Consider the following 72,089-nt stretch of genomic DNA (forward strand, 5'->3'; position numbering starts at 1 on the left):
CAACACAGCTCATCACCCTGAACACACCATACCCACTGTCAAACATGGTGTTGGCAGCATCATGGTTTGTGCCTGCTTTTCTTCAGCAGGGACAGGGAAGATGGTTAAAATTGATGGGAAGATGGATGGAGCCAAATACAGGACCATTCTGGAAGAATGCAAAAGACCTGAGACTGGGACGGAGATTTGTCTTCCAACAAGACAATGATCCAAAACATAAAGCAAAATCTACAATGGAATGGTTCAAAAATAAACATATCCAGGTGTTAGAATGGCCAAGTCAAAGTCCAGACCTGAATCCAATCGAGAATCTGTGGAAAGAACTGAAAACTGCTGTTCACAAATGCTCTCCATCCAACCTCACTGAGCTCGAGCTGTTTTGCAAGGAGGAATGGGAAAAAATGTCAGTCTCTCGATGTGCAAAACTGATAGAGACATACCCCAAGTGACTTACAGCTGTAATCACAGCAAAAGGTGGCGCTACAAAGTATTAACTTAAGGGGGCTGAATAATTTTGCACGCCCAATTTTTCAGTTTTTGATTTGTTAAAAAAGTTTGAAATATCCAATAAATGTCATTCCACTTCATGATTGTGTCCCACTTGTTGTTGATTCTTCACAAAAAAATACAGTTTTATATCTTTATGTTTGAAGCCTGAAATGTGGCAAAAGGTCGCAAAGTTCGAGGGGGCCGAATACTTTCGCAAGGCACTGTGTATATATATATATATATATATATATTTTTTTTTATCCCAGGCCCTCGTCCCCGCAGGAGGCCTTTTGGAGGCCTTCATTGTATATAATAATTTGTTCTTAACTGACTTACCTAGTTAAATAGAATACAGTATATACATATGAGATGAGTAATGCAAGATATGTAAACATGATTAAAGTGACTAGTGTTCCATTCATTAAATGGACAGTGATTTCAAGCATATGTATATAGGCAGCAGCCTCTGTGTTTGTGATGGCTATTTAACATTCAGATGGCCTTGAGATGATAAACTCGAGGTGGTTAGCTAGATGCGTTTTATAGACAGGTTCTCCGTTTTACACTTAGCTAGATAATGAACTAAACTGCAATTATCATAAACCATTATTATATAGCTAGCTACGGTAGCTAAATATCTGTCAGCAGGATAGTAGAATGTGTTATAAGCATGTTGGCTAGCTCACGTTAGTATTACTGAACAAAAATATAAACGCAACATGCAACATTTTCAAAGATTTTACTGAGTTACAGTTCATATAAGGACATCAGTCAATTGAAGTAAATAAATTAGGACTTCATCTCTGGAATTCACATGACTGGGAAGAGGTGCCACTTGGCAGCCAGGTCCAGCCAATCAGAATTAGTTTCTCCCCACAAAAGGGCTTCATTACAGACAGAAATTCCCATCCTCCCAGACGATCCCGTAGGTGAAGCCGGATGTGGAGGTCCTGGGCTGGCATGTCATCTGCGGTTGTGAGGTCGGATGGACGTGCTGCCAAATTCTCTAAAATGACGTTGGAGGCAGTTTATGGTAGAGAAATTGACTTTAAATTCTCTGGCAACAACTCTGGTGGACATTCCTGCAGTCAGTATGGCAATTGCATGCTCCCTAAAAACTTGAGACATCTGTGGTGGTGTGACAAATCTGCACATTTTAAAGTGTCCTTTTATTGTCCCCAGCACAAGGAGCACCTGTGTAATGATCATGCTGTTTAATCAACTTCTTGATATGCTGCACCTGTCAGGTGGATATATTATCTTGGCAAAGGAGAAATGCTCACTAACAGGGATGTAAACAAATTTCTGCACAAAATTTGTGAGAAGCTTTTTGTGTGCGTATGGACCATTTCTGGGACTTTTATTTCAGCTCATGAAACAGGGGAACACTTTAAATGTTGTGTTTATATTTTTGTTCAGTGTACTGTAGGTCATTTATTAAGCAATAGAGTGAAAACTTAATAGGGTTGTCATTTATTTAACTAGCTAGCTACCTTCGCAAATTCTTGACATCATCTGTCTTTGAAGCAGTTTGACTGCAAAATTAGGTCTCAACAATCACAGGTATCTAAGCTAGCAGCTAGCTAACTACTGTAAAATAAGGAGGAGCATGTTGTCATGATGGAATAAGTCACCTACTGTATGTGAAGCTAGCTACAATACGGATTAGCCACAATATTGGAATTTGCTGTACACCTTAGCAATTGTTACTGAGATGAGACGTGGTGCCATATTATAAATATCTTAGCTAGTTATAAATTCACTTGTATGCCATGTCATTTGTCAAAGCAACAAATATCACAAAATGACATGCATACTTTTCATCAGATCTACAGTACATGGCCAAAAGTATGTGAACACCCCTTCAAATGAGTGGATTCGGGAATTTCAGCCACACTTGACGGATGCCATAAGAACGGCATGAATCCTAAATACCATTTTCTTTAGTTAATCTACTGGTTTGTCGTATGATCTCTTGAAACCTGGTGGAGATAGATGCAACCATTCTACAACATAGGGCATTTTTCTGCATCCAGATTGAGGTTTTCTACCAGCAGGAACATGGAGCACTCTGTCTCAATAAAGGCGACCGCATTCTTCCCACCTGAAACAGTTCGGTATAGTTAGTGCATATATTTTGATGACATTTTGTTAATTTTGGATAATGCACCAAACATCTCAGATGTAAAATTGCGTGACTTATATATCTTCGGCAAAAACGTCAAAATTAATGACAGATTTCTTAAGTTATCTTATATTATTTCTGACTATTTTGAGGAAGTGTATTCTGGCTACGGCATCTCAAAATGGACAAACCGACGGGGAGACCGGGGATGGTTATAACACAGGTTAGTTGTAACACTCTCAATATCTCTAATCAGGAACCAGCTAAAATCATGTTACTCACTGTGCACATGATCAGTTTAGTCCTCAAACCTCATGTGAAGAAGCAAGACCCTGTGATAGACCGCAGATTTTATTGACAAAAATCTGATTTTGAGGTAAAAAAGTAACAAAATGTCATTAGATTCACCAAACTTATATCAGATTTATAACCAGTGTGTGTAGATATATTTTAAGTAAGTTAGCAATGCTAAAGTTTGAAGTTGAAGTTAAAATTGAAGATAGCTAATGGCTGCAATGGTCAGGGTTAGTTGTAACAAGCCTAAGGAGGTCTGGGTACTGGGAATGCAAATTATGCCCACCAAGCCTGTACCCCAGGACTACCATACCACTGTCACAACTGTGACTCAGTGAACATGTCCAACATTCACACACACACACACACTCAGTCTTGTACAACTAACGTCCTATTCAAAATCCTATTTTCCTTACCCCTAACCCAAAAACCTAACCTTAATCCTAAACCTAACCCTAGCTCCTAACATTAAACCTAAAACTATCCCTAGCTCCTAACCTTAAACCTAACCCTTACAATAATTCTAACCTTCATCCTAAACACCCTAGAAATAGCATTTGACTAACAAAATGTCCCCAGTTGGTCAAATTTTTGTTAATTTACTATTCTTGTTGAGACTTTTGGTCCCCACAAGTATAAACATCCACACACGAAAATGTGTTTTTGGAACATTTCAAATGTGCCATTTTATATGTGAACTCATGTCTTTTTTAGAAAATGTCACATGTTTTTGGACAACAAAACATGTGTTTATGATACACACACAGTTATTTTAACATAGTGTTCATCTGACAAATTTGACTACATTGTGTTTGAATAGTAATTACTGTATAAATAAACAATGTGTCATCATCTGGGATTTGAACTAACAACCTCTTGGTTCACGGCATTATGATATTTCTGCTACGCCACCACACCTATATTCCTGCACTTTGGACTTCAAAGTAAATCTCAGCTTTGTTAAATAAACACTCAAGAAAAACTATGATAGTGATTCAGGAGTAACATTGAAACAGAATAATGACCAACCAAAATTAGACAACTATACAGAAAACCCTCAAATTGCTGAAATAAGTAAGTTAAATCAATGATGAGAGAATAGTCTGATTAATTAATAACTAAAATAGCAGTGCAGATGGCACTATTTTACCAAGTGCGTAGATGTATTATAAGCAACACATGTGTAGGGAAATGCTACAGCCATTATTGCTAAAAGTCTCCCCTACTATTGCTGCTTTATGGTTTTTCAAGCAAAGGTCTTTTTAAGGGATTTATGCAAGCACACTCGTTTGAGTCGGTTAGGCGCCAGCCGGGCTGAAGCATGATTAGAGGTTGACAGATTAATTGGAATGGCCGATTAATTAGTCCGATTTCAAGTTTTCATAACAATCGGTAATTGGCCTTTTTGGACGCCGATTACATTGCAATCCATGAGGAGACTGCGTGGCAGGCTGACCACCTGTTACGGGAGTGCAGCATCAAAAGGACCTTGTGGCTTCAAGGAGCCAAGGTAAATTGCTAGCTAGCATTAAACTTCACATAATCACTAGTTAACAACACATGGTTGATGTTACTAGGTTAACTAGTTTGTCCTGCGTTGCATATAATCGATGCAGTCACTGTTAATGTATCATCGAATCACAGCCTACTTCAACTTCGCCAAACCAGTGATGATTTAACAAAAGCGCATTCGCAGAAAAAGCACAATCGTTACACAAATGTACCTAACCATAAACATCAATGCCTTTCTTAAAATCAATACACAGAAGTATATTTTCTTAAACCTACATATTTAGTCAAAAGAAATTCATGTTAGCAGGCAATATTAACAAGGGAAATTGTGTCACTTCTCTTGCGTTCAGTGCAAGCAGAGTCAGGGTATAAGCAGCAGTTTGGGCCGACTGGTTCATTCCGAATTGTGTGAAGACCATTTCTTCGTAACAAAGACCATAATTAATTTGCCAGAATTGTACATAATTATGACATAACATTGAAGGTTGTGCAATGTAACAGGAATATTTAGACTTAGGGTTGCCACCCGTTCGATAAAATGCAGAATGGTTCCGTATTTCACTGAAAGAATAAATGTTTTGTTTTCAAAATTATAGTTTCCGGATTTGACCATATTAATGACCTAAGGCTCGTATTTTTGTGTGTTTATTATATTATAGTTAAGTCTGATTTGATAGAGCAGTCTGACTGAGCGGTGGTAGGCAGCAGGCTCGTAAGCATTAATTCAAACAGCACTTTACTGCATTTGCCAGCAGCTATTAGCAATGCTTGATCACAGCGCTGTTTATGACTATCAACTCCCGAGATTAGGCTGGCAATACTAAAGTTCCTATAAGAACATCCAATAGTCAAAGGTATATGAAATACAAATAATCAACGCGGCATAATTCCTACAATAACTACAACCTAAAACTTCTTAACTGAGAATATTGAAGACTCATGTTAAAAGGAACCTCCAGCTTTCATATCCATGCTTTCCACCTGGCCACCCTACCCTGGTCAACACCATAGCACCCTCCCACAGCAACTTTCCCAAGCCTCCCCCATTTCTCCTTCACCCAAATCCAGATAGTTTATATTCTGAAAGAGCTGCCAAATCTTGACCCCTACAAATCAGCAGGGCGAGACAATCTGGACCCTCTCTTTCTAAAATTATCAGCCGAAATTGTTGAAACCCCTATTGCCAGCCTGTTCAACCTCTCTTTCGTATCATCTGAGATCCACAAAAATTGGAAAGCTGCCGTGGTCATCCCCCTCTTTAAAGGGGGAGACACTCTAGACCCAAACTGCTACAGACCTACAGTGGGACAAAAAAGTATTTAGTCAGCCACCAATTGTGCAAGTTCTCCCACTTAAAAAGATGAGAGGCCTGTAATTTTCATCATAGGTACACTTCAACTATGACAGACAAAATGAGAAAAAAAATCACATTGTAGGATTTTTAATGAATTTATTTGCAAATTATGGTGGAAAATAAGTATTTGGTCAATAACAAAAGTTTATCTCAATACTTTGTTACATACCCTTTGTTGGCAATGACAGAGGTCAAACGTTTTCTGTAAGTCTTCACAAGGTTTTCAAACACTGTTGCTGGTATTTTGGCCCATTCCTCCATGCAGATCTCCTCTAGAGCAGTGATGTTTTGGGGCTGTTGCCGGGCAACACGGACTTTAAACCCCCTCCAAAGATTTTTCTATGGGGTTGAGATCTGGAGACTGGCTAGGCCACTCCAGGACCTTTAAATGCTTCTTACGAAGCCACTCCTTCATTGCCCGGGCGGTGTGTTTGGGATCATTGTCATGCTGAAAGACCCAGCCACGTTTCATCTTCAATGCCCTTGCTGATGGAAGGAGGTTTTCACTCAAAATCTCACGATACATGGCCCCATTCATTCTTTCCTTTACACAGATCAGTCGTCCTGGTCCCTTTGCAGAAAAACAGCCCCAAAACATGATGTTTCCACCCCCATGCGTCACAGTAGGTATGGTGTTCTTTGGATGCAACTCAGCATTCTTTGTCCTCCAAACACGTCGAGTTGAGTTTTTACCAAAAAGTTATATTTTGGTTTCATCTGACCATATGACATTCTCCCAATCTTCTTCTGGATCACCCAAATGCTCTCTAGGAAACTTCAGACGGGCCTGGACATGTACTGGCTTAAGCAAGGGGACACGTCTGGCACTGCAGGATTTGAGACCCTGGCGGCGTAGTGTGTTACTGATGGTAGGCTTTGTTACTTTGGTCCCAGCTCTCTGCAGGTCATTCACTAGGTCCCCCCGTGTGGTTCTGGGATTTTTGCTCACCGTTCTTGTAGTCATTTTGACCCCACGGGGTGAGATCTTGCGTGGAGCCCCAGATCGAGGGAGATTATCAGTGGTCTTGTATGTCTTCCATTTCCTAATAACTGCTCCCACAGTTGATTTCTTCAAACCAAGCTGCTTACCTATTGCCGATTCAGTCTTCCCAGCCTGGTGCCGGTCTACAATTTTGTTTCTGGTGTCCTTTGACAGCACTTTGGTCTTGGCCATAGTGGAGTTTGGAGTGTGACTGTTTGAGGTTGTGGACAGGTGTTTTTTATACTGATAACAAGTTCAAACAGGTGCCATTAATACAGGTAACAAGTGGAGGACAGAGGAGCCTCTTAAAGAAGAAGTTACAGGTCTGTGAGAGCCAGAAATCTTGCTTGTTTGTAGGTGACCAAATACTTATTTTCCACCATCATTTGCAAATAAATTCATTAAAAATCCTACAATGTGATTTTCTGGATTTTTTTTCCTCATTTTGTCTGTCATAGTTGAAGTGTACCTATGACGAAAATTACAGGCCTCATCTTTTTAAGTGGGAGAACTTGCACAAGTTTGTGGCTGACTAAATATTTGTTTTGCCCCACTGTATATCTATCTTACCCTGCCTTTCTAAGGTCTACGAAAGCCAAGTTAACAAACAGATCACCGACCATTTCGAATCCGACCGTACCTTCTCCGCTATGCAATCTGGTTTCCAAGCTGGTCATGGGTGCACCTCAGCCACGCTCAAGGTCCTAAACGATATCATAACCGCAATCGATAAGAGACAATACTGTGCAGCTGTATTCATCGACCTGGCCAAGGCTTTCAACTCTGTCAATCACCACATAATTATCGTCAGACTCAACAGCCTTGGTTTCTCAAATGACTGCCTCGGCTGGTTCACCAACTACTTCTCAGATAGAGTTAAGTTTGTCAAATCGGAGGGCCTGTTGTCCGGACCTATGGCAGTCTCTATGGGGGTGCCACAGGGTTCAATTCTCGGGCCGACTCTTTTCTCTGTATACATCAATGATGTCGCTCTTGCTGCTGGTGATTCTCTGATCCACCTCTACGCAGACGACACCATTCTTCTGTATACTTCTGGCCCTTCTTTGGACACTGTGTTAACTAACCTCCAGACGAGCTTCAATGCCATACAACTCTCCTTCCGTGGCCTCCAACTGCTCTTAAATGCAAGCAAAACTAAATGCATGCTCTTCAACCGATCGCTGCCCGCACCTGCCCGTCCGTCCAGCACCACTAACTCTGGACTAGAGGTCGGCCGATTAATCAGAATGGCCGATTTAATTAGGGCCGATTTCAAGTTTTTGTAACAATCACCTTTTATTTAATCTTTATTTAACTAGGCAAGTCAGTTAAGAACACATTCTTATTTTCAATGACGGCCTAGGAACAGTGGGTTAATTTCCTCTTTCAGGCACAGAACGACAGATTTTTACCTTGTCAGCTCGGGGGATTCAATCTTACAGTTAACTAGTCCAACGCTCTAACCACCTGATTACATTGCACTCAACAAGGAGCCTGCCTGTTACGCGAATGCAGTAAGCCAAGGTCAGTTGCTAGCTAGCATTAAACGTATCTTATAAATAACAATCAATCAATCAATCATAATCACTAGTTAACTACACATGGTTGATATTACTAGTTTATCTAGTGTGTCCTGCGTTGCATATAATCGATGCGGTGTGTATCGTTGCTCCAATGTGTACCGAACCATAAACATCAATGCCTTTCTTAAAATCAATACACAGAAGTATATCTTTTAAACCTGCATATTTAGCGCAAAGATATCCAGGTTAGCAGGCAATATTAACCAGGTGAAATTGTGTCACTTCTTTTGCATTCATTGCACTCAGTCAGTGTATATGCGACAGTTTGGGCCGCCTAATTTGCCAGAATTTTACGTAATGATGACATAACATTGAAGGTTGTGCAATGTAACAGGAATATTTAGACTTATGGATGCCACCCGTTAGATAAAATACGGAATGGTTCTGTATTTCACTGAAAGAATAAACATCTTGTTTTCGAGGTGATCGTTTCCGGATTCGACCATATTAATAACCTAAGGCTCGTATTTCTGTGTGTTATTATGTTATAACTAAGTCTATGATTTGATAGTGCAGTCTGACTGAGCGTTGGTAGGCAGCAGGCTCGTAAGAATTCATTCAAACAGCACTTTCGTGCGTTTTGCCAGCAGCTCTTCGTTGTGCTTCAAGCATTGCGCTGTTTATGACTTCAAGCCTATGAACTCCCAAGATTAGGCTGGTGTAACCGATGTGAAATGGCTAGCTGGTTAGCGGGGTGCACGCTAATAGCGGTTCAAACGTCACTCGCTCTGAGACTTGGAGTGGTTGTTCCCCTTGTTCTGCATGGGTAACGCTGCTTCGAGGGTGGCTGTTGTCGATGTGTTCCGGGTTCGAGCCCAGGGAGGGGCAGAGGAGAGGGACGGAAGCTATACTGTTACACTGGCAATACTAAAGTGCCTATAAGAACATCCAATAGTCAAAGGTATATGAAATGCAAATGTTATAGAGAGAAATAGTCCTATAATTCCAACAAACCTAAAACTTCTTACCTGGGAATATTGAAGACTCATGTTAAAAGGAACCACCAGCTTTCATATGTTCTCATGGAGAGAGAAGAGAGAGACTCCAGAGCCTTCTGACCAAGTAACTACCTGTGACCTCTCCAGAGCACAGAGAAGTAACCTATACTCATAATAGTATAACTGATGCACTATGTCAACCTACTTCACTATGGCAGTCTGCCTGTGTGACATAGCATATTATCCCAAGGCCACTGATTGGATTTACTGTACCCATGCCAAAGCTCATGCGCTCTCCTCCCTGTAAACGTCTCCCAGACATTTATCAAAGCTAACATGTATCCATCCCCCTATCCCCAGGTGAGTCTGCTGGGCTATGGAACTTTAGAGCAGCACATCAAAAAACCTGCCACCCTGTTGTCAGCTATCTGCATAAAGTTCCCTGTGCAAGGATGCAACTATCAAGGCTTTCAAAAGGCCACATCTTGGGAATGACCAAATGCAATAAAGTTTTGTATAAACAAATGTTTATTTTGTTAGATTACTAAACAAGTTTTTCATAGCATGTTTGTCAAGTTGGTCTTCACACTCACTTCTACTAACTTATGTGGTAAACTTAAGAGACATCAGTAAATGCAAGTCTCATTTCCAGGCTGAATACATTTGTATTAATGTATATCATATACATCACACAGGTGTCAACTAAATAATATACAGTATATCCCAGAAAATATTGAAGAATGGGACAAGTAGACAAAGTGAATATAAGTCAGTGATTGCATCCATAGCAGTTTGTACGAATTTACATAGAATACATGTTAACAGAATGGAGAGGGAGAGAGACTGTTGCTGTACTCCCATATAAGGCCCTTGCTTCCAGTACCATTGAAGGCCACAATTTTCACAGTGATCTAGGATAACCTCCCTTGTCAATGTAAACTTATCCTAAAATCAGTACTCTTTGTGAATATGGGCTCTGGCCTGTCAGCAATGTCACTTCGCCTGAAATGCAACAAAGAAGTCACCTTTTCCTAGAGAGATGTACACTGTTATCAAAACGTCACGCCAGGGTAAGCCTACACGAACCACAGCCCTTATTTTTTTGTGTTTCTAATATTCCCGATGGGGAAAATGTATGTAGGAAAACGATTGAAACAATTTCCCTGTTTGCCCGCTAGGTTTTATGGGTATTATGACTCATACTGTGATGGTGCATTGCATGTACATTTCATACTTATACATTTCATTGTGCTGTAGGTTGGTGTTATGTATGTGGCAGGTGTTCTACAGCATTTTCAGAAAGTATAATTTTGGATCATGAATGTCACTCGGGCAAGTACTCTAGGCCAATCGCTGCTCAAGCTAATGTTGTGTTCCAATTTAGTCACCTGCTTACCGTAATTATTGTCCCCGTTAATCCACGCAGTTAATGAGCTGTTATGTTTTTGAACCGTGCTGTACACATAGACATTAAAACCAGGGCTGTACCAAGCCTTCCGTCCCGAAGAGGACGCAGTCACTAACCTCCCCAGTCAGTCCCGCTTTGATAGGACAGCGCTGGCTTCCTGCTTTTTATGTTTCTGATGCGAGTATGGTCGCCGTGCCAGACCAGTGATATCAATACTACCTCACTGTAACAGTTTCTGTCGGCACAATTAATGCCTCCTCGATAAGAATTGTCATAGCCTACATATTCTATAAATACTTGAAACGTCGGAGTGAACTGCTTGCAATAACCTGAGGTGAGAATATTTTTTTGTCGACGTAAACTACACTACACTACAGTATACTATTATTTAACTCCTAATGATAGCCGACATGGGCTATTGATAATGATACCATTTGTATCGGATTCAACAGCTAGCTAGCTACACATGCACATCTCCCTATGAAGTTAGAGAAAGGATTTTATGTGATCGAATTTCGATCAAGGTAAACTCAGCAGGGCGGGTTTACATGTTCAGTTGAAGGTTTCGTCAACACATTACTCATCCCTGCTTTATGTACACAGAACAAATATATAAATGCAACAATTTCAAAGATTTTACTGAGTTACAGTTTATATAAGGAAACCAGTCAAGCGAAATAAATAAATTAGGCACTAATCTATGGATTTCACATGACATGCATCTCTTGGTCACAGATACCTTAAAAAAAGGGGCGTGGATCAGAAAACCAGTCAGTATCTGGTATGACCATAATTTGCCTCATGCATTGGGATACATCTCATTCTCATAGAGTTGATCAGGCTGTTGATTGTGGCCTGTGGAATGTTGTCCCACTCCTCTTCAATGGCTGTTCGAAGTTGCTGGATATTGGGTGGAACTGGAACACGCTGTCATATATGTCGCTCCAGAGCATCCCAAACATGCTCATTTCGGTGACATGTCTGGTGAGTATGCAGGCCATGGAAGAACTGGGAAATTTTCAGCTTCCAGTAATTGCGTACAGATCCTTGTGACATGGTGACATACATTATCATGCTGAAACATGAGGTGATGGTAGGGGATGAATTCCATGACAATGGGCCTCAGGATCTCGTCACGGTACCTCTGTGCATTCAAATTTGCCATTGATAAAATGCATTTATGTTTGTTGTTCATAGCTTATGCCTGCCCATATCATAACCCCACCGCAACCATGGGGCACTCTGTAAACAACGTTGACATCAGCAAACTGCTCACCCACACGACGCCATACACGTGGTCTGCGGTTGTGAGGCCAGTCGGACTTACTGTCAAATTCTCTAAAATTAAGCTGGAAGCGGCTTATGGTAGATAAATTAACATTCAGTTCTCTGGCTACAGCTCTGCTGGACATTCCTGCAGTCAGCATGCCAGTTGCATGCTCTCTCAATTTAAGAGATCTGTGGCATTGGGTTATGTGAGAAAACGGCACATTTAAGAGTGCCCTTTTTTGTCCCTGGCACAAAGTGCATGTGTGTAAACATCATGCGCTTTAATCAGCTTCCTTGATATGCCACACCTGTCAGGTGGATGGATCATCTTGGCAAAGGAGAGTGGTTATGGTTGATGCCAGAGTTCCACAGTTGGCTGCATTATATTAATCCTCAAGTTCAACTTACTTTACCATTCTACTCTGTACTAGTATAATAACTCACTTAGTAAAATTATACTAAAACCAATAAACAGTTTAGAGTCGTGTCACCCTTCTGATCAGTTCTGTATTTCAAGAGGAAGTGCCTCCTAACTGTTTTCTCCCTTGAAAATAAGTCACCCAGAAGTGAAACCCTCCACATGCCACAACTTGTTTAAATAATCAGTTGTGTAGTCTTGGTATTATTTATACACCTTGCCTCACAAGTTGAACTAATTCACCTGACTCTACAGTCCAGTAAAGAAAGTACACCCAAAGTTCAGAGTAGACTGAGGATAAATCCCATGCATTCTCATTCAGTTTTTATTTGAATCTTTCTGCACCTTATTAGCCAGGTCACATGTGTGTGGTTTATTCTCACATCCACTCCAGTGTTTACTGTCTACAGTTTGACTGGGTTCCCACTCCTCTGGGTGCAGATCTGATGGGGTTTGGGGAGGACCTGTGGTGTCCCCAGGCCCACGCGGCCCTGATGCGGCTGCAGGACTCGGAGCTGCGTCTGATGGAGGTGATGAAGAAGTGGATGAGCCAGCGGTCCAAGAGCGACCGGGAGTTCTCTGTTCAGCTGCACCAGATGGCTGCCATGGTTGAGAAACTGGAGGGGCCCCAGCCTGGGGGAGGACCGGACTACATCAGCCAGCTCAATCAGGTACTCTCTGGGTCTATTTGATTGACATTTTTTCTTGTTGACTGCACCTCTTTTGATTTGAATGAAACTTTCAATACATATTTGCCCATCATAGAAGTGGTCAGAAAGTAACTTTTTGGACCTGAATGCCAAAACATTTAGAAGATAGAAGTGCTCAATGTTGAACCATTTTGCGTACCCCGCAATGAGACATCCATGTCTTCGTCACTGGAAAAGATAAACGGTTGGGTTTGATATAATTTAAAAGCTTACAAACAGGGTTGTCATTATTTTATTATTTCTTGAAAAAAAATCTATAATAATAAAACATTATTTTTTAACCTTTAATATAAATTATTTAACACGTGAATTTATTTTACAATTTTCTCATATGTTGTAGCTTAGACCCTATTTTACATCATCTGATGTGTTTGTGTAGTGCCTGCCATCAGTTGATACACATCATGCTCTTGAGTACAGGGTGGGTGACAGTTGTTTGAAATTATACTGTCAATCTTCCATAGGAAACCTATTAAATGTTTTATTATTCGAACCAGTGACTGCAGTGACGCCTCTAGCCATTCCTATTTAAGTTGACATTCGACGGTGGGTGGGTCAGTTGCCATTTTTGTGGTAGTAATTGGAAGTAAAAAAGTATATTACATTTCAATGATGTACCAGCTAAATTGCAGTGGTCTGGGATATGTCCATATGTTTTCATGACACCCACCCTCTTTTCAAAAGTATACTGCGTCTCAACCGATGGAGGGAACAATATAAACATCTCAGATTAAATAGGGTCTAAGCTACAACATAAGGCGAAACAAAAAAAACGTTCTTTACTCATTTGTAGGTAATTGACGTTAAAGGATAAAAAATGACATTATTTTTTGTTTGACAACCCTGTTAAAGTTTTTAAATTATGTCAAACTCAACCATTTATCTTTTCCAATGATTAAGACATGTACAGTATGTCTCATGGTGGGGTAGGCGAAATGGGTCAACTTTGAGCACCTCTAACTCCTAAATGTCTTTGCATTCCGGTCCATTAAGTCCCTTTCTGACCACTTACTTCAACCATGGGCAAATATGAATGGGAAGTTTCATTCAAATCAAAAGAGGTGCGGTCAAAAAGTGATTGAAATAAAGTGGAATGACCCTTACACTATATCAGTGGGTTTTAGCAAGCTCACTGGTTTAGACATGAGACCACATCCACCCCCAGCTGCAATGTGGACTTGACCTTTCAAACATTATTGATGATTGAGCATTACGTTTGATCAGTAGATGGCGATATGCAAAGTATTCACTTTATTAATTCTGTCTCTCCCTGTCTCTTTTTCTCTCTCTGGCCTCCTTCCTCTTTCAGTCGTGGGGTGTGCTGGTGGCTCAGACGGAGAGTTTGAGTCGTGTGATGCGGCGGCAGTCTGAAGACCTGCAGGTTGGGCCTCTCAGCAAACTGACCCTGCTGATCAGAGACAAGCAGCAGCTCAGGAAAACCTACACAGAGCAGTGGAGCCAGCTCAGCCAGGAGCTCAGCAGGGTCAGACACACACACACACACACACACACGACTGCATGCACACACACAAACAGATGAACATATCACTTATGAGTTCTGATAGATTCTTTGGTTACCACTCTATTTTAGAGACAGTATACATCTCTATGTAGAGCCTTTTGTCACTGATCATGTCAGTGGCAAAAAAAACACTTCAGCGAGCAGGCCTTTCTAATCGACCTGGCCCGGGTATCCTGGAAGGATATTGACCTCATCCCGTCAGTAGAGGATGCCTGGTTACTCTTCAAAAGTGCTTTCCTCTCAATCTTAAATAAGCATGCCCCATTCAAAAAAAATTAGAAATAAGAACATATATAGCCCTTGGTTCACCCCAGACTTGACTGCCCTTGACCAGCACAAAAACATCCTGTGGCGTTCTGCATTAGCATTGAATAGCTCCCGCGAGATAAAAAACTTCAGGGAAGTCAGGAACCAATATACTCAGTCAGTTAGGAAAGCTAAGGCTAGCTTTTTCAAACAGAAATTTGCTTCCTGTAGCACAAATTCCAAAAAGTTTTGGGACACTGTAAAGTCCATGGAGAATAAGAGCACTTCCTCCCAGCTGCCCACTGCACTGAGGCTAGGAAATACTGTCACCTCCGATTAAATCTATGATAATCGAGAATTTCAAAAAGCATTTTTCTACGGCTGGCCATACTTTCCACCTGGCTACCCCGGCCAACAGCTCTGCACCCCCTGCAGCAACTTGCCCAACCCCCCCGCTTCTCCTTCACTCAAATCCAGACAGCTGATGTTCTGAAAGAGTTGCAAAATCTGGATCTTTACCAATCAGCTGGCCTAGACAATCTGGTCCCTCTCTTTCTAAAATGATCAGCAACCCCTATCACTAACCTGTTCAACCTCTCTTTCGTATCGTCTGAGATCCCCAAAGATTGGAAAGCTGCCGTGGTCATCCCTCTCTTCAAAGGGGGAGACACTCTACACCCAAATTGTTCAGACCTATATCCATCCTGCCCTGCCTTTCTAAAATCTCCGAAAGCCAAGTTAACAAACAGATCACCGACCATTTTGAATCCCACTGTACCTTCTCCACTATGCAATCTGGTTTCTGAGCTGGTCATGGGTGCACCTCAGCCACGCTCCTAAAGATCCTAAACGATATCATAACCGCCATCGATAAAAGACAGTACTGTGCAGCCGTCTTCATCGACCTGGCCAAGGCTTTCGACTTTGTCAATCACTGCATTCTTATCGGCAGACTCAATAGCCTTGGTTTCTCAAATGACTACCTCGCCTGTTTCACCAACTACTTCTCAGATAGAGTTCAGTGTGTCAAATCGGAGGGCATGTTGTCCGGACCTATGGTAGTCTCTATGGGGGTGCCACAGGGTTCAATTCTCGGGCCAACTCTTTTCTCTTTATATATCAATGATGTCGTTCTTGCTGCTGGTGATTCTCTGATCCACCTCTACGCAGACGACACCATTCTGTATACTTCTGGCCCTTCTTTGGACACTGTGTTAACAAACCTCCAAATTAGCATCAATACCATACAACACTCCTTCCGTGGCCTCCAACTGCTTTTAAATGCTAGTAAAACTAAATGCATGCTCTTCAACCGATCGTTGCCCACACCCGCCCGCCTGACTAGCATCACTACTCTGGATGGTTCTGACTTAGAATATGTGGACAACTACAAATACCTAGGTGTCTGTAAACTCTCCTTCCAGACTCACATTAAGCATCTCCAATCCAAAATGAAATCTAGAATCAGCATTCTATTTCGCAACAAAGCCTCCTTAACTCATGCTGCCAAACATACCCTCGTAAAACTGACTATCCTACTGATCCTTGACTTCGGCGATGTCATTTACAAAATAGCCTCCAACGCTCTACTCAGCAAACTGGATGTAGTCTATCACAGTGCCATCCGTTTTGTATGCTCTCATTGGCTGGCCCGCACTACATATTCATCGCCAAACCCACTGGCTCCAGGTCATCTGTAAGTCGTTGCTAGGTAAAGCCCCGCCTTATCTCAGCTCACTGGTCACCATAGCGACACCCACCCGTATCTCTGGCTCCAGCAGGTAAATTTCACTGGTCATCCCCAAATCCAACACCTCCTTTGGCCGCATTTCCTTTCAGTTTTCTGCTGCCATTGACTAGAACGAATTGCAAAAATCACTGAAACTGAAGTCTAATATCTCCCTCTCTTTCTTTAAGCATCAGCTGTCAGAGCAGCTTACCGATCACTGTACCTGTACACAGCCAACCTCATCCTCCTATTGTTATTTATCCTCTTGCTCTTTTGCACCCCAGTATTTCTACTTGCACATCAGCATCTGCACATCTATCACTCCAGTGTTAATGCTAAATTGTAATTATTTCACCTCCATGGCCTATTTATTGCCTTACTTCCCTACTCTTCTACATTTGCACACACTGTACATATATTTTTCTATTGTGTTATTGACTGTACGTTTGTTTGTGTAACTCTGTGTTGTTTTTGTTGCACTGCTTTGCTTTATCTTGGCCAGGTCGCCGTTGTAAATGAGAACTTGTTCTCAACTGGTCTACCTGGTTAAACAAAGGTGAAATAAAAAAAGGAAATGTACAAATAATAATTATCAAAAATCCTGTTTCACAAAGGGCTATTACTGTAAGACTATTAATATTACTATTATTAAGGCGTATTGCGCCTACATACCTTTCATAGGAATACTGTTATCACCTGAAACAAACAGTCAAAACATATATCTGTTTTATGATGTTCTTCATTTGAAGATCGTGGCGTAGGTTGCAAAGAAAGCTGTTTTAAACTTTGGGCTTGAAATAGTTAAAAGAACCACAAATGTGTGAATATAATGCATTCCCTTTTCACCAGTGTGGATATGCAGCAGGTGCTCCTCATTGAGATGCAGAGCTGCACAGTTATTGTAACTTCATTAACAGACAGCACTCAGTTGAAATGAAAGCCAATGGGCTGTAACTGAGTTTGGCCATTGTTGTCTAATTGAGAACTGCTCTTGCATAGCAAATGCATTTTGATGAGCAAAAGCCATCGGGGACTTTAATATGACAATAGTTTTTGCCCTTTCCAGGGTTTCTATCATTACCCTATTACGGCGAGCAAATGATGTGTTAATCTTTAATGAATTGTTAGGTTTATGGCTTGCAGTTTGTACATTGCCTGGGTCAGGTTTTGCCTTAGTACCCCTGTATAGTACACTACAAACAAGTCACAGGCGTCATGCAGACATCCTCTGCACTTTCGTAGTGCAATGTATAATTAACCTTTTGTGAACTTTTGGGAGAATACTTAAATTCACACAGGACACCGGATAAGACAGGATAAATACTCCAGATATAACAGACTGACCCTAACCCCCGACACATAAACTATTGCAGCATAATTACTGGAGGCTGAGACAGGAGGGGTAGTATGTAGAAGCCAAACACTTATTTTCCACCTTAATTTGCTAATAAATTCAGTAAAATTCCTACAATGTGATTTTCTGGATTTTTTTTCTAATTTTGTCTGTCATAGTTGAAGTGTACCTATGATGAAAATTACAGGCCTCTTTCATCTTTTTAAGTGGGAGAACTTGCACAGTTGGTGGCTGACTAAATACTTTTTCGCCCCACTGTACACCTTAGCCAAATACATTTAAACTCAGTTTTTCATAATTCCTAACATTTAATCCAGTAAAAATTCCCAGTTTTAGGTCAGTTAGGATCACCACTTTATTTTAAGAATGTGAAATGTCAGAATAATAGTAGAGAGAATGATTTATTTCAGTTTTAATTTTTTCATCACATTCCCAGTGGGTCAGAAGTTTACATACACTCAATTAGTATTTGGTAGCATTGCCTTTAAATTGTTTAACTTGGATCAAATGTTTCAGGTAGCCTTCCACAAGCTTCCCACAATAAGTTGGGTGACTTTTGGCCCATTCCTCCTGACAGAGCTGGTGTAACTTTTAGGCCTCCTTGCTCGCACACACTTTTTCAGCTCTGCCCACAAATGTTCTATATGATTGAGATCAGGGCTTTGTGATGGCCACTCCAATACCTTGACTTTGTTGTCCTTAAGCCATTTTGAAACAACTTTGGAAGTATGCTTGGAGTCATTGTCTATTTGGAAGACACATTAATTTCCTGACTGATGTCTTGAGATGTTGCTTCAATATATCCACATCATTTTCTTTCCTCATGATAACATCTATTTTGTGAAGTGCAACAGGCCCTCCTGCAGCAAAGCACCCCCGCAACATGATGCTGCCACCCCCGTGCTTCACGGTTGGGGGTGGTGTTCTTTGGCTTGCAAGCCTCCCCCTTTTTCCTCCAAACATATCGATGATAATAATGGCCAAACAGTTCTATTTTTGTTTCATCAGACCAGAGGACATTCCTCCAATAAGTACGATCTTTGTCCCCATGTGCAGTTGCAAACCATAGTCTGGCTTTTTAATGTCGGTTTTGGAGCAGTGGCTTCATCCTTGCTGAGCGGCCTTTCAGGTTATGTCAATATAGGAACTGTTTTACTGTGGATATAGATTCTTGTTTACCTGTTTCCTCCAGCATCTTCACAAGGTCCTTTGCTGTTCTGGGATTGCATTGCACTTTTCGCACCAAAGTACGTTCAACTCTAGGAACCAGAAGGTGTCTCATTCCTGAGCAGTATGACAGCTGTGTGGTCCCATGGTGTTTATACTTGCGTACTATTGTTAGTACAGATGAACGTGGTACCTTCAGGCCTTTGGAAATTGTTCCCAAGGATGAACCAGACTTGTGGAGGTCTACAATTTATTTTCTGAGGTCTTGGCTGATTTCTTTTGATTTTCCCATGATGTCAAGCAAAGGGGCACTGAGTTTGAAAGTAGGCCTTGAAATACATTCACAGGTACACCTCCAATTGTCTCAAATTATGTCAATTATCCTATCAGAAGCATCTAAAGCCATGATATTATTTTCTGGAATTTTCCAAGCTGTTTAAAGGCACAGTCAACTTAGTGTCTGTAAACTTCTGACCCACTGGAATTGTGATACAGTGAAATAATCGGTCTGTAAACAATTGTTGGGAAAGTTACTTGTGTCATGCACAAGTAGATGTCCTAACCGACTTGCCAAAACTATAGTTTGTTAACAAGAAATTTGTGGAGTGGTTGAAAAACAAGTTTTAATGACTCCAACCTAACTGTATGTAAACTTCCATCTTCAACTGTATATATACAAATGGGGGATTGGAAATAATGCAGACAATTACATTGATGGAAGCCACAATCTATCTGCAGTAATAAATCTGATGTACCCCCTAAAAAATAGTTATTTTTAACCTTTAGATCAGTGGTCACCAACCGGTCAATTGCGGTCGACTGGTTGATCTCAAGGCATTCCTAGTCGATCACCAAACATTTCTGTAAATAAAACTACGATAAAGCCTTGTTCCTATTTTTTATTTTGTTTAGTTTTTTTGTTTCATGCTGTTGGCGGTAGGTGCACTTCATTCAGCAGCCCCAGTCCCGGGAAGGCAAAGTGTTCCCATTTTTAACCATTTCATGTGTCAGAAGGTAGAACTCCGCCTACCCGGCGAACCTAGAGAACAAATCAAGTGCACCGTCATTGTCATAGCAAAGTTGATACTGTGAAATTTTAAAACTAATACAGCAAAGAGCTACTGTTTTTATGAGTAAGTTCATGTTTAAGTTGTTGTTCAACACTGTCAGCACCTTGTTCAACACTTTTATAAGCCATAAAATACACTTTCTCACTACTTCAACTCATGCTACAACCAGCACTGCAGCTGCAATGAATGATTGTATCAAATTTTTGATAAGCTTGCATTGTTGTTATTATTAGTGGCTTGTCTTTTTTAATATCGAGGAATATTTATCTTTCTCTGATCATAGGAATAACAACATGAATTGGTACATGAGGCAGAAATAATGCAGTGCGACTTGAGTTTTGCCATCAGCTAGAAGACTGTTCTCTTTTCTCAGCGGAGGGACCGCTGCTCCCTGCCTCCCCTCAGACTGAACATCAGATGCAGGCCATCAGTCCAGTAAAATAATAATAATAATACTATGCTCACTCAGCTCTACCTCACAAGTACTACAACAAATTATCTATTCCCAGTGTGATCATATACCTACATTTTTTAAATATAATTTCAAAATTGTCTGAGAAGAACATAATTGGCATGGCAATTCAAGCATAGCCAATATACAGTGATAATGTATTTGGCCTATAGCCTACTGCACAAACATCATTGCTACAGAACTGTTTTTAATTGGTTAATGTTACATAGGCATTTTGACTCAGAAAGTGATCATGACTCAGAAAGTCACTCCCACTTTTAACAAACCACACCCGTATCACTTGTTTGTACAGTATCACCTCCACTCCTTTTTAAGTACATTTATGATCCCCTCCTTTCCCTCTGATGACGGTGCTGTGTGGTTAGATAGTAGAAATGTATTTGAGGACTCTCATTGTTCTTAGAGAGTGGCTGAATAGCTCTCTACTCATCCCATTTGTTCTTCAATTTATGCACCTTGTTTGGATGAGGTAACACTAATATACCCTTTCCATTTGTCAGGTGACCCAGACAGAGCTGGAGAGGCTGAAGGCCAGCTATAGACAGCTGGTGAGGGATGCAGGGCAGGCAAAGAGGAAGTACCAGGAGGCCAGTAAAGGTGGGGAAGCTCACTCTTGCTCTATATCATTTCTCCAAACAGCACAGACACACTCTCACTTTGACTGACTGAAAGGTTTACATTCTGGACAACAGATGATCATTACCTCCTGATATTTCTGTTTAGACAACTGATGTCCGATTGATTCACCAAATTAACACAGTTGATCATATTAGTAGTGACTATTTGTCATGTGTATTGTTTTTCCACTTCTATGCTACATTTGTGTGTTCTACTGATATATGTATATGTGTTTGTTTAGATAAAGAACGTGAGCGTGCGAGGGAGCGCTATGTGAAGGCTACTCTGAGGCTCCATGAGCTTCATAATGAGTATGTTCTGTCAGTCAGAGCAGCCCAGGTGTACCATCAGCACCACTACAACCAGGCCCAACCTGCCCTGCTCATGGCACTACAGAGCCTACAGCAGGAGATGGTACTCGTACTGTAAGTGTGTGTGTGTGTGGGTGAGTGAGGGGAAAGCACAACTCTGTCAGTGAATTCCCAGTCAGTGATGATCATATTGTGTGTGTACAGCGCGGTAGGGAAGTACTGTGACTCTATGGTCATCCCATTGTTACACTGCATGGTTTTGTATCTCACCTAATATCCTTCCCTTTTGATGGTAAGATTTCAAGTGCTCTCATGAGAAGTTTGACATAATAGTTTTGGGCTGTTGTCCAAACACACATAATGTTATCAATACTGGCCCTGGAGACCCACAGGGTGTGCAGGCTTTTGTTGCAGCTCTGTACTATACATACAGTGCCTTCGGAAAATATTCAGACCCATTGACTTTTTAAACATTTTGTTACGTTACAGCCTTATTCTAAAATTGTTTAAATAAAACAATTTCCTCAGCAATCTACATACAATACCCCATAAAGACAAAGCGAAAACTGTTTTTTATACATTTTGCACATAAAAAACTGAAATACCTTATTTAGATAAATATTCAGACCCTTTGCTATGAGACTTTTAAAATGATCTCAGGTGCATCCTGTTTCCATTGATCATCCTTGAGATGTTTCTACAACTTGATTGGAATTCACCTGTGGTAAATTCAATTGATTGGACATGATGATTTGTATTATTGACTGTATGTTTGTTTTACTCCATGTGTAACTCTGTGTCGTTGTATGTGTCGAACTGCTTTGCTTTATCTTGGCCAGGTCGCAATTGTAAATGAGAACTTGTTCTCAACTAGCCTACCTGGTTAAATAAAGGTGTAATAAAAAAAAATGTAAAAAAAATTGGAAAGGCACACACCTGTCTATATAAGGTCCCACAGTTGACATTGCATGTCAGAGCAAAAACCAAGCCATGAGGTTGAAAGAATTGTCTGTAGAGCTCTGAGACAGGATTGTGTCGAGGCACAGATCTGGGGAAGGGTACCAAAACATTTCTGCCGCATTGAAGGTTCCCAAGAACACAGTGGCCTCCATCATTCTTAATTGGAAGAAGTTCGGAACCGCCAAGAGCAATCGGGGGAGAAGAGCCTTGGTCAGGGAGTTGATCAAGAACCCGATGGTCACTGACAGAGCTCTAGAGTTCCTCTGTGGAAATTGGAGAACCTTCCAGAAGGACAACCATCTCTGCAGCACTCCGCCACTCAGGCCTTTATGGTAGAGTGGGCAGCCGGAGACCACTCTTCAGTAAAAGGCACATGACAACCCACTTGGAGTTTGCCAAAAGGCACCTGAAGACTCTCAGATCATGAGAAACAATATTCTCTGGTCTGATGAAACCAAGATTGAACTCTTTGGCCTGAATGCCAAGCGTCACGTCTGGAAGAGACCTGGCACCATCCCTACGGTGAAGCGTGGTGGCAGCATCATGCTGTGGGGATGTTTTTCAGTGACAGGGAGACAAGTCAGGATCGAGGAAAAGATGAACGGAGCAAAGTACAGAGAGATCCTTGATGAAAACCTGCTCTAGACCTCTCATGACCTCAGACTGGGGTGAAGGTTCACCATCCAACAGGACAACAACCCTAAGCACACAGCCAAGACAACACAGGAGTGGTTTCGGGACAAGTCTCTGAATTAAAATAATAATAATAATTTCAACTTTTTTCAACCAGGTAGGCCAGTTGAGAACAAGATCTCATTTTCAACTTGTGACCTGGCCAAGATAAAGCAAAGCAGTGCGTCCAAAAACAACAACACAGAGTTACACAAAGGATAAACAAAACATACAGTCAATAACACAATAGAAAAGTCTATGTACAGTGTGTGCAAATGTAGTAAGATTAGGGAGTTAAGGCAATAAATAGGCCATGGTGGCGAAATAATGACAATTTAGCATGAACACTGGAGTGATAGATGTGCAGATGATGATGTGCAAGTCGAGATACTGGGGTGCAAAAGAGCAAAAAAATAAATAACAATATGGGGTGGGTGTGCTATCTACAGATTGGCTGTGTACAGGTAGAGTGGTTGGTAAGCTGCTCTGATTGTTAATGCTTAAAGTTAGTGAGGGAGATATGTCTCCAGCTTCAGTGATTTTTGCAATTCGTTCCAGTCATTGGCAGCAGAGAACTGGAAGGAAAGGCGGCCAAATGAGGTGTTGGCTTTGGGGATGACCAGTGAAATATACCTGCTGGAGCGCGTGTTGCTATGGTGACCAGTGAGCTGAGATAAGGCAGGGCTTTACGTAGCAAAGACTTATAATTGACCTGGAGCCAGTGGGTTTGGCGACGAATATGTAGCGAGGGCCAGCCAACAAGAGTATACAGATCGCAGTGGTGGGTAGTATATGGACTTTGGTGACAAAACGGATGGCACTGTGATAGACTACATCCAATTTGCTGAGTAGAGTGTTGGAGGCTATTTTGTAAATGACATCGCCGAAGTCAAGGATAGGTAGAATAGTCAGTTTTACGAGGGTATGTTTTAGAGGTCGACCGACTATGATTTTTCAACTCCGATACTGATTATTGGAGGACCAAAAAAAGCCGATACTGATTAGTCGGCCGATTTTTATTTTTTTATTTTTATTTGTTTATTCATTTTTAAATGTTTAAAAAAAGTATGTTTTATATATATATATATATATATATATATATATATATATATATATATATATATATATATATATATATATATATATATATATATATATATATATATATATATATATATATATTTATTTGTAATAATGACAATTTCAACAATACTGAATGAACAATGAACACTTTTATTTTAACTTAATATATATATAATACATCAATAAAATCAATTTAGTCTCAAATAAATTATGAAACATGTTCAATTTGGTTTAAATAATGCAAAAACAAAGTGTTGGAGAAGAAAGTGCAATATGTGCCATGTAAAAAAGTTCATTGCTCAGAACATGAGAACATATGAAAGCTGGTGGTTCCTTTTAACATGAGTCTTCAATATTCCCAGGTAAGAAGTTTTAGGTTGTAGTAATTATAGGACTATTTCTCTCTCTACCATTTGTATTTCATATACCTTTGACTATTGTTCTAATAGGTACTTTAGTATTGCCAGCCTAATCTTGGGCTTGAAGTCATGAACAGTGCAATGCTTGAAGCATTGCTAAGAGGTGCTGGCAAATGCAGGAAAGTGCTGTTTGAATGAATGCTTATGAGCCTGCTGCTGCCTACCACTGCTCAGTCAGACTGCTCTATCAAATCATAGACTTAATTATAATATAATAACACACAGAAATTACGAGCCTTAGGTCATTAATATGGTCAAATCCGTAAAACTATAATTTCGAAAACAAAAAGTTTATTCTTTCAGTGAAATACGGAACCGTTCCGTATTTTATCTAACGGGTGGCATCCATAAGCCTACATTTTGCTGTTACAATTCACAACCTTCAATGTTATGTCATAATTATGTACAATTCTGGCAAATTAGTTCTCAATGAGCCAGGCGGCCCAAACTGTTGCATATACCCTGACTCTGCGTGCAATGAACGCAAGAGAAGTGACACAATGTCCCTAGATAATATTGCCTTCTAACATTAATTTATTTTAACTAAATATGCAGGTTTAAGAAATATATACTTGTGTATTGATTTTAAGAAAGGCATTGATGTTTATGGCTAGATACATTCGTGCAACGATTGTGCTTTTTTCGCAAATGCGCTTTTGTTAAATCATCCCCCGTTTGGCGCAGTTGGCTGTCTTTGTTAGGAAGAAGTAGTCTTCACACAGTAAGCAAAAAACCAGACGGCCCAAACTGATGCATATACCCTAACTCTGTTGCACAGAACGCAAGAGAATTAACACAATTTCCCTAGTTAAAAGAAATTCATTTTAGCAGGCAATGTTTACTAAATATGCAGGTTTAAAAATATATACTTGTGTATTGATTTTAAGAAAGGCGTTGATGTTTATGGTTAGGTACACATTGGTGCAACGACAGTACTTTTTTGCGTATGTGCTTGTTAAATCACCCGTTTGGCGAAGTAGGCCGTGATTCAATGATAAATTAACAGCCACCGCATCGATTATATACAACGGAGGACAAGCTAGATAAACTAGTAATATCATCAACCATGTGTAGTTAACTAGGGATTATGTTAGGATTGATTGTTTTTTTATAAGATAAGTTTAATGCTAGCTAGCACCTTACCGTGGCTCCGTGATGCACTCGCATAACAGAGACTGTCTCGTGGAGTGCAATATAATCGGTGTCCAAAAATGCAGATTACCGATTGTTATGAAAACTTGAAATCGGCCCTAATTAATCGGCCATTCCGATTAATCGGTCGACCTCCAGTATGTTTGGCAGCATGAGTGAAGGAGGCTTTGTTGCAAAATAGGAAGCCAATTCTAGATTTAATTTTGAATTGGAGATGCTTAATGTGAGTCTGGAAGGGGAGTTTACAGTCTAACCAGACACCTAGGTATTTGTAGTTGTCCACATATTCTACGTCAGAACCTTCCAGAGTTAGTGATGCTAGTCGGGCGGGCGGGTGCGGGCAGCAATCGGTTGAAGAGCATGCATGTCCTTGAGTGGCTCAGCCAGAGCCCGGACTTGAACTCAATCAAACATCTCTGGAGAGACCTGAAAATAGCTGTGCAGCAACCCTCCCCATTCAGCCTGACAGAGCTTGAGAAGATCTGCTGAGAAGAATGGGAGAAACTACCCAAGTACAGGTGTGCCAAGCTTGTAGGATCATACTCAAGATGAATCGAGGCTGTAATCGCTGCCAACGGTGCTTCAACAAAGTAGTGAGTAAAGGGTCTGAATACTTATGTAAATGTCATAGTTCTGTTTATTTCGATTTTTTATGAATCAGCAAACATTTCTAAACAGTTTTTGCTTTGTCATTATGGGGTATTGTGTGTAGATTTAATTTTAGAATAAGGCTATAACCTAACAAAATGTGGAAAAAGTTAAGGGGTCTGAATACTTTCCGAAGTCACTGTACCTATTTAATAACTGATCATCAAGCCTTTGATTAGATGGTACATTAGTGCTGGGCTAGAAAAAAGCCTGCACACCCAGTGGGTCCCCAGACCAGGATGGAATAATACGGCCCTGACCTCTGACTTTTGCCCTGTAACCCAGGAAGGAGATCCTGCAGGAGTACTATGACATGTCCAGTATGCTCCAACATGAGGTCGTATCTGTCCACGAGGAGATGTCTGCTGCTTTGATGGCCATAGAGCCACACAGAGAGTACGAGAGCTTCATCCAACAGAACAGGTATTCAGCTGCAAGTCACTCTGGATAAGAGAATCTGCTAAATTACTCAAATGTAAATATTCAGATCTTAGTGCAGTCAAGAGGCTGAAAAGTTTCACCATGTGTGTTCAGGTCTGTAGGGGAGGTTCCGGTGTGTGTGGAGTTTGACTCTGGTCTTCTGGAGAACACAGATCGACTAAAGACTGGAGAGCTGGAACTAAATGAGCTTACAGTGGAGGGGATCCAGCACAGGTTAGTTTATACGCACACACAGGCACAGCGCAATCAAAAAATATTCAGACCCCTTGACTTTTCCCCCAAAAAGCCTCATTCTAAAATGTACTAAATCCTCATCAATCTACATACAATACCACATAATGACACAGCAAAAACAGGTTTTTATAATTTTTTTCACATTTATAAAAACAAAAAACATATACCTTATTTACTTAAGTATTCAGACCCTTTGCAATGAGACTTGAAATTGAAATCAGGTGCATCCTGTTTCCATTGATCATCCTTGAGATGTTTCTACAACTTGATTGGATTCCACCTGTGGTAAATTCAATTGATTGGACATGATTTGGAAAGGCACACGTATGTCTATACAGTAAGGTTCCCACAGTTGACAGTGCATCTCAGAGAAAAACCAAGTCATGAGGTCGAAGGATTTGTCCGTAGAGCTCTGAGACAGGATTGTGTCGAGGCACAGATCTGGGGAAGGGTACCAAAACATTTCTGCAGCATTGAAGGTCCCCAAGAACAGTTGCCTCCATCATTCTTAAATGGAAGAAGTTCAGAACCGCCAAGACAACCTAGAACTGGCCGCCCGGCCAAACTGAGCAATCGGGGGAGAAGAGCCTTGGTCAGCCTTGGTCAAGAACCCGATGGTCACTCTGACAGAGCTCTAGAGTTCCTCTGTATGAGAGATTGAAAAAACTTTCAGAAGGACAACCATCTCTGCAGCACTCCGCCAATTAGGCCTTTACAGTGCTTTGCGAAAGTATTCGGCCCCCTTGAACTTTGCGACCTTTTGCCACATTTCAGGCTTCAAACATAAAGATATAAAACTGTATTTTTTTTGTGAAGAATCAACAACAAGTGGGACACAATCATGAAGTGGAACGACATTTATTGGATATATCAAACTTTTTTAACAAATCAAAAACTGAAAAATTGGGCGATTTCAGGTTTTCATAACAATCGGTAATCGCCATTTTTGGATGCCGATTATGGCCGATTACATTGCATTCCACAAGGTTACTGCGTGGCAGGCTTGACCACCTGTTACCTGAGTGCAGCGAGGAGCCAAGGTAAGTTGCAGGCTAGAATTAAACGTATCTTTTAAAAAACAATCAATCTAAACATAATCACTAGTTAACTCACATGGTTGATGATATTAGTAGGTTAACTAGCTGCATTGCATATAATCAATGCGGTGCCTGTTAATTTATTATTGAATTACAGACTACTTCGCCAAATGAGTGATTTAACAAAAGCACAATCGTTGCACGAATGTACCTAACCACAAACATCAATGCCTTTCTAAAAATCAATACACAGAAGTATATATTTTTTTAAACCTGCATATTTAGTTAAAAGAAATTAATGTTAACTAGGGAAATTGTGTCACTTCTCTTGCGTTCATTGCACACCGAGTCAACAGGACAACTACCCTAAGTACACAGCCAAGACAACGCAGCAGTGGCTTTGGGACCAGTCTCTCTGAATGTCTTTGAGTGGCCCAGCCAGAGCCCGGACTTGAACCTGATCAAACACCTGTGGAGAGACCTGAAAATAGCTGTGCAGCGACACTCCCCATCCAACCTGACAGAGCTTGAGAGGATCTGCAGAGAAGAATGGGAGAAACTCCCCAAATACAGGTGTGCCAAGCTTGTAGTGTCATACCCAAAAAGACTTGGCTGTCATTGCTGCCAAAGGTGCTTCAACAGAGTACTGGTTAAGGGTCTGAATACTTAAGTAAATGTGATATTTCCGTTATTTAAAAAAATAAAAATGTATAAAAAACTGTTTTTGCTTTGTCATTATGGGGTAATTTGTGTAGATTGATGAGGATAATTATTTATTTTTAAAAGTCTGTAACGTAACAATAAAAACAGGCCAAACAGTTCTATTTTTGTTTCATCATACCAGAGGACATTTCTCCAAAAAGTAAGATTTTTGTCTCCATGTGCAGTTGCAAACCGTAGTCTGGCTGTTTTATGGTGGTTTTGGAGCAGTGGCTTCTTTCTTGCTGAGCGGCCTTTCAGGTTATGTCGAAATAGGACTCGTTTTACTGTGGATATAGATACTTTTGTGCCTGTTTCCTCCAGGATCTTCACAAGGTCCTTTGCTGTTGTTCTGGAATTGATTTGCACTTTTCGCACCAAAGTACGTTCATCTCTAGGAGACAGAACGCGTCTCCTTCCTGAGCGGTATGACGGTTGCGTGGTCCCACGGTGTTTATACTTGCGTACTATTGTTTGTACAGATGAATGTGGTACCTTCAGGCGTTTGGAAATTGTTCCTAAGGATGTAGCAGACTTCTGGAGGTCTACAAAAAAGTTTCTGAGGTCTTGGCTGATTTCTTTTGATTTTCCCATGATGTCAAGCAAAGAGGCACTGAGTTGGAAGATAGGCCTTGAAATACGTCCACAGGTACACCTCCAATTGATTCAAATGATGTCAATTAGCCTATCAGAAGCTTCTAAAGCCATGCCATCATTTTCTGGAATTTTCCAAACTGTTTAAATGCACAGTCAACTTAGTGTATGCAAACTTCTGACCCACTGGAATTGTGATACAGGGAATTATAAGTGAAATAATCTGTCTGTAAACAATTGTTGGAAAAATGTCTTGTATCATCCACAAAGTAGATGTCCTAACCAACTTGCCAAAGCTATAGTTTGTTAACAAGAAATTTGTGGAGGGGTTGAAAAACTAGTTTTAATGATTCCAAAGTGTATGTAAACTTCCGACTTCCACTGTGTGTGTGTATATACAGTGGGGAGAACAAGTATTTGATACACTGCCGATTTTGCAGGTTTTCCTACTTACAAAGCATGTAGAGGTCTGTCATTTTTATCATAGGTACACTTCAACTGTGAGGGACGGAATCTAAAACAAAAATCCAGAAAATCACATTGTATGAGTATTTGATCACCTACCAACCAGTAAGAATTCTGGCTCTCACAGACCTGTTAGTTTTTCTTTAAAAAGCCCTCCTGTTCTCCACTCATTACCTGTATTGACGAATACGCTCGGCATTCAACACCATAGTACCCTCCAAGCTCGTCATCAAGCTCGAGACCCTGGGTCTCGACCCCGCCCTGTGCAACTGGGTACTGGACTTCCTGACGGGCCGCCCCCAGGTGGTGAGGGTAGGCAACAACATCTCCTCCCCGCTGATCCTCAACACTGGGGCCCCACAAGGGTGCGTTCTGAGCCCTCTCCTGTACTCCCTGTTCACCCACGACTGCGTGGCCACGCACGCCTCCAACTCAATCATCAAGTTTGCGGACGACACAACAGTGGTAGGCTTGATTACCAACAACGACGAGGCGGCCTACAGGGAGGAGGTGAGGGCCCTCGGAGTGTGGTGTCAGGAAAATAACCTCACACTCAACGTCAACAAAACTAAGGAGATGATTGTGGACTTCAGGAAACAGCAGAGGGAACACCCCCCTATCCACATCGATGGAACAGTAGTGGAGAGGGTAGCAAGTTTTAAGTTCCTCGGCATACACATCACAGACAAACTGAATTGGTCCACTCACACAGACAGCATCGTGAAGAAGGCGCAGCAGCGCCTCTTCAACCTCAGGAGGCTGAAGAAATTCGGCTTGTCACCAAAAGCACTCACAAACTTCTACAGATGCACAATCGAGAGCATCCTGGCGGGCTGTATCACCGCCTGGTATGGCAACTGCACCGCCCTCAACCGTAAGGCTCTCCAGAGGGTAGTGAGGTCTGCACAACGCATCACCGGGGGCAAACTACCTGCCCTCCAGGACACCTACACCACCCGATGTCACAGGAAGGCCATAAAGATCATCAAGGACATCAACCACCCGAGCCACTGCCTGTTCACCCCGCTATCATCCAGAAGGCGAGGTCAGTACAGGTGCATCAAAGCTGGGACCGAGAGACTGAAAAACAGCTTCTATCTCAAGGCCATCAGACTGTTAAACAGCCACCACTAACACTGAGTGGCTGCTGCCAACACACTGACACTGACTCAACTCCAGCCACTTTAATAATGGGAATTGATGGGAAATGATGTAAATATATCACTAGCCACTTTAAACAATGCTACCTTATATAAATGTTACTTACCCTACATTATTCATCTCATATGCATACATATATACTGTACTCTATATCATCGACGGTATCCTTATGTAATACATGTATCACTAGCCACTTTATACTATACTATGCCACTTTGTTTACATACTCATCTCATTTGTACATACTGTACCCGATACCATCTACTGTATCTTGCCTATGCTGCTCTGTACCATCACTCATTCATATATCCTTATGTACATATTCTTTATCCCCTTACACTGTGTACAAGACAGTAGTTTTGGAATTGTTAGTTAGATTACTTGTTATTACTGCATTGTCGGAACTAGAAGCACAAGCATTTCGCTACACTCGCATTAACATCTGCTAACCATGTGTATGTGACAGATAAAAATTTGATTTGATTTGTATTAACTGCACCTGTTTGAACTCGTTACCTGTATAAAAGACACCTGTCCACACACTCAATCAAACAGACTTCAACCTCTATACAATGGCCAAGACCAGAGAGCTGTGTAAGGACATCAGGGATACAATTGTAGACCTGCACAAGGCTGGGATGGGCTACAGGACAATAGGCAAGCAGCTTGGTGAGAAGGCAACAACCGTTGGCGCAATTATTAGAAAATGGAAGAAGTTCAAGATGACGGTCAATCGCCTTCTGTCTGGGGCTCCATGCAAGATCTCACCTCATGGGGCACCAATGACCATGAGGAAGGTGAGGGATCAGCCCAGAACTACACGGCAGGACCTGGTCAATGACCTGAAGAGGGCTGGGACCACAGTCTCAAAGAAAACCATTAGTAACACACTACGCCGTCATGGATTAAAATCCTGCAGCGCACGCAAGGTCCCCGTGCTCAAGCCAGCGCATGTCCAGGCCCGTCTGAAGTTTGCCAATGACCATCTGGATGATCCAGAGGAGGAATGGGAGAAGGTCATTTGGTCTGATGAGACAACAATATAGCTTTTTTGGTCTAAACTCCACTCGCCGTGTTTGGAGGAAGAAGAAGGATGAGTACAACCCCAAGAACACCATCCCAACCGTGAAGCATGGAGGTGGAAACATCATTCTTTGGGGATGCTTTTCTGCAAAGGGGACAGGACGACTGCACCGTATTGAGGGGAGGATGGATGGGGCCATGTAACGTGAGATCTTGGCCAACAACCTCCTTCCCTCAGTAAGAGCATTGAAGATGGGTCGTGGCTGGGTCTTCCAGCATGACAACTACCCGAAACACACAGCCAGGGCAACTAAGGAGTGGCTCCGTAAGAAGCATCTCAGGGTCCTGGAGTGGCCTTGCCAGTCTCCAGACCTGAACTAATAATTACTAATAATTACTAGAACTAGTAACTATTAATTACTTAAAAATCATCATACAATGTGATTTTCTCTCACAGTTGAAGTGTACCTATGATAAAAAAAATTACAGACCTCTACATGCTTTGTAAGTAGGAACAAAATCGGCAGTGTATCAAATACCTGTTCTCCCCACTGTATATACACACACATTCTCATTCAAGTGTTTTTATTTATTTTTTACTATTTTCTACATTTAAGAATGATAGTGAAACATCAAAACTATGAAATAACACATGAAATCATGTAGTGACCGTAAAAGTGTTAAACAAATCAAAATATATTTTGTATTTGAGATTCTTCAAATAATCACCTTAATGCCTTGATGACAGCTTTGTACACTCTTGACATTGTCTCAACCAGGTTCACCTGGAATGCTTTTCCAACAGTCTTGCCAACAGTCTTGAAGGAGTTCCCACATATGCTGAGCACTTGTTGTTTGCATTTCCTTCACTCTGCAGCCCAACTTATCCCAAACCATCTCATTTGGGTTGAAGTCGGGGGATTGTGGAGGCCAGGTCATCTGATGCAGCACGCCATCACTCCTTCTTGGTCAAATAGCCCTTACACAACCTGGAGGTGTGTTGGGTCAATGTCCTGTTGAAAAACAAAGGATAGGCCCACTAAGCCTAAACTAGATGGGATGTCGTATCTCTGCAGAATGCTGTGGTAGTCATGCTGGTTAAGTGAGCCTTGAATTCTAAATAAATCACACAGAGTGTCACCAGCAAAGCATCCCCACACCATAACACCACCTCCTCCATGCTTCACTGTGGGAACCACACATGCGGAGATCATCCGTTCACCCACACGGTGGTTGGAACCAGAAATCTCCAAGAAATTATCTTCTTATTGGTGTCCTTTCGTAAATCAAATCAAATGTATTTATATAGCCCTTCGTACATCAGCTGATATCTCAAAGTGCTGTACAGAAACCCAGCCTAAAACCCCAAACAGCAAGCAATGCAGGTGTAGAAGCACGGTGGCTAGGAAAAACTCCCTAGAAAGGCCAAAACCTAGGAAGAAACCTAGAGAGGAACCAGGCTATGTGGGGTGGCCAGTCCTCTTCTGGCTGTGCCGGGTGGAGATTATAACAGAACATGGCCACGATGTTCAAATGTTCATAAATGACCAGCATGGTCCAATAATAATAAGGCAGAACAGTTGAAACTGGAGCAGCAGCACGGCCAGGTGGACTGGGAACAGCAAGGAGTCATCATGTCAGGTAGTCCTGAGGCATGGTCCTAGGGCTCAGGTCCTCCGAGAGAGAGAAAGAAAGAGAGAATTAGAGAGAGCACACTTAAATTCGCACAGGACACCGAATAGGACAGGAGAAGTACTCCAGATATAACAAACTGACCCTAGTCCCCCGACACATAAACTACTGCAGCATAAATACTGGAGGCTGAGACAGGAGGGGTCAGGAGACACTGTGGCCCCATCCGAGGACACCCCCGGACAGGGCCAAACAGGAAGGATATAACCCCACCCACTTTGCCAAAGCACAGCCCCCACACCACTAGAGGGATATCTTCAACCACCAACTTACCATCCTGAGACAAGGCTGAGTATAGCCCACAAAGATCTCCGCCACGGCACAACCCAAGGGGGGGCGCCAACCCAGACAGGATGATCACATCGGTGACTCAACCCACTCAAGTGACGCACCCCTCCTAGCGACGGTATGAGAGAGCCCCAGTAAGCCAGTGCCCCTGTAATTGGGTTAGGCAGAGAATCCCAGTGGAAAGAGGGGAACCGGCCAGGCAGAGACAGCAAGGGCGGTTCGTTGCTCCAGAGCCTTTCCGTTCACCTTCCCACTCCTGGGCCAGACTACACTCAATCATATGACCCACTGAAGAGATGAGTCTTCAATAAAGACTTAAAGGTTGAGACCAAGTTTGCGTCTCTGACATGGGTAGGCAGACCTTTCCATAAAAATGGAGCTCTATAGGAGAAAGCCCTGCCTCCAGCTGTTTGCTTAGAAATTCTAGGGACAATTAGGAGGCCTGCGTCTTGTGACCGTAGCGTACGTGTAGGTATGTACGGCAGGACCAAATCAGAGAGATGGGTAGGAGCAAGCCCATGTAATGCTTTGTAGGTTAGCAGTAAAACCTTGAAATCAGCCCTTGCTTTGACAGGAAGCCAGTGTAGGGAGGCTAGCACTGGAGTAATATGATCAACATTTTTGGTTCTAGTCAGGATTCTAGCAGCCGTATTTAGCACTAACTGAAGTTTATTTAGTGCTTTATCCGGGTAGCCGGAAAGTAGAGCATTGCAGTAGTTTAACCTAGAAGTGACAAAAGCATGGATTAATTTTTCTGCATCATTTTTGGACAGAAAGTTTCAGATTTTTGCAATGTTACGTAGATGGAAAAAAGCTGTCCTTGAAATGGTCTTGATATGTTCTTCAAAAGAGAGATCAGGGTCCAGAGTAACGCCGAGGTCCTTGACAGTTTTTTATTTGCGACGACTGTACAACCATTAAAATTAATTGTCAGATTCAACAGAAGATCTCTTTGTTTCTTGGGACCTAGAACAAGCATCTCTGTTTTGTCCGAGTTTAAAAGTATAAAGTTTGCAGCCATCCACTTCCTTATGTCTGAAACACATGCTTCTAGCGTGGGCAATTTTGGGGCTTCACCATGTTTCATTGAAATGTACAGCTGTGTGTCATCCGCATAGCAGTGAAAGTTAACATTATGTTTTCGAATGACATCCCCAAGAGGTAAAATATATAGTGAAAACAATAGTGGTCCTAAAACGGAACCTTGTATAACACCGAAATTTACAGTTGATTTGTCAGAGGACAAACCATTCACAGAGACAAACTGATATCTTTCCGACAGATAAGATCTAAACCAGGCCAGAACTTGTCCGTGTAGACCAATTTGGGTTTCCAATCTCTCCAAAAGAATGTGGTGATCGATGGTATCAAAAGCAGAACTAAGGTCTAGGAGCACGAGGACAGATGCAGAGCCTCGGTCTGATGCCATTAAAAGGTCATTTACCACCTTCACAAGTGCAGTCTCAGTGCTATGATGGGGTCTAAAACCAGACTGAAGCATTCCGTATACATTGTTTGTCTTCAGGAAGGCAGTGAGTTGCTGCACAACAGCCTTTTCTAAAATTTTTGAGAGGAATGGAAGATTCGATATAGGCCGATTAGTTTTTTATATTTTCTGGGTCAAGGTTTGGCTTTTTCAAGAGAGGCTTTATTACTGCCACTTTTAGTGAGTTTGGTACACATCCGGTGGATAGAAAGCCGTTTATTATGTTCAACATAGGAGGGCCAAGCACAGGAAGCAGCTCTTTCACTAGTTTAGTTGGAATAGGGTCCAGTATGCAGCTTGAAGGTTTAGAGGCCATGATTATTTTCATCATTGTGTCAAGAGATATAGTACTAAAACACTTGAGCGTCTCTCTTGATCCTAGGTCCTGGCAGAGTTGTGCAGACTCAGGACAACTGAGCTTTGAAGGAATACGCAGATTTAAACAGGAGTCCGTAATTTGCTTTCTAATAATCATGATCTTTTCCTCAAAGAAGTTCATGAATTTATCACTGCTAAAGTGAAAGCCATCCTCTCTTGGGGAATGCTGCTTTTTAGTTAGCTTTGCGACAGTATCAAAATGGAATTTCGGATTGTTCTTATTTTCCTCAATTAAGTTAGAAAAATAGGATGATCGAGCAGCAGTAAGGGCTCTTCGGTACTGTCTTTCCAAGCTAGTCTGAAGACTTCCAGTTTGGTGTGGCGCCATTTCCGTTCCAATTTTCTGGAAGCTTGCTTCAGAGCTCGGGTATTTTCTGTGTACCAGGGAGCTAGTTTCTTATGAGACATGTTTTTTAGTTTTTAGGGGTGCAACTGCATCTAGGGCATTGCGCAAGGTTATATTGAGTTCCTCAGTTAGGTGGTTAACTGATTTTTGTCCTCTGGCGTCCTTGGGTAGACAGAGGGAATCTGGAAGGACGTCAAGGAATCTTTGTGTTGTCTGTGAATTTATAGCACGACTTTTGATGTTCCTTGGTTGGGGTCTGAGCAGATTATTTGTTGCAATTGCAAACGTAATAAAATGGTGGTCCGATAGTCCAGGATTATGAGGAAAAACATTAAGATCCACAATATTTATTCCATGGGACAAAACTAGGTCCAGAGTATGACTGTGACAGTGAGTGGGTCCAGGGACATGTTGGACAAAACCCACTGAGTCGATGATGGCTCCGAAAGCCTTTTGGAGTGGGTCTGTGGACTTTTCCATGTGAATATTAAAGTCACCAAAGATTAGAATATTATTTGCTATGACTACAAGGTCCGATAGGAATTCAGGGAACTCAATGAGGAACGCTGTATATGGCCCAGGAGGCCTGTAAACAGTAGCTATAAAAAGTGATTGAGTAGGCTGCATAGATTTCATGACTAGAAGCTCAAAAGACGAAAACGTATTTTTTTTTTTTTTTTTTTGTAAATTGAAATTTGCTATCGTAAATGTTAGCAACACCTCCGCCTTTGCGGGATGCACGGGGGATATGGTCACTAGTGTAGCCAGGAGGTGAGGCCTCATTTAACACAGTAAATTCATCAGGCTTAAGCCATGTTTATATAGTGGTTTCTTTTCAGCAATTTGACCATGAAGGCCTTATACAGAATACCACATACCTTGTCATAACACAACTGGTTAGCTCAAATGCATTAAGAAGGAAATAAATTCGACACAAATTAACTTTTAAGAAGGAACACCTTCTTGGCTCAAATGCAATAAGGAAAGAAATTCCATAAATTAACTTTTAACAAGGGACACCTGTTAACTAAAATGCATTCCAGGTGATTACCTCATGAAGCTGGTTGAGATAATGGCAAGAGTGTGCAATGCTGTCATCAAGGAAATGGGTGGCTACTTTGAAGAATCTCAAATATAAAATATATTTTGATTTGTTTAACACTTTATTTTGGTTACTACATGATTCCATATGTGTTATTTCCTAGTTTTGATTTCTTCACTATGATTCTACAATGTAGATGTATTTTATTTTTTGAAGGACCTGTAATGAGTAGGTGTGTCAACTTTTGACGTGTACTATATATATATATATATATATATATATATATATATACTACTGTTCAAAAGTTTGGTGTCATTTAGAAATGCCCTTGTTTTGAAAGAAAAGCACATTTGTCCATTAAATTAGCATCAAATTGATCAGAAATACAGTGTAGACATTGGTAATGTTGTAAGTAACTATTGTAGCTGGAAACGGTAGATTTTTATGGAATATCTGTATAGGCATACAGAGACCACTCCTGTGTTCCAATGCCACGTTGTGTTAGCTAATCCAAGTTTATCATTTTAAAAGGCACGCACACACACAACCTCAACACCAACAACACATTTCACCCCTTCGTCCCCCTTCTCTCCAAATGTCTCTACCCCTCTACCAGGTTGACTGCAGTGGAAGAGGAACTGCTTACTCTAGCTGGTAATGTGGTTTCCCAACAGGCCTCAGTCAACCAGCTGGAGTTGGAGCTAGAGGCAGAGGAAGAGTGCATCAAACGGGGTCAGAGGTGAGGCGATATCCACATGTACTGGAAGGTCCAACTTTACATGGGCAAGCATACTTTTGTCCTATATCTGCCTAATCACTTAGGCAGATATAGTGTCATTAGATAGCACTTTCAGCTGTTATACCTGATAATATGGTCATTTATCCTGGGTAAACAGAATAGAATTAAATTTTTATGGTCTGAACCAGGATAAAGTTGGCTCTGGCAGTACCAAACCACTGTCTTCACCAACACTGACTGGGAAAAAAAAGAGTAATGCATTTTGCCATTGATCTGCGTCATATTGTTGAGGTGTGTTGGTGTATCTCCTCTCAATGGTGGTGTTCCATCTGCAGGCAGTCTCCTATCAGAGTAGTTTAGGCTGCTCTCCTCTCTGCTAAGGCTGGCTAAGCTGGCTGCTCTCTGGGGGACAGACTCACTATGCCTTATGAATATAACATGGTGATATGAGGAGACTTTTCAAGCTTCTCTCATTTGTCTTGGTTTAGATGCCTGTCCGCTGTTATTAGACGTTACTAATAAGCTCTTAGTGCATAGATGGAGCAGCTGTGTTGACTGACACTAGCCTAATGTTCACTGGTGCCGAGGGAAACATGCCTCTCCTTAAGGAGTCATGGGTTTGATGAAACACTTTGGAAATCAACAGAGACAGACGGGAGCGACTGAATGCTTTCTTGATTAGTAAAGAACTCTTTTACCCAAGTGGTGATGTTAGTTAATGTAGCAGTGCAATATTTGAAAAGTAAGTAAGGAAGAATTTTGTCCACAAATATACCGACATTTCTATTATATGTAAAAAAGATTATGATTAGCGAATGCCATAATGTAGTTATTTTGTTAGGTACTCCCTATTAGCTGAAATATATATTTTTACGAAGCCATTTTCGCTGTCGCGCTAGCTGTTCGGTTTGAACAGATTCACAATTCATGGGAATTTGTCACACTATGAAGACGTCTCCCTGTAAGGCACGTGTTGCATGGCAATCTCCCTGCACTTGCCTGGGCTGGTCTGTTCCCGCCATGGCTAAAGCCAGTGTGAGAAACGTGCTAACAAACATTTGTGCTATGAACTAAATAAATATGCACTCTGACCCAGAAAACCTCTTCACTAGATTCATGATAGTGTTGTTAGACAAAGCAAGGAAAGTGAGCTTCAAAACTTGATGTAGTTTTATTGGAATTTGCAGCTGTTGTTAAGTAATACATCTGCTACCTTCTGACATGACTTACTGCATTTTTAACCGTACTTCTCCCGTATAGAATATCTCATTTCAACTATACTGTTGGTGAGTGCCCTGCGGAAGCAATATGGCTAAGGTGTAGGAGATGGGCCAGTTGACCAGTATTCTTGTGTAAAGCCATCGGGCATGTCAGTTATGCTTTAAATATATTGACCGTGAGGCAAAAGTCAATGGAATTGTTGCTATATGTTGAAATGGAAACACATTGTTCCACAGTATCATCACAATGATTTAATTGATGAGCTGACAGGCTGCTCCTCTCTCTGCAGGGTTTACCAGTTCAGTAAGAGGCATGCACTGGAGGAGAGCCGACAGCAGGTGATGCTGTCTCTGGGAGCTAGAACCAGGCTGGAGGCACAGAGGTTGCTGCTGAAGGGGAAGCTGGAATGGCTGGGATCCAGTGAACCCCCACCTGCCCTGGGGCTGGAAGAGGATCGTATCTCCCTCTCCTCTATCACCTCTAGTGTAGGTCTCCTCTCTCCCTCTCTCTCTCAAACACACACACACACACCCTCTGCATATCTGATCCCTGCCACTCATCTGAAAGAGATACCATGCTTCCTGTGGTTGAGATGATCTCTGTCCCTTGCGTCTGTTTCATTGTCTTGTCTCGTATGGGAACCTGACCTGTGGTTGCACTCATTGTGTATGATGTTGTAAAACATGTTGTTATTGACTCTTGTTTGTTTCTAGTTCTCCATTGTGTGTTCTGAGTTCAGGTTCTTCTCATTCATTATCAAATGTGATTGTTGTGTACTTTAGTTTGTTAGCTTGGTAGTTTGCTGCTTTATAAGTTCTACAAATACATCATCACTAAATCACTAATGTACTGTGGGCTTATGAAAATCACTGAGCTATATATAAAAGCTTTTGAAATACCATTGTTTTGAAAATGAAAGAAATTAAACAAAAGGTAAAAAAAAAAAATTTCCACTCTATACTCACACAGTAGTACCAGATGACTAAAGTGAATTGCATCAATGTTCCCACGCAGGTTGTGTTGAAACCCTGGTGTTATGGGCATTTGTAAAATGCCACCATGTAAAAAGTCACACGAGCACTAAAATGTGACTCATTGGAGCGCATCAAATTTGCTGTCAAATGAAAGCTGAGTCTATTTTTACAAAGGCATGTATAACGTGTTTAACCATTTTCCATCCTAAATATTAGGAATAAGCAAAGGCTGCTAAAGATGGCTAAATAGCCATAATACTGCTAAATGGTTACCTGGACTATCTGCATTGGCCCTATCTTGCACTGAACTCTATGCACACTCACAACACTATATACAGTTGAAGTCGGAAGTTTACATACACTTAGGTTGGAGTCATTAAAACTCATTTTTCAATCAATCCACAAATTTCTTGTTAACAAACTATAGTTTTAGCAAGTCGTTTAGGACATCTACTTTGTGCATGACACAAGTAATTTTTCCAACAATTGTTTACAGACAGATTATTTCACTTATAATTCACTGTATCACAATTCCAGTGGGTCACAAGTTCACATACACTAAGTTGACTGTGCATTTAAACAATTTGGAAAATTCCAGAAAATTATGTCATGGCTTTAGAAGCTTCTGATAGGCTAATTGACATACTTTGAATCAATTGGAGGTGTACCTGTGTATATATTTCAAAGGCCTACCTTACAACTCAGTGCCTCTTTGCTTGACATCATGTGAAAATCAAAAGAAATCAGCCAAGACCTCAGAAGAAAAATGGTGGACCTCCACAAGTCTGGTTCATCCTTGGAAGCAATTTCCAAAGGCCTGAAGGTACCACGTTCATCTGTACAAACAATAGTACGCAAGTATAAACACCGTGGGACCACACAGCCGTCATACCGCTCAGGAAGGAGATGCAAACATACTTTGGTGCAAATAGTGCATATCAATCTCAGAACAACAGCAAATGACCTTGTGAAGATCCTGGAGGAAACAGGCACAAAAGTATCTATATCCACAGTAAAATGAGTCCTATATCGACATATCCTGAAAGGCCGCTCGGCAAGGAAAAAAACACTGCTCCAAAACTGCCATTAAAAAGCCAGACTGCACATGGGGACAAAGATTGTACTTTTTGGAGAAATCTGATCTGATCTCTGATCTGATGAAACAAAAATAGAACTGTTTGGCCATAATGACCATCATTATGTTTGGAGGAAAAAGGGGGAGGCTTGCAAGCCAAAGAACACCATCCCAACCATGAAGCACAGAGGTGGCAGCATCATGTTGTGGGGGTGCTTTGCTGCAAGAGGGACTGGTGCACTTCACAAAATAGATGGTATCACGAGGAAAGAAAATGATGTGGATATATTGAAGCAACATCTCAAGACATCAGTCAGGAAGATAAAGCTTGGTCGCAAATGTGTCTTCTATATGGACAATGACCCCAAGCATACTTCCAAAGTTGTGTCAAAATGGCTTAAGGACAACAAAGTCAAGGTACTGGAGTGACCATAACAAAGCCCTGACCTCAATCCTATAGAAAATGTGTGGGCAGAACTGAAAAAGCGTGTGCGAGCAAGGAGGCCTACAAACCTGACTCAATTACACCAGCTCTGTCAGGACGAATGGGCCAAAATCCACCCAATTTATTGTGGGAAGCTTGTGGAAGGCTACCCGAAACGTTTGACCCAAGTTAAACCATTTAAAGGCAATGCTACCAAATACTAATTGAGTGTATGTATACTTCTGACCCACTGGGAATGTGTTGAAAGAAATAAAAGCTGAAATAAATCATTCTGTCTACTATTATTCTGACATTTCACATTCTTAAAATAAAGTGCTGATCTTATTAACTGACCTAAGACAGTGAATTTTTACCAGGATTAAATGTCAGGAATTGTGAAAAACTGAGTTGAAATATATTTGGCTAAAGTGTATGTAAACTTCCGACTTCAACTGTATACACACTATGTATAGACTCACCCACAAACGTTACACTGACAGTCTCACTCAAACCCACACACATTCACATACACTACATACATACGCGCACACACACACACACAATCATCATATGCTGCTACTGTTTTTAATTTTACTCTTATTGTTATCTATTCTGATGCCTATTCACTTTACCCTGCCTTCATGTACACATCTACCTCAAATACCTTGTACCCCTGCTCAGTGACATGGTAGTGGTACTCCTTTTTATACAGCTTCTTTCTTGTGTTACTATTTGTATTTTTCTTATTTTCTTATTTTTAACTGTGCATTGTTGGGAAGAGCTCCTGAGATAGTTTCACGGTAAAGTCTACACGTGACAAATACAAGTTGGTTTGATTGAGTACAGTAAAGCAAAGTAGAGTATAGGTCAGTACTGTACTGTACAGTAGAGTTTAGTACAGTACAGTAGAGCACAGTATAATTTACTGTATAGTACTATACTGCACTGTACTGAACTCTACTCTGCTGTACTGTACTGTACTCTGTGCTAAACTGTGATGTACAAACTTGTGAAACATAGACCTCTATGATTGGTACAGATTTGGTGCGGTCCGGACCAACCAAATTCCATCTTGTTTTGCGGCGGCGCTCATTAGAACAGCCAGTATGTAGAATATAACCCAAACATGCAAAGGAGGATATAAAATCATCTGAACTACAGACGGACTCAACCAGTCTGTTCTGTACTGAGGACAACCTATACTCGTGTCTCGTTCAGACACAACCATCTCTATTGAAACAGAGGCATGATTGAGGATCTTGGTGCTTTGCATACGTTGCTGTCTGTCATGGTGTTGACACCCATTTTCATAGCGCTGTTTTATCCAGATCCACCCTAAAGCAAACAAGTATTTTCTTTGACATTCTCTACTCATCATGTTTGTACTTTTTTGTGACATTCTCTCATCTGTGGATTATGTTGTGTTTCTGAGTGCTGTTACATGTTGTTATTATAAACACAGGTACTGGTGGTGATGAGCATTCCTAAAAGGGAGGTTGATGATGGTTGTGCTCTGTGTTGTTTCAGGAGAGGGACGGCCTCAGAAACCTCAGTGTGGACGGCATCATTAGCCACCTTAGTGGCCTGTTCAAACCCAAATACACGGTCAGTGATGTAACATACACAGTCAGTGTTCAGAAACAGTCAGCTATGGTCATACATAGTACACAGTTATGGTCATACCAGTGATGCAGCATAGTGTCGTGGTAATTTCCTGTATTACTAAGTGAAAGGAGAGTTTACAAACCACACACAAGTCAGAGTTATATTTTAAACTTAATCTTTTAATAATATATGAGTTTCACCATAGCCCTGTGACTCTCAGATCAATTCAGTGTCTATAAATGAATTCTCTGAGAGTGTCAACATAATGGCAACTGAGATCTTTTATAGCAAAGATTCACCCCCTAGTCGACATGACAAACCACAGATCTTAGGAACGGTTCACAAAGAAAGACTTTTACTTGAGAGAAGAGTATCCCATAGCCAGACAGCATTAGCTATAAATTATTGTTCAATTTGCTCTCTAAGACAAGGTTATACTTCTCATTCTTGGTACTTCCTATTACCAAAACATTACCTCATCCAATGGCATATATCAATTGACCATTCTAGATACTCCCATCTCAAATACAACCCACCCCTGGACAAGCTCACTGAGGGGAGTGAGCCTGTAGGTCATATACTATAAAAGATAAGTTTCAACATCAGAGGGGACATACAATGGTTCGAGACACTGCCATACTCCTCCCCCCAATGGTAAAAGGAGGGAGTGACTGGAGTACAGACATAGTGGAGCCCTTCACATGGTTTCACAGATATATTCATTATGAAGACAATGTTCAAACCTGACTTCTCCCTTTCTGATATTCTGCCTATTACCAGACATGTAAAAGACAAGCCTGACCTCTGCCCTCTCTGGGCCCCAAGTGACTTTTCCCTAGAGAAGAGAGAGGAAAATGCAACTGCCAACAGTATAGTCCAAAAGAAGACATTTTAATGACAAGTATAAAATAAATAAAACATCTTATTTATCTATGTTACCTAACTAATTCTGATTCAGCTACGACAATAGACAATCTGTTATTTTCATACACGGTCAACTATAGTCATTCATTGTCTGTGAGGCATCATTGTGATCACCCCTGTCACAGATGGACCTGTTCTGTTTTCACCCACCTGCTGCCTTTGATTTATCTGTCTCTGTCTATTCAAACAACTCAAGTCAGACAGTCAAACAGTTCCCTTGTCAAACAGCAAATGGCTGTGTTTTCTCTGTAAGCCTAACTGTTCAGAGTAGGACTCCAGTTGTGAAACGCCTTGTTTCTCATCTGGCTTTCCTCTTTTTTATCTATCTTCTCTCTATAGATGTTTGTTTACAATGTTGTAGTATGCCTTATCTTGTCATCTGAACAGTAGGGTCTTTTTGAATTGGCGCCATGTTGTCTGTAGTATAAAAAAAATGACTAGGTATCCATTAGTGGTGCATGGATCACAAAACTCATGGTTCGGTCCGGATCACGGTTTGAGTCACGGATCTGATCATTTTCCGGATCAGCAAAAAAAATGGGGGGGACAAATATAACTTTGCTTTCCATTTATTACTTAAAGAACACTTAAAGCAAATAACTTTTCAGTGTTTAAATAAAATCTTAAAATAAAATATTATATGAGGCATGATACTGTCTTCCTTTGAACAATAGTGAATGAAAAACTAGCCTGCGTCCACATCATCAAAAAAAAAGAAAAGAAAGCAAAGCAGACCTGAGCTTATAACTTCAAATTCTTTTTCAAAAAGATGAGGTTGTCTACATTGTCTGGGGAGAGGATAGACCTCCTTTGCAGTCACTATGTCCCCTGCTGTGGAGAACACCCTCTCGCTAGGAACTGAAGTGCCAGGCACAGCCAGGTAGCATCTTGCCGTCATGACAATGTGAGGGTATTACACTCACTGATTTTCCACCACGTTAGTGGATCACCATCCACTGGAATGACACTTGCTGCCTTGTAGGATGCCACCTCCTGTTGATGGTGTTGTCAAACGTCTTGCCCGTGTCCTTGCTCGCAAACGTCTCCCCGAAAAGCTCCTTCATGGCCAAATTATTTTGTGGAGGAGATGCCTCGGAGTCTGCTCCTGTCAGCTCTAGAACTATAATTGTGGCAATAACATTTAATAAAAGTCATTATTATTCCAAATAAAAACTGGATGATTCCAATTCCAAATATTTGATTTGACTGCAGTATATTTATTATTGAAGTAATTCACTCTTCTTTTTTGTTACCTCTTCAGTGGCCACAATCTCAGTGGTGAGATCACTGTATAGTGTAGGGCAGGGTCTAGGTGAGACAGGGACTTGAACCTTGGATCCAGTGCAGTAGATCTATGAATGTAGTTCTGTACATTAGGGGGGTATCTGGGGTTCAGGTCCTCTCTAATGGCAGCCTTGACATCTCTAGTGATGGTGCCGTCTTCCTCACTTGGGGCCATGGATTGTAGAATCCTTGTTTTCAGAGGTAGGATCATGGACACAGACGGCCACTTTCAGGTCATCAGATAAGGTGACGATGTCTTTATTTTTTTTCAGGGTCTTGTCCGTCAGTGCAGACTATACAGCTGCCTGCTGCTCAAGATAACGCTCCAACATGTCATAAGTGGAAATCCATCTTGTTGTGACATCGTGTATGAGCTTGTGGGTCGGTAGCTGTAGCATTTGTTGCTTGGTCTTAAGCACATGAGCGGCTGGAAAAAGGAAACCACCTTCCTGATCCTCCCAAGGAGGCGGTCCATCTGGTTCACTGAGATGCTAAATTGATCACACGTGCAAAGCAAGCTATCTGTGGCCCCAGTCCAGCTTCTATCACTGCATTTACTTGGTTTTTGGCATTATCTGTGGTGGTTGGGATATTGCTATTGGGCCTCTCTAGCTTCCACTCTGCTACTGCTCCTAGCAGTACCTGCGCCAGATTTGTGCCTGTGTGACTCTCGCAGAGGGGGCGTGTCTGTAGCACCAGATTTTGCGGCTTCCACCCGCCTGTGGTGTAGTGAGCAGTCAGTCACGTAGCTTTCCGTTGCCCAGGAGGTCCACCCGTCTGTGGTGAAGGCAACAGGGGATGCCTTGGATAATTCATCGACAATTTTGTCATTTTCCTGTTCATAAAGATCTGGCACGATCTTCATACTGAAGTAGGTGCGCGAGGGGATTTCGTAGCTTGGCTCAAGCACTTTCACCATATTGTAACGACCCTGGATTTATAAGCTCGGATATCGACTCTGCCGCTCGAGCATGCTTTTGGGGCACAGTCGATAGAGCGCTGGACTTCGGACTAGAAGGTCGAGGGTTAGCGACCTGCTCCATTACAATAAATATTTTGAAACCCTTTGTTGTCCACAACTGAGTATGGCCTCAGGTCTAAAGCGATAAACATCCCAATAGATTTGGTGATGGCTTTAGCCCGGTCTGATTCTGCAGTAAAGGGCTGTTTAAATGTTGGCTCCCGTCACTGACACACCAGGGTGATGACGCTTTAAATGTGTGGCCATGCCCGATTTTTCCTTGATCATACGGCTTTCTTGTGGCACAATGCCTACACACCGTAATGGTGTTGTCCACCACCCTTCACAGTGAAACAAAAATGCTCCCATACATGAGACGTAAATGAAGCGGGAGGCTTGTCCAGTTCTTCAGCTCCTCCGCTAGCCATGGCTGTCACTGCTCTTTTTTCTTCTTTGCTTTTTGTAACGCGATCATCCAAGATTGATTCGTTGGGATTCAACATTTCACGTGAACAGTACACACAACTGCTTTAAAAAAAATCAACCTTCAGGCTTTAGAGTAAAATACATATATCTGTCTTGTCTTTATCTTTTCACTGCAACTCTACATCGATATTTAGGGAATTATTACTTTAAAAAGTAACAGCGGCAGTAAAATTGTATTTCACATTATGATGGTTAAACGTTGCAATTATTCTGCGGTTCACATGCGTGCCGAACCGTGGGGGTGATCCGGATCACGGATCAACTACGGTCCGTTACATCACTAGTATCCATGTGTGTGGTCTGTAGAGATATATTGTATTGTTTTTGAGCAGTGTATTTTGTATCTCCTGATCAATGTATTTTGTAGCTGTATCTTCCTTGTATCTAGTCTCCTTAACAGTGTATTGTAAACCTGTCTATGTATTCTTCTGTGATGTAGTGGTAACAACGTTAGTGGGTAAACTCTGATCGTGTTTGTGGTGGAAAAAAGTAACCCTTCCTATTCTTTCATTTCTGCATTTTTCTGCAAAAGGTGTGTAAACTGTTGGGCAAAAAAAATATGTAAACTGTGTTGACTTGTTTACCCTCCACTACACCACTGGATGTATGTGCGTGTTCCCTTGTGCTGAATCTCATCTAGAGATACAAGTGTGAGACTCATGCATCTCAAACCGCACTAATCTCCCATTGAAATCAATTTATGGCTTATGAATGAGTCTCACAGTGGGTGCTCCATGCCCAGGTCCCTCCTTACCTGGCCCCTCATTGACCTTGCTGTGTGAACCCCCTCCAGGTGCCCCCTGCCCTGTCCCCAGTCCCAGAGGTAGAGCGCCCCCTGGAGCAGCAGAACTGGTACCACGGAGTCATCCCCAGGCTGGAAGTCCAGGAGCTGCTGAGGTGTGATGGAGACTTCCTGGTCAGACAGAGTCAGGGCAAACAGGAGTATGTCCTCTCTGTCCACTGGGCTGGCTCTTGCAGGCACTTCCTTATCCAGAGCACAGACGTGAGTGAGTGTGTATTTACAATATGATCATGTCTGTACAGTTTGTATGGTTATAAAGTGTGTGTGTTTAGAATATGTACCGCCTGGATGGAGAGGGATTCCACACCGTTCCCATGCTGATGAACCACCTGGTCTCGTCACACCAACACGTCACCAAGAGATCTGACATTGTCCTGAAGAGACCTGTCCTAAAGGTAAAGCTTCTCTCTCTCACTCACTCACTCACTCACTCACTCACTGGTCAACTGTAATATATTGTAGATTCTGTTTTACCTTTGTTGAAAAGTCCCTTGTTTTGTTTTATCGTGTTTAATGCAAGGTTCCTCAATGCTTTATTTGTCTAAGTATTTCTTAAATATTAATGTTATTAGTTTAACTTACCTAAATAAGGATTAAATTACATTCCCACATGTTTAGTTATCTTTCTCCAGTAGTTCTGTAATGACAATTTTACCTTTAATTTATCTGGGACTTATACTGAGACCATGTCTCTTTTACAGATGAATTACATACCATTTTTAAAAATCTCAGATGGTGTTCTAAATCTGTCCTTGGCAGGATTACAGTAAAAACCCTCAGCTGCCTTTCTCATTCTGTGCTGTGGGACAAGTGGCTGTTGGTTAATGCTTCTAACAGGTTAAGAATAATGAGGCGGCCATCAATTAAGTCTGGGGCCTAGCAAAGTGTAGTTAATGGGCCCCGTGTCCCTGGTCCTGTGTGCTGGTGTTGGGTGGACCTGTGGGTTTAACTGTATGTATGTGGGAGGAGGGAGATGTGTGAGTCAGGGGGTGCTCTTGTAGGTCTATGTTTTGTGTGTGTGTGAAATAGCGACCTTGTAGTGTGTGCAAAACACTGTGTGTGTGCCTGCATGCGCGCACGCTTCTATTACACCTCTCCTGAGCATGTTGGGAGTGAATGGGCTTGGAACACACCAGCTCTGCGTAGCAGCTGTCTCAGCGTTAGGATCCATCAGATTTTAATGAGCTCCCAAGATCCACATACTCATACTTGCTCTCCACCCTCCTGCAGAGTGCTATACATAACACTCTCACATGTTCTCTAGAGCTGCATGCATACTGTACTACCACTATGCTGCCCATCAAATGGGCTCCAGTGTTTGGCACACACTACAATGTCTCCATTCTACACACACACACACATACTGTACACAAACACAATTTTACACTCGTACAACGCAGTTTTAGAAGTTGGTCCGAAATGCTTCTACCAGGCTGCAAAGTCAGTCTACCCATTCAGAAGGAACAGCAGCACTGGTATCTGATTGGTTCCTCTCTCTCTCTCTCTCTCCCTCCAGGACAAGTGGGTTCTGGAACACGATGATGTCATCCTGGGGCAGAGCATTGGCCAGGTGAGCTCACCACCTGTGGAATGTCTGTTTGGAGTTATGAGAAGCTCTGATTGTCAGGTTGGCCTTCTGTTTTTGTTTCAGCCAATATCCAGAATTAAGCTTGATGTGTGTCTGTTGTCCAGGGTAACTTTGGGGAGGTGTACAGTGGTCGTCTGCTTTCTGATAACACCCCTGTAGCTGTGAAAGCCTGCAGAGAGAACCTGGCCCCAGAACACAAGAACAGGTTCCTTATGGAGGCCAGGTCAGTCTTTCTTTCTCTCTCGTTCTCTTTCTCAGTCTCTCTCGTTCACATTGACCTTGCTGTCTCTCTCTCTGCTGTGCAGGATCCTAAAGCAGTATGACCATCCTAACATAGTGAAGCTGATTGGTGTCTGCACACAGAAACAACCCATCTATATCATTATGGAGCTGGTACAAGGTGAGCCAATCTGTCGTGGGCCTTTACACTAACCACAGCTACAGTACATTCTATCATTACAATGGACTAATAAAGTGTGTGTGTGTTCTGCCAGGGGGAGACTTCCTGTCCTTCCTGCGCTGTGAAGGTCACAACCTGAAGTCAAATATGCTGGTGAAAATGGCAGAGAATGTGGCATCTGGCATGGAGTATTTGGAGAGCAAGAAATGCATCCACCGGTGAGAGGCTAGGGAAATGGATCTAGTCTTCTCAGACATTGAGCTGAATGAAGGCTGCCATACAATGTGACAAGATTACATTGCCTTTGATTGCACAATTTTTTCTAGATGATGAAACAGATTGAGGTTTTTGGGACAATGAAGTTAACCCAGTGTGTAGGGGTTACTGGAGCCTGTAGCGTAGGAATGACCCTAGGAGTGTTAACTTGCCGTGTCTCTGAGGAGGTTGCAGAGGACAGAGGGCTCAGAGCCCTGGCTCCTGGCTCATCAGAGGAGTGCTGGATAATTAACCAAGCAGGAACACATCCAGGCTGGATGCTCCAGCCTCCGTTACCCTCTATCACTCCTCCTAACACTGCATGTCAAACTGCCTCTGCTCACTACTACACCCTGCACCAGGGAGCCCACAGATGACAAGAGGGGCTGATTTTCTCTCACTTATTTATCGGCTGTCATTTGCTTCCTTCTCTGGCTCTCGCTCTCTGGTTCTCTCTCTGGTGCTCTTTCTCACTGTCTCGTTCTCACTCACTTTCGCTCTCTTTCTCACTCTCCCTCTTTCTCGCTCTCCCACTCTGGCTCATCTTCTACCTGTTTTTTCGACTTCGATTATATTGCCTTCTAATTTTTTCCCTCAACCCCTCTGTCTTGCGCCTCCTTTCCTTATCCCCCCCCCTCTCTCTCACTCTCTCTCTCTCTGTGTCTGTGTCTGTCTCTGTCTCTCTCTGTGTGTGCAGGGACCTGGCAGCCCGTAACTGTCTGGTGGGAGAACAGAGCAGGGTGAAGATCAGTGACTTTGGGATGTCTCGCGAGCAGCAGGACGGGGTCTACTCTGCCGCGGGGGGCCTCAAACAGATCCCTGTCAAATGGACGGCCCCCGAAGCCCTCAACTATGGTACGTCCCATCTGGCTCTGCCCCGCGGCCTCAACACTCACAACCGTCCCTCTCCCCCCTCCTCTCTTTATTTATCAATCTCTGCATATCCCAAGGCTAGAGAGAACCCACTAAACATGGCAACAACCTGTCAACCCAGCCATCATTCCTCACCCTGTGATTAGTGTACTGCTTTTGTATTTCTCTGAAATGTCATCTCTAACAGACACACGCTGAACTGTGCTCTCTGGGGTTGGAGTGCTGGTGAAACATAGAAGAGTTCTGTCAGAATAAAAGTCAGAACATACCTTTTGGGGCTTAGAGGAAGCTTAATTTCAAAACTCTATCACTACTTTTCTCACGCTGTGATTGTGGAATAGTGTACAGTTGAATGGGTATGGCATCTCTACAGGATCAGTCAAATGTAATAGCTGTCTCAATACTGCCCCCTGCCTGTGTTTCAGGGAGGTACACCACGGAGAGTGACGTGTGGAGTTTTGGAGTTCTCCTATGGGAGATATTCTCCAGGGGAGTCACCCCCTACACCAGCATGTCCAACCAGCAGACACGGGACGAGGTGGAGAAAGGTACAGCGAGTCAATGAGATTTCTAACACATTAGTCAGAATTTGGAGTTGACTGTAGTTCATGCTCTGTAGGAGTGTCAAGTTTTAATGTCACATGCACAAGTGCAGTGAAATGCCTTTCTTGCAAACTCAAAACCCGACAATGCAATAATCAATAACAATGTATTACTAGAAAGAGAAAAAAACAGGAGAAAAAAAAGAAATATGAAGAACACAATAAGTAAGTAAGCATATTATATACAGGGTCAGTTCCAGTACCATATTTACAATGTGCAGGGCTGCTGGAGTGATAGAGGTAAGGTGACAAGGCATCAGGATATATGATAAACAGAGTAGCAGCAGCTTGTATGTGAATGGGTGTACGTGTGTGTAGAGTCAGTATAAATGTATGTGCATATTATGTGTGAGTGAGCAGTGAGTGTGTAGGACTCTGTGAGTGTGCATAGACAGTGCAAAAATACAAGTCAATAAGGATACAAGGTTAACTCAGACAGTCCGTGTAACTAGTTTAGGAGAGGAGATGCAACATTATGGAAGTGTATAGAACAGACATGACTCTGGGTAGAATATGGAGTTAGGTCAGCTCTATACAGGAGTCCAAAACATTACACCCCTCTGGATTAACCCCAGGTGAAGCCAACCTGATGTCCAATCATGCTCTTCTGTCCCGTCTCCTAGGATACCGGATGCTAGCCCCAAACTCCTGTCCTCCAGATGTGTATGCCATTATGTGTCGCTGCTGGCAGTACGACACCAGAAACCGGCCGTCCTTCAGCAAACTCAGGACCGAACTCAGTGCTTTATACCACAAAGTGTCCTTACTCAAGTGACTTGTTTGATTCTGTTTTACCTTTTTATATGGAGCAGATGTTGCCTTTATTTAATATACATTGACTGTAGGGAACCCGTTGCTATGTGATCTTGATTTTACCATATTTAAGTAGTGATAATGTGTCAGGCTGTGAGACCACAGGTAATGTAAGTACACATGACGTGTGTATTGAAAACATTGGTACCATATTCTACAAAGTAGAATATTCTATATCTGTTGAATGTTGCTATTGTTTACTGTATTACGTTACTGTAAATGTACAAATTGAATGTTTCTATTATATCAGCTTTAAAGAGTTGAAGGGATCTTTTTCTTTCTTGTCTTTTTTAATATACACTGAACAAAAATTTGAACACTAAGTGTTGGTCCCATTTTTCATGAGCTGAAATAAAAGATATCAGAATTTGTCCATATGCAAAAAAAGCTTAATTCTCTCAAATGTTCTCCATTTGCACAAATGAGTTTACATCCCTGTTAGTGAGCCTTTCTCCTTTGCCAAGATAATCCATCCACCTGACAGGTGTGGCATATCATGAAGCTGATTAAACAGCATGATCATTACACAGGTGCACCTTGTGCTGGGAACAATAAAAGGCCACTAAAATGTGCAGTTTTGTTCACACAACACAAAGCCACAGATGTCTCAAGTTTTGAGGGAGTGTGCAATTGGCATGCTGACTGCATGAATGGACCAGAGCTGTTGCCATTTCTCTACAATAAGCTGTCTCCAATGTTGTTTGAGAGAATTTGGCAGTATGTCCAACCGGCCTCACAACTGCAGACCGTGTAACAGCGCCAGCCCAGGACCTCCAAGTCTGTCTTCTTTACTCGCAGGATCGTATGAGACCAGCCACCCAGACAGCTGATGAAACTGGGTTTGCACTGAAGAATTGCTGCGCAAACTGCCAGAAACTATCACAGGGAAGCTCATCTGCATGCTTGTCATCCTCACCAGTGTATTGACCTACTGCAGTTTGATGTTGTAACTCACTTCAGTGGGCAAATGCTCACCTTCGATAACCACTGACACCCTGGAGAAGTGTGCTCTTCACAGATGAATCCCGGTTTCAACTGTACTGGGCAGATGGAAGACGAGGCAATTTTCTGATGTCAATGTTCTGAACACTGCCCTATCTATGGTGGTGGTGGGTTTATGGTATGGGCAGGCATAAGCTATGGACAACGAACACAATTGCATTTTATCGATGGAAATTTTAATGCACAGTAATACCGTGACAAGACCCTGAGGCCCTCATGTTTCAGCATGATAATGCAAGGATCTGTACACAATTCCTGGAAGCTGAAAATGTCCCAGTTCTTACCTGGCCTGCATACTTACCAGACATGTCACCCATTGATCATGTTTGGGATGCTCTGGAGCGAAGTGTACAACAGCGTGTTCCAGTTACAGCCAATATCCAGCAACTTCTGACAGCCATTGAAGAGGAGTGGGACAACATTCCACAGGCAACAATCGACAGCCTGACCAACTCAATACAAAGGAGTTGTGTCGTGCTATATGAGGCAAATAATGTTCACACCAGATGCTGACTGGTTCTCTGATCCACGACCCCTACCTTTTTTTTAAGGTATCCATGACCAACAGATGGTTCTGTATTCACAGTCATGTGAAATCCATAGATTAGGGCTTAATTTAAATTGACTGATTTCCTTTTATGAACTGTAACTCAGTAAAATCTTTGAAAATGTTGCTTTTATATTTTTGTTCAGTGTATATAAATTAATTCAAATCCTCTGATCATGCCTGTGTTTTCTACGTTTTAAAATGTAGCCACGAGAGAGCAGCGCTGTGTGTGAAAGGGTGATTCACTTACAGTGAGGCTAGTGCTGAGACTGCTCACATGTAGATAACTACTGTACAGTATGGTATGTGACACACCCTCTGCACGTGACTTAAACATTACTGGCACTTTATTTCTAGTTCATTGTGCCGCTCATTTAAATCCAGATTCTTAGACTGGCCTTTATCTTTAAAAAATATGTATTTAACCTTAACTGACTTGCCTAGTTAAATAAAGAACAAATTCTTATTTCCAATGACGGCCTACCCCAGCCAAACCTGGACGATGCTGGGCCAATTGTGCACACCCTGATGAGACTCCCAATCATGGCCAGATGTGATACAGCCTGTATTCGAACCAGGGACTGTAGTGACGTCTACGGGCAGCAATGTTTTTATTCAGATCTTTCATGTCAAAACCTTTCACAACAATACTAAATGACAAAGAGGGGAAACAGGAGCTTGTTCCTAGATCTGTTTGTACATTAGCCAACTGACATAGAAGGGTTGGCTAAAGAACATATAGATCTGAGACCAGCCTAGCAAAACAGAGGTCCAAAAAGGAGCTAAAAGACAACGGTGACTCATCACTAAAGCTCTTGATTGCGAAAGGTCAACAAATAGCATGACAATCAAGTTAAGTGACTTGTGAGCAACTTTCTCAAGATCAACCACTTATTATACAGGAGTGACACCAGAGAAACTTTGAGGACACGCTAACTCCTGTGGAATCACACAAGCACTGCTACTATGCATTACTTAGAATGAGACCAATTATTGTGGAATGTCACTGTTAGCCAAATATGTCACATTATTCTACCTGTAAGCATGAGTTAGAATGTACTATATCAGTAACCTGACATGTGTGTATAAGATCAAAAGCATGAAGATAAAACAAAGGTCTTGGTAAGCAGTGGTTAGCCCATCCACCAACCGATCCAGGGAAAATACAGATGAACCTACAGGAGAGGAGCCCAAGTGATTTGGATCCTATCTGTTGTAGACAAATGCAGATGTGTAATATGGCTAACAGGAGCAATACATACACAGTCCTGGAGTGGCAGCAATTCACTCATCCCCCCATCTTCAGCAAATAGCATGACAGGCAGACAGCCAGGTGATAAAGATGTCACATTCTCTGCGATTGTGCAACAAGCCTGATGTGAAAAGCACCTCGCAAGTTAAGCATGTTCGGTCACTTTCTGCATCACCTGATTGTTTCATGATTTTTATTTAACCAGGTAGGCTAGTTGAGAACAAGTTCTCATTTGCAACTGTGACCTGGCCAAGATAAAGCAAAGCAGTTCGACACATGCAGAGTTACACATGGAATAAATAAAACAGTATAAAATCTATATACAGCATGTGCAAATGAGGTAGGATAAGAGAGGTAAGGCAATAAATAGGCCATGGTGGCAAAGTAATTACAATATAGCAATTCAATACTGGAATGGCAGGGTGTACAGAAGATGAATGTGCAACATTGTAATGTTTGATACTGGGATGCAAAGGAGCAAGATAAATAAATACAGTATGGGGATGAGGTAGATTGGATGGGCTATTTACAGATTAGCTATGTACAAGTGCAGTGATCTGCTCTGACAGGTGGTGCTTAAAGCTAGTGAGGGAGGTAAGAGTCTCCAGCTTCAGAGATTTTTGCAGTTCGTTCCAGTCATTGACAGCAGAGAACTGGAAGGAGAGGCAGACAAAGGAAGAATTGGCATTGGGGGTGACCAATGAGATATACCTACTGGAGCGTGTGCGTCGGCTGGGTGCGGCTATGGTGACCAGTGAGCTGAGGTAAGGCGGGGCTTTACCTAGCAGAGACTTGTAGATGACCTGGAGCCAGTGGGTTTGGCAACGAGTATGAAGCGAGGGCCAGCCAACGAGAGCATACAGGTCGCAGTGGTGGGTAGCATATGGGGCTTTGGTGACAAAACAGATGGCACGGTGATAGACTGCATCCAATTTGTTGAGTAGAGTGCTGGAAGCTATTTTGTAAATGACGTCGCTGAAGTCAAGGATCGGTAGGCTGGTCAGTTTTACGAGGGTATGTTTGGCAGCATGAGTGAAGGATGCTTTGTTTCAAAGCAGGAAGCCGATTCTAGATTTAATTTTGGATTGGAGATGTTTCTCTTTTCAATTATAGCTCCCATTTTTCCTCAAACACATGTGATCAATAGCAGGCAGTCATTAACCGCAAAAATGTATATGCAAAAACAAACTGAGTTAGTTTGAGTCAGATGTTGCAACTACCCATTTAACGTGTACAAAAGTAGGGCAGAATTCACTCTGTTCTAAGTGAGATGTAAGGAATGGGCTGGTTTGAAAAGCAGGACCAAATTCACTCTGTTCCAGGAGTTTGCCTCGATTCCTGTAACAGTGAATTTGGAACATTGCCTTTAAAAGCCGCAATGCCTATAACTCGTGATGGGATTGAATACCGATCTTAATTTGGCCCTAATTTTGTAGACATGAAATGGATTTCTGCAGTTGCAACATATGGCTCAGTGTTTATGCATGTTCATTTTTGTAGTTAAAATCTAACTACTAAACATGTAACTTAAAGTTGTATTGATAATGACGTATTGCAATGTACAAACACTCAGTGGTGTGTCTTTAGTAGTTGAATATTAACTACAAAATGAAAATGCATGAATGAAAAGTTAGAGTCAAAGATGTCGCAACTGCAGCTTCCCATTTATGTATATAAAAGTAGGGACAAATTCACTATTTGATACAAGCAAAATAAGGAATGGGACTGCTTTTGAATGTATGACCAAATGCATTCTGTTCCAGGAATCAACACACCAATTTCTCACATAAAACAAAGAGTGAACATAAAATAGGAAGCTGCAGTTGCAACATCTTTGATTGAAATTAGCTTTGTGTTTAATTATATTCATTAAATAGTTAAAGGGGAACTGCACCTGCTGATTTGGCCTTGTTTTTTGGCTTGCTCCTCAAGAAATGCTGGAGGCCATGACAGAAGCCAAATGCAAGTTGGCTTGGGGGTGTGATTTGATGTGGGTGTTTCTTGGGTGTCCTTGCCACACCCATCTGTCAAAACCTTGTTACAAATCCCTTTTTGGCCTGGCAGTCTAGGGGAGGGGAGGGGGAGGGGGAGGGGGAGGGGGGGGGGGGGTGGTAACGAGACCCGTCATGCAAATTATAATAGTGACAAAGTAAAAGTGCGAACGAAAAACCACCGACAACTTGAATTACCGTCAAACACTCAGGGTTTATTTGAAAACACACGGTAAAGAGGGGAAGGGGGAGGGCAGGAGAAGGGGCTGAGCTGGACCCAAGGAAAGAAACATATCCAAAACACCCCTAAGTTAGACCAGCCTACTACTATACAGCTAACTAACTAACCAAAAATACAGTGGGTGGTCCGCCCAGTTCTACCTAGTGTTCTTAGACAAAGTAGTCCTACGGGTAGTGTATTCCCATGGGCAACTTGTCTTGGTTCCCCCTTTTCTCACCATCAAAGATCATAACACAAACAACACTCACAGGTGATCTGGAGGTGCTAAAACAAACAAGAGAACTACCAAGAGATTGAGCTCTGGAAAAAACAACTGATTGGGTTTTTAAACCAAGGGAAAGGAAATGTGATAGGGTAAGGGAAAAGGAGGTGTGTCTTCTGATTGATGACTGCATGTTGACTGATTGGGGAATGATGATTGCCACCTGTGAAGAGGGGAGAAGGAGAGAAAATAAATACACATACGCACACAGAATACCTGTATCCGTAACACCATGCCTGCAGCTGTTTCCCCCACTCCATCACAACAAACAAACCGCCTGCAGGTTGAGTTCAATAACTACAGGCAGATAGATGTATGGTGAGATGCCGGATGAAGCGTTGAATAGGTCAGTAGCCTACAGTGTAATATGAGACGAATGCAATTGCTGAATTTACGTAGATATTTGAAACTAAGTGTTTTGATAACTTTCAAATGTAACAATGTACAATAAACAACCATTTACATAATACCATAGAAGCAGTGTTCTGCTAATATAACAATGTGCACCTTTCATTGTCTTTCTCAGGGATTAAGTCTGGTGGTAATGGGGCTACCTTGGCAAACATGTCAGAGCGGTCATAACTTCCTGTGTTGTGTCCCGTACACAACAGGAATTTCCTGATCCTGGTGTCGAATACACACAAGTTCTCCCTCGCCATAATGACTCATACCATTCAATTAAATAATACAAAAAGACAACACAAGTAAAAGTTGTCTAGAAAAATGTTAATGCTGAGTGCCAGGTCTTCATCCATTCAACGACGTCAGTATCAAGCCTGTGTTGGTCAGGACTCTATCTTGCAAGTCTCCAAGTGCTGGGTCCATAGATCCTCTTGATATCTGACAATTTAATAGGTTCACCCATCTATGTAGTACTGGGTCGGACCCCTCTTTGACTCCAGAACGGCCTGAATTCTTCGGGAAATTCTACAAGGTGTCAGAAATATTCCAAAGGGATGTTGGTCCATACTAACGCGATGGCATCACACAGTTTCTGCAGATTGGACGGGGGTACGTTCATACTGCGAACAGCCCGTTCCATCTCATCCCAAAGATGCTCTATTGGATTAAGGTCTGGGGACTGCGCAGGACACTCAAGTAAACTGAACACACTGTCATGTTCCAGGCAATGTGTTTCCACTCCTCAATTGTCCAGTGCTGGTGATTGCGTGCCCACCGTAGTCGCTTCTTCTTATTTTTAGAAGATAGGAGTGGAACCCTGTGTGGTCCTCTGCTGCAATAGCCCATCTGTAACAAGGATTGACGAGTTGTGTGTTCCAAGATGCCATTCTGCACACCACTGTTGTACTACGCCGTTATTTGTCTGTTTGTGGCCCGCCGGTTAGATTGCAAGATTCTTTTAGAAGATTGCAAGCCATTCTCCTTTGACCTCTCTTGCCAATCACCTTCGGCCACCCACAGGACTGCCGTTGACTGGATGTTTTTTGTTTGTCACAACATTCTCAGTAAACCCTAGACACTGTTGTGTGTGAAAAGCCCAGGAGGGAGGCCGTTTCTGAGATACTGGATCTGGCACTTCTGGAACTAACTATCATACCATGCTTGAAGTCGCTTAGGCCACTCGTTTTGCCCATTCTAACATTCAATCGAACAGTAACTGAATGCCTCGATGCCAGTCGGCCTGCTTTATATAGCAAGCCACTGCCCAGTGACTCACTGTCTGTAGGAGCAATCCATTTTTTGTGAACAAGGTAAACTGGCCACTGAGTGTACAGTATACTATGTTAAAGTTTGAACAGGTCAGACTAAACCTACCAATTATGGTCTCCCCATCGACAACCATTGGTGAGAGGGCAAGAGGTGAGGCTGGAGGTAAGGTTTTTGTCAGCGCCCCATTGACGGGCATGGCAGCGTAAATCAGCTCCTGGCCCCTCATCAAAGATACTGGTGGGCTATACACAAACACACACATAAAGCACTGATTACATTATCAATGGTGGTTAAGATTAGCATGGTGGAACCAACCTGACTGCTGTATTCACCTTTCTATTTCACTTCAGATATAATGATATGTGAAGTGAAATACAATGGTAAACACAGTGATCAGGCTGGTTACACCAGGCTAAGTTATGAAGGGGAATTGGGAAAAACTCTAAACTGTTTTGACCTTTTGACTATAAATGTTCCATTTATAAGAAAGCTCACAGCAAGGGCATGTCTGCATGATGCTGAGGGTCCCCTTGCTAGTCTTCTCTATGTTGCATGTTCGGCTTCAAACTTGACATCTCTGCAGCAGTCAATCCTCATAAACAATGTACTTCCTCAACTTATGAGGTGGTGTTGACTGGGAGAGCCTGTGACTTTGTTATTCCATAGATACCCAAGTGGTAAATTGTATTTTGTTATAAAGGACAAAGCTTTTTGATAAAGCACTTCACAACCAAAATAACTACTCATTGTATCTGCTTGGCTGAGTAATTAACCTACTAATTTACCGTTTTTTTTAAATACACATTTTCATATAGCACACATTACCGTTGTTGATGAAGCCGTCTATGTCACCAAGGCAGTAACTCGGGTCAAGTTCATTCTAGGTCGTCACAAGTTACCACAGGGGCAGTTATAAAGACTGCCTATTTCTACAATTACACTTCTTAGAACGTGATTTTAAACCTAACCATACTGCTAACCTCATGCATAACCCGAACCTTAATTTATTTAAGACCATAAGGCAAACTTTTCGATTTAAAATTTTTACAAGTTTTTCGATAGAGACAATTTTAACTTTGTGGCTGTAGTAACTTGTGGAAATCCTAATTATATGCTTTACAGATGTATAATGGCCGTAGCTCCAGATTGGACTATATTCAGGCCGGTAACGCCGTTACGGTTTGTTGCTCCAGTCCTAGTTCACTGTATTAGTCAGACATTTGTTAGCTACCACCATAGCTGCATCCATTATTTCGTTTTGCCCTAGACAATACAGAACACACCTACCTATAAGAGCTATGAACTAACTTTCAAACCCGAATTGTAGGCCAACGTTAGCTAGCTAGATAACGAGCTAACATTAACTAGCCTATAGCTAGCTAACCTGACTCGCATTATCAAATGATAACTTTACATGACCAGCCGTATTCTAGACAATACACAATAAACTTGCATGAGCTACGAACTAACTAGGTTTTATTATCAAAAAAAAACAACTAAACAAAAGTCAATGTTCTCCTTCACTTCACAAATGTACTCAGATCCCTACAGGCTCTGGGGGCCTGAGAGGTGCTGTCACGCTCGTCTGATGAAGAAGGAGTGGACCAAAGCGCAGCACGTGTTCATGATATTTATTCAGATCTGAACACTAGAACAAACATAACAAAGCGAGAAACGACCAGTTCTGTAAGGTAACTAAAACTATACAGAAAACAACTACCCACAAACCCAGGTGGGAAAAAAAGGCTACCTAAGTATGATTCTCAATCAGAGACAACGATAGACAACTGCCTCTGATTGAGAACCACACCCGGCCAAACACAAAGAAATAGAAAACATAGCCATAAATAAACTAGAATGCCCAGCCTAGTCATACCCTGGCCTAACCAAAATAGAGAATAAAAGCCTCTCTATGGCCAGGGCGTAACATGTGGAAGCATCTTCAAACAGTATTCCCTGCAATGTTTTCAGCCTTGAAATAGTGGAAATCCAAATATCTTTTAGCCTAAGGTGACCAAATTTCTGAAATTAAAACCGGGGACATTTCCAGTTCGGTGGTCAATATATCATTAAAATATCCAATGTTATTAACTATGAAATAAAAAATGGGGACAATTCCGGTTTCATGTATTTAGTCTAACAGGCACACTGTGATAGACAGAGAAAACAACTGCTACAGAAACACTACAGACAAGACAGAACTGTCCGATCTGAACAGCCATTCAGTGGTCCTGTAGTCTGGGTAGAACTGATCTGAACAGCCATTCAGTGGTCCTGTAGTCTGGGTAGAACTGATCTGAACAGCCATTCAGTGGTCCTGTAGTCTGGGTAGAACTGATCTGAACAGCCATTCAGTGGTCCTGTAGTCTGGGTAGAACTGATCTGAACAGCCATTCAGTGGTCCTGTAGTCTGGGTAGAATAAGAGCAGAAGAGAACATGAGCAAAATTGAAGAAAAAAAACAGACAATAGTATATGTGAAATACTTAACAACTTAATGAAGAAATAAGATGATGATGAGATTGGTAACTACATAATATACTTATTCCAACCTAATCTGTATATTTCTCAGAAGAATGTATCTTCTTCAGGATTGCTCTGTCATTGGCCAGCTTCTCCATGAACTCCTGGCAGGGGAGGTTGAAGTTTGTCTTCACAATAAGCATGGCCTTGATGGTAGGAACAGTGAACCTATTTCTTGCTGCTGTCCATATATCATTCATTTGGGAGAACACTCTCTCGACTGGTGCATTACTTCCAGGTAAGCACATGACAACAGACGCTAATCTAGCCAGGTTAGTGTGTGGGATGTCGTTCTCTTTGAAGTGGGTAACCACCGTGCTCCATCTCTGACTAAGCGGTGTCTCAGATGTTTTCCATTCTTCAAGCGATTGCCTCTTTAGGAACTCTTGCAGGCCATGGCCACTCTTGATGGTCACATTGGGGCATTTTTCCTGCAGTGTGCCTGCTGCCTTCTGGATCTCTTCACGCTGAGGTTGCCTTTTTAAAAGGAGACCATGTAAATATTTTAGATTATCTGTGTGCTTTCCCCATGCTTGCAAGTAGTTCACAGCCGTAGTGAAGAATGATTGGGATGTTTTGAGAAAGCTCTCTTTAGACTTGGCTCCATTTCCCTCTAGCTCTCTCAGAAGTCCTAAAACTGGAATGAAGTTGTCATCATGTCTTGCAGTCGTCATCACGTCTTGCAGTCAATTTTGCCTCAATGTTTCTCAGAATTGCAGCTGACTCCACAGCACAGTGGTCCTGGCATTCAAGCATCTTGATCATGTCACTGAATACAGTCAAGTTTCCATGGACAAAGGCCAGCCAAAGTTCAGTCAGTGGATCTTCGGACATTGTTCGCAGGACAACAGGGCATTTGTCTTCAGAAATAAAAAAGGATTTCAATGGCACATACATTTTCAGCACTCTTTCTAGAGCAGGGAGCATGGACAGCCAGCGAACATAGTTGTGTCCTAAAATGTTATGGTACTCCTGGCCAACAAACTCACAAAAGCTCTTCAGTCTTCTATTCTGACGGTGAAAATATGAAAATATCCAAATATCTTTGTGAGCAGGTACTCAACATCAAGGGGAATCATATCCAAAGCTGTTCTGGCCGTGTTATGAATGATGTGGGCAGGACAACCTAAGCCAATCACCTCCCGCTGCAGAGTATTTTTAACTTTGGTATGGACATTGACCCTCCCCAGCCTATTCAGTCCTCCAAAGTTGGTATTTGTGTTGTCGGCAGAGGATGCCACAACTTTGTTTTGCAGGTTATATTTTTGGATGACCACCAGAACCTCAGCTGCAATCGCCTCTGCTGTTTCTCCTTTCAATTCAACAAAATCATGCAGTTTTGTTTCCACAGATGTGCTGCCATCATATATCTTACAATATCTGACTACTACTGGCAGCAGCTTTACATGTCCATGATTGGACGCATCAATGGACAGGGACACACATTCAACCTGGGCTAGGTCCTGTTTTACCAAAATAGTTGCCCATGGTGCTAACAGGTTACTCACTATGGCTTCACATTTTGTCCTAGCACATGGTGCTAACACGTTACTCACTATGGCTTCACATTTTGTCCTAGCACATGGTGCTAACACGTTACTCACTATGGCTTCACATTTTGTCCTAGCACATGGTGCTAACACGTTACTCACTATGACTTCACATTTTGTCCTAGCACATGTAAACTTCAGCTCATAAAGCTTTCGTGTCAGTTGTGCTGTGCAGTCCATAGATCTGTAACTATGATTGTGTCGCATAGTGTGGTATGCAAAGACACCCTCCTGCACACCCAAATCATATTCTTCTTGGGAAGGCTCTACCTTCTTGCAGAATGTGGTGACAGAGGACATACCAACACGGCCAATCAGAGAGGCTTTATGCTTTTTGGTCTGTTGATGTTCTACCACTGCCGTTCTTCTCCGGCTGCCAATTGAAAAAGAGGAATTATAAAGGGTGCAGTTAACCAATCTATCGTCTTGACCTGAGTGTATAATTGGAAATTCTCTCATCATGTTGTCATTAAAATGGCACTTCCGTTTCTTGGATAGAGCCATTGTACCTCCTCTGTCTGCTCTTCTTCACTCTCGTTGTGTCACTCTTCTTACTCTCTTTTTCTTCTCCTCCTCTTTTCTCCACTCATCTTCCTGCTCTTTCTTCCTTTCCTTCTCTTTACCTTTCCACCTCACTCTTCTACAGTCTCCTCGCTTCGCTCTTTTTACTCCCTTCATTTTTCCTTCTCCTTCCTCCCCAAGCTTTAATAATAAATAGTACACTATTAGATAAAATACTTTGGATTCCCATTGCTTGCCTCATTTTTGTATTTTATCTAAAACAAAAATGGTTTGCAATAATAAATTGGCAGGCTCTGTAATCATATCTTTACCTTTCCTCCTCTATCTCTTTCACTCTTCTTCCTATCCAGTCTTCCTCCTCTCCACTCTCTAACAGAAAGCATTATGCTAATGTTATCCATGAAAATGTCAAAATATATTAAAATTGTAATCTACAAATAAATATTCTCATAATTAATTGTGCATTCATTTAATATAATCACATTTTCAAAATAGCCCGTCCACTGCATGTTTACATGTGAACGTTTTTTAACCTAGCTACCATGACAGTAGCTGGCTAACCTAGCTAGATAACTTAGTCGACATAGCTAATGTTAGATAGCATAACATATTTAAAACCTTATAAAGCATCATTAGCTAGTATCTCAAACAAGTGTAACTTTGTTTGTTTGTGGTGATGTTGTGGATTCACTTGACACTTGCTAGCTTCTGGCCGAGTTTTCCACAGCAGTTTTTTTTTTTCTCTAAAACTATCGCGAGCAAGTAGTGAGAAGAAGAAGAGTGAATGAAGCGGATATAGCGAGCAGCCCCCTCTGCTGGACTAAACAAGCACAACACGATTGAGACGTCAACCGGTAGGCTCTGCTGACCGGTTTTTCTTGCCACTTATAATAATATTATTTCACTTTGCAGTCTGTTTTTAACGCACAGTTAAAAACGGAGACATTTCCGGGGACAGCTCCAGCCGGGGACAGGCCACCAAAAACGGGGACTGTCCCCGGGAAACGGGACGTCTGGTCACCCTATTTTATCCGCTTTCACAATGATTTACAGATGTTTTGTTAGTTTGTCCTGTACAATTAATGAACTGCGCAATAAACACAATCAGCATTCTTCGCGGTTAATGTTTCAGGATCTCTCAACTGACTGACGTCCACAGACTGTTGGGCATCCACTGTCATAGCTTCATCATTTCAACTAGCTGCTTTGACAATTTTCACTGCCTCTGCATAGGAGACCTTCTCGACAGCCCTGATCCTTCCTACTTTGACCTCCTTAATCCTAAAAGGGCACCCAGGGAACTCTGGAATGTGATTCCCATCACATTTGGAACACCTTACATCCTCAGACTCTTCAACAATGATATTCGTTTGCAAACACTTGACACGTAGCCCAACTTTTTAACATTTATGACATTGAAGCTTTTGTACATAAACTCGCACCGCATATCTCATATATCCCAGCTTTGCATGGGTCAGGAGAAATTCTTAATTTTACATCAATAATAAAGAAACGCCTTCCTCCCTCTTTCCATTCACAGTGTGGGTTAAGCAACGTGAATCAACTACCAGTAAAATACTACTTGAGTAAAAGTCTAAAGGTATTTGGTTTTAAATATTCTTAAATATCAAAAGTAAATGTTATTGCTGAAATATACTTAAGTATCAAAAGTAAAAGTATAGATCTTTTTAAATTCCTTATATTAAGCAAACCAGACGGCACCATTTTATTTGATTTTCTTCTTCTTTATGGCTAGCCAGGGACATGCTCCATCCAACACCAGGCATCATTTACAAACAAAGCATTTGTGTTTAGTGAGTCCGCCAGATCAGAGGCAGTAGGGATGACCAGAAATGTTGTCTTGATAAGTGTGTGAATTGGACATTTTCCTGTTCAAAATGTAATGAGTACTTTTGGGTGTCAGGGAAAATACATGCAGTAAAAAGTACATTGTTCTCTTTTGGAATGTAGTGAAGTAAAAGTTGTCAAAAATATAAATATTAAAGTAAAGTGCAGATACCCCAAAAAACTACTTAAGTAGTACTTTAAAGTATTTTTACTTAAGTGCTTTACACCAGGGTTTCCCAAACTCGGTCCTGCATTTTTAAACATTAGCTGTATTGGTACTTTAACATTTAATTGAGTCAGGGCCTGATTTATAGCTACAATGACTTCAGGGCCTGAATGTCACAGGATGACCAGGGTAGTGGTCAAAATAACACAAAATACTGCTGCATAAACATTCCAATTCATAAAAGCGTGCTTCTTCTATGTGCAAAAACTCCAATAATCTCCAAACTTCTCAGAAGCCTATCTCCCCATCCCTCAGCGTTACCTGGTTTTTTTATTGTCCACACATCACGATGCAGGAAACCTTATGACACTGGCAGGCGTTTTGCATCAGTCTGTGACATCTTAAAAGTGAGTTATCACATGATTAGCCATTGTGAAGGGTTTCACGTCAGTGAGGTATGATGAAGTGTATCTCTGTTGTAGATCAGTGATCTCTGCTCTCTACTATGAGTGAGCGTGGGTCGGTGTCACCCAGAGAGAGTTGTCTGTCTCTCATTCCTCTACGCTATCACCTATCTCATGAATGCATACTGTATGTCTCTGTAACAGTCTGAGGAAAAAAATGTACAGTTGCTAACTCCATAAGCATCAACCAAGGTACACAAACAAATGAGCAAAGTGGAAATGTATCACATAAATCACATTTGATTTGTTTTCACAGTAGAGATCGTACAAGGAGCGTTCTGAGACAAAGGTAAACAATCACTGGGCTTGGGCCTTAATGGAACTTTTACTGTTGTTCCTGTTTTCTTTGGCTTGTTTTCTATTACTGTGGTATAGCAATGCTATTATGCAGAATGGGTGGATTATAAATCTTCTTGAGTTGTAAATCCCTGACTTAAAGGAAAAACCCACTCTAAAACTTTTCATTAGTCTACTGTTGATACAATTTTCAAATGTTTTGCATATTAGCATTCAAGTTTTCAAGATATTCGACAAAGTGTCATTTGCCACATCATCATTATGCAAAACGCATAGTTTATTTTTCTTTAAGCCTGCAAGGTGGAAAAATCTGCCGTTCTACCCTTGAGCAAGGTAGTTAACCTCCAACAACATCTGCTTCCCGGATGCCGATGATGTCGATGTCAATTGATTCAGAGGGGTTGGGTTAAATGCGGAAGATACATTTCGGTTGAATTCATTCAGTTGTACAACTGACTAGGTATCCCCTTTCCCTTCCCATCTCCAATGTTGTGTCATTCATATTCACTGTCTCTCTCCTTCACAGCCATATCCTGGTCCCAGATTGGTGCTATCATTCCAACTCCTTGTCAAAGACATGATAATTCAATAAGTAGTTGGCAAGAGAGAAAAAAACAGACTGGCACCAAGGCAATCACAGCTAAGTTTAAGGAGAGAGGGCCCTGTTGCTTTACATTGTACATCTTCTCTTATCCTCAAAGCTCAAGTGGTTTTACAACCCTCAGTGGTGTCAGAGATGGTTAATAGTGTTATTGTATTGCAGCACTGGCAGGCAAACCACATTCACTGTTTTAGGCAGAGAGGGGTAAGAAAGCAAAACTCAGAAATTGCCTGAAGTATCTGTGGTAAGCTGTTCTGTGACTCACCTGCCAATTGATTGGCAGCTCTCCATGATATCTTATGCTACATCACTAGTGGAATGTATCAGCGCTGCGACAATGACAGTTGAGGACACCACACCATGTGATAGAGAGCGTTGTAGGAATGTAGCTTTGAAGATAACGATCTGAGTACCTCCATATCCCTCGGTCACATTCTTTCACTGATTAGTTTTGTCTCTAATGGTTAGTTATTCGAAGGCTGTTCGGGCTCATAACAATGAGGAGGTGAGACCCAGTCATACATTACTTTTTGAATAAGGTTGTTGTATTATTCCGAACCATCAGAGAACTCCTTATTAGACAACCTATTAGATACGCAAGGCACTTTTGTCCTCATTCAATTTCTTATTTTTTTACAGACAAATTAGGCCTACTCATACAACATATTTTGTTGAAGTTTTATCCCGTAGTTGAAGCCTCAATGCCAGTTGAGTTACACTATCACTTATTATCATGCCAATGTCATGGTTGGCTTGACAATGACAGCAATTAAGGGGCGGCAGGTAGCCTAGTGGTTAGAGCGTTGGGTAGGTAATTCAAAGGTTGCTGGATCGAATCCCTGAGCTGATAAGGGAAAAATCTGTCCCTGAACAAGGCAGTTAACTCACTGTTCTCTGGTAGGCTATCATTGTAAATAATAATTTGTCCTTAACTGACTTGCCTAGTTAAGTATAGGTTACATTTATTTGTTGGCAAGAGCACGAACAGAGATGGAACCAGGCTACCATAGTTGAACACTGGAGATGACATTGTAAAGAGACACCTCAAACCTAATCTAAAATGCAAAATAGCTATTAGAGCACAATTGACAATCATTACAGCATTATTATCATTGTATTTCATGTTGATTACATACAGTACAACATCAATTTAGGTTTTACCTAACCGTTTTTTATGCTCATGTCACTAAGATCTTGTACAGTACCAATACCACGAGTTTGTCCATAAATTCCCTCTGATTATCAACTCTCAAAAACTACAGTAGATGTTAGAATAGCAAAATAAACGCTCCAGGGCCTTGATCATAGTTAAGATAAGAGTCGTCAGCAAGACACCAACTAAGACAGCAACCGACATCATGCTGTGTTTGCGTCTGTCACGTGTGTTCTTATCAGGCCCCATGTGCACGTGTCGCCTTCATACCTAGAAAACACATGCATTTAGGAGAATGTTCTCTTCTAGTACAGGTGCTCAGGCCCTTATTGATACAGCATACTGAGTTCACTAAGGGTTGTTTCAGAAGAGGAATATTCAATAATACTGTATTTCATCATATATATAGTAGTTGGCCTATGTGGTTAGCAACCGGTACCTTTAGAAGATGTTGAAATTCATTTTGTATGTCTTTTCAATGACTGATCAATGAAAGTAGAGTTTGGTAGGGGCTCAGTCAAGGCAAATTATAACTCAAAATCACAGCTAAAGTTGGGGCTCTACTGAAAACCACAACAGGGAGTCTCCAAGGTAAACAAATCAACATTGATCCATATCAAGGTCCAGGTGAGAGTCATTTTCTTTACTGAACATTTGTTTCAGGATTAGATTACTTGAATTTCTAATTCTCACACTCCTCTATTCTCTCCCTACCCTGAACAAAACGTTAAGATTACAGATTCCATTTAATTGAAAAGCCATTTCATTCAATATGCTTTGTTCAGAATACATATTTAGTAGTAAGGTTATGTTATCCCACATTATACTTCCAGTTACCTCTTAGTGCTCTGGCTATGCACATATAACCCAGTCTGATACAGGACTGCTGTTCAGTGAAGGGAGCGTGGCACATGGAGTTACCGGATGCCCTTATAGCCTCAGATACACCTCATTACCACTTTGGGCAGATGACTGGACAGATATTGCTCTATGTGTGTCTATTTAAATTGATATAGACATAAACAAAACATTTGGTATGTTATCCTGCAGGCCTGTGTTGTCTGCCAGAAATCCCCCTGTTGCCTGCAGTGTTAATTTAAGATCAATCCACACATCAGCATCAACAGAAGTCAGGGCACCAAGTAGTACACTATCAACTCAAACTTATTTATATTTTTACTTTGCACATTCTTCCACTGCAAATCTACCATTCCAGTATTTTACTTGCTATATTGTATTTACTTTGCCACCATGGCCTTTTTTTGCCTTTACCTCCCTTATTTCACCTCATTTGCTCACATCGTATATAGACTTGTTTATACTGTATTATTGACTGTATGTTTGTTTTACTCCATGTGTAACTCTGTGTCGTTGTATGTGTCGAACTGCTTTGCTTTATCTTGGCCAGGTCGCAATTGTAAATGAGAACTTGTTCTCAACTTGCCTACCTGGTTAAATAGGTGAAATTAAATAAATAAATAAAAAACATCACCATCAACAGAAGTCAGGGCACCAAGTAGTACACTATCAACTCAAACATCACCATCAACAGAAGTCAGGGCACCAAGTAGTACACTATCAACTCAAACATCAGCATCAACAGAAGTCAGGGCACCAAGTAGTACACTATCAACTCAAACATCAGCATCAACAGAAGTCAGGGCACCAAGTAGTACACTATCAACTCAAACATCAGCATCAACAGAAGTCAGGGCACCAAGTAGTACACTATCAACTCAAACATCACCATCAACAGAAGTCAGGGCACCAAGTAGTACACTATCAACTCAAACATCAGCATCAACAGAAGTCAGGGCACCAAGTAGTACCCTATCAACCCAAACATCACCATCAACAGAAGTCAGGGCACCAAGTAGTACACTATCAACTCAAACATCACCATCAACAGAAGTCAGGGCACCAAGTAGTACACTATCAACTCAAACATCAGCATCAACAGAAGTCAGGGCACCAAGTAGTACACTATCAACTCAAACATCAGCATCAACAGAAGTCAGGGCACCAAGTAGTACACTATCAACTCAAACATCACCATCAACAGAAATCAGGGCACCAAGTAGTACACTATCAACCCAAACATCACCATCAACAGAAGTCAGGGCACCAAGTAGTACACTATCAACCCAAACATCACCATCAACAGAAGTCAGGGCACCAAGTAGTACCCTATCAACCCAAACATCACCATCAACAGAAGTCAGGGCACCAAGTAGTACACTATCAACCCAAACATCACCATCAACAGGACAACCAAGCCGCTATGGAGGCTGTAAATTAGTATATTTTATATTGCACTGACCTTAAATTATACCAATAATGCACCAACTAAACAGCAAGCTATGCGTAGAAGATGTGGTACTATAATTTGCATGGCCTCGGTACTCATCTCAATATTATTAGGCTACATTAATTATGTCTGCTCAAATGGATTAAGGAAGACAGACATTGTCAAATAGGTCCTCACATGTTAAACAAAAATGATAATTTGTTTGTCCAAACATAAATATTTAAATACATGTTAATTCATTCATAACAGACAGCGGATAGGGCAATATCACCCCAAGATGCAAATACAGTTCATGTTAACTCAAAGCAGCCAAGCACTCCGTTCAGCCACCCCTGGTCTCTTAGCCCACCACTAAGGGAGGGCAGCTCCCGCACAGCCTAGTCAAAGCTCTTCTCTGTCCTGGCACCCCAATGGTGGAACAAGCTTCCCCCTACAGTCAGGACAGGGTTCCTTGCCCCTATTCCAAAAACCTCTGAAACCCTACCTCTTTGAAGAATATCTTAAATGACTCTCACGTACCATCTAAACTGCTGTAAAGTCTATTTTTCATAAACAACAATATTGTGGTTTCAACAGGCTTTTCCGTTGCGATGTCACTGAAGACCCATCTGCTAGCCAATTATTTCACTGTAGCCCCTAGTACAGTTCAACGTGCCTTAAATAGCTCTTTTGTCACACACCCCACACATGGGGAGACCTCACCTGGCTTAGCTGGTGTCTCCAGAGATGCAAGCCCTCTCATCGTCACCCAATGCCTAGGTTTCCCCCACTGTACTCACATCCTACCATACCCTTGTCTGTACATTAAGCCCTGAATCTATTCTACCACGCCCAGAAATCTGCCCCTTTCATTCTCTGTTCCCAACACACTAGACGGCCAGTTCTTATAGCCTTTAGCAGTACCCTTACCCTACTCCTCCTCTGATCCTCTGGTGATGTAGAGGTTAACCCAAGTCCTGTGGCCCCCAGCATCACACCTATTCCCCAGGCTTAGATTTAGTTGACTTTTGTAACAGTAAAAGCCTTGGTTTCATGCATGTTAACATCAGAAGCCTCCTCCCTAAGTTTGTTTTATTCACTGCTTTAGTACACTCCGCCAACCCTGATGTCCTAGCCGTGTCTGAATCCTGGCTTAGGAAGGCCACCAAAAATTCTGAAATTTCCTTCCCCAACTACAACGTTTTCCATCAAGCTAGAACCGCCAAAGGAGGCGGAGTTGCAATCTACTGCAGAGATAGCCTGCAGAGTTCTGTCATACTATCCAGGTCTGGGCCC

At 41.7% G+C, this 72,089-nt stretch overlaps 1 protein-coding gene across 4 annotated transcripts; it reads left to right on the forward strand.

Moving 5' to 3' along the window:
* The first annotated feature begins 2,538 nt into the window (after positions 1–2,538).
* LOC110526459 (tyrosine-protein kinase Fes/Fps) lies at positions 2,539–52,686 on the forward strand. 4 transcript variants are annotated; one of them, XM_090238725.1, is made up of 19 exons: positions 2,539–2,990; positions 12,814–13,043; positions 14,392–14,565; positions 21,143–21,239; positions 21,502–21,685; positions 26,791–26,928; positions 27,040–27,159; positions 38,008–38,130; positions 39,641–39,836; positions 43,352–43,429; positions 47,878–48,087; positions 48,159–48,281; positions 49,403–49,456; positions 49,579–49,697; positions 49,780–49,874; positions 49,969–50,092; positions 50,827–50,984; positions 51,428–51,550; positions 52,228–52,686. In XM_090238725.1, exons 2-19 carry the CDS (start codon positions 12,819–12,821, stop codon positions 52,377–52,379), a joined length of 2,493 nt encoding a protein of 830 aa, XP_090094851.1. In that variant the 5' UTR covers positions 2,539–2,990; positions 12,814–12,818; the 3' UTR covers positions 52,380–52,686. The 4 variants fall into 4 exon arrangements, with proteins under 4 accessions (XP_090094851.1, XP_021463125.3, XP_021463126.3 ...); XM_021607450.3 differs by lacking the exon at positions 2,539–2,990 and adding an exon at positions 10,508–11,019; XM_021607451.3 differs by lacking the exon at positions 2,539–2,990 and adding an exon at positions 10,526–11,019 and having other exon boundaries at positions 12,783–13,043.
* The last annotated feature ends 19,403 nt before the right edge of the window (positions 52,687–72,089 follow it).

The sequence above is a fragment of the Oncorhynchus mykiss genome, chromosome 6 (genome assembly GCF_057628025.1).
Source record: "Oncorhynchus mykiss isolate SJ-2025 chromosome 6, ASM5762802v1, whole genome shotgun sequence".
Taxonomy (NCBI): Eukaryota; Metazoa; Chordata; class Actinopteri; order Salmoniformes; family Salmonidae; genus Oncorhynchus; species Oncorhynchus mykiss.

What these genes read in the sequence shown, in the direction of transcription:
- LOC110526459 (XM_090238724.1), top strand. Translation starts at nt 12,735, where the DNA reads ATGTGTGTGGTTTATTCTCACATCCACTCCAGTGTTTACTGTCTACAG. An exon ending in CAGGAGATGGTACTCGTACT is followed by an intron (nt 21,686 to 26,790) that starts GTAAGTGTGTGT and finishes CCTGTAACCCAG; the next exon opens with GAAGGAGATCCTGCAGGAGT. An exon ending in AGCAAGAAATGCATCCACCG is followed by an intron (nt 50,093 to 50,826) that starts GTGAGAGGCTAG and finishes CTGTGTGTGCAG; the next exon opens with GGACCTGGCAGCCCGTAACT.